At 39.7% G+C, this 65,874-nt stretch overlaps 1 protein-coding gene across 1 annotated transcript; it reads left to right on the top strand.

Annotated features, from left to right (window-relative positions):
* Nucleotides 1–13,125: 13,125 nt before the first annotated feature.
* CUNH8orf89 (chromosome unknown C8orf89 homolog) lies at nucleotides 13,126–31,702 on the top strand. Its single transcript, XM_032271027.1, has 4 exons — nucleotides 13,126–13,283; nucleotides 15,863–16,016; nucleotides 20,164–20,219; nucleotides 31,572–31,702. Exons 1-4 carry the CDS (start codon nucleotides 13,157–13,159, stop codon nucleotides 31,700–31,702), a joined length of 468 nt encoding a protein of 155 aa, XP_032126918.1. The 5' UTR covers nucleotides 13,126–13,156.
* The last annotated feature ends 34,172 nt before the right edge of the window (nucleotides 31,703–65,874 follow it).

The following is a 65,874-nucleotide window of genomic DNA, read 5'->3' as shown; positions in this document are numbered from 1 at the left end:
CTTCATTTCATTGTTTATCCAGTCAACATTCAAGAGCAAGTTGTTCAGTTTCCATGAAGCTGTGCGGTTCTGGGTTAGTTTTTGAATTCTGAGTTCTAACTTGATTGCACTGTGGTCTGAGAGACTGTTTGTTACGATTTCCGTTCTTTTGCATTTGCTGAGGAGTGATTTACTCCCAATTATGTGGTCAATTTTAGAGTAGGTGTGATGTGGTGCTGAGAAGAATGTATATTCTGTGGATTTGGGGTGGAGAGTTCTGTAAATGTCTATTAGGTTTGCTTGGTCCAGGTCTGAGTTCAAGTCCTGGATATCCTTGTTAATTTTCTGTCTGGTTGATCTGTCTAATGTTGACAGTGGGGTGTTAAAGTCTCCCACTATTATTGTGTGGGAGTCTAAGTCTCTTTGTAAGTCATTAAGAACTTGCCTTATGTATCTGTGTGCTCCTGTATTGGGTGCGTATATGTTTAGGTTCATTAGCTCTTCTTGTTGCACTGATCCTTTTACCATTATGTAATGTCCTTCTTTGTCTCTTTTGATCTTTGTTGCTTTAAAGTCTAATTTATCAGAGATGAGAATTGCAACTCCTGCTTTTTTTTGCTCTCCATTTGCTTGGTAAATCTTCCTCCATCCCTTTATTTTGAGCCTTTGTGTATCCTTGCATGTGAGATGGGTTTCCTGGATACAGCACACCTATGGGTTTTGTCTTTTTATCCAATTTGCCAGTCTGTGTCTTTTGATTGGGGCATTTAGTCCATTTACATTTAGGGTTAATATTGTTATGTGTGAATTTGATACTGCCATTTTGGTGCTAGCTGGGTGTTTTGCCCATTAGTTGAGCTGGTACTTGTTGTTCCTTTATATGTGTAGAGCCTCTTTCAGGAGCTCTTGTAGAGCTGGCCTGGTGGTGACGAAATCTCTGAGTACTTGCATGTTCCCAAAGGATTTTATTTTTCCTTCGCTTATGAAGCTTAGTTTGGCTGGATAGGAGATTCTAGGTTGAAAGTTCTTTTCTTTAAGGATGTTGAATATTGGCCCCCACTCTCTTCTGGCTTGTAGGGTTTCTGCTGAGAGATCTGCTGTGAGTCTGATGGGCTTCCCTTTATGGGTAACCCGACCTTTCTCTCTGGCTGCCCTTAGTATTTTCTCCTTCATTTCGACCCTGGTGAATCTGACGATTATGTGCCTTGGGGTTGCTCTTCTTGATGAATATCTTTGTGGTGTTCTCTGTATTTCCTGGACTTGAATGTTTGCCTGCCTTGCTAGGTTGGGGAAGTTTTCCTGGATAATATCCTGAAGAGTATTTTCCAGCTTGGATTCATTCTCCTCGTCACATTCAGGTACGCCTATCAAACGTAGATTAGGTCTTTTCACATAGTCCCACATTTCTTGGAGACTTTGTTCATTCCTTTTTACCCTTTTTTCTCCAGTCTTGCCTTCCCATTTTATTTCATTGAGTTGATCTTCGATCTCTGATATCCTTTCTTCTGCTTGGTCAATTCGGCTGTTGATACTTGTGCATGCTTCACGAAGTTCTCGTGTTGCATTTTTCAGCTCCATCAATTCACTTATATTCCTTTCTATTTTGTCCATTCTCATTAGCATTTCATCAAATCTTTTTTCAAGGTTCTTAGTTTCTTTGCATTTGGTTAGAACATGTTCTTTAAGTTCACAGAAGTTTCTTACTACCCACCTTCTAAAGTCTGATTCTGTCATTTCATCACACTCGTTCTCCCTCCAGCCTTGTTCCCTTGCTGGTAAGGAGTTGTGATCCCTTGTAGGAGAAGAGGTGTTCTGGTTTCGGGTGTTTTCATCCTTTTTGTGCTGGTTTCTTCCCATCTTTAAGGATTTATCCACCTGTCAACTTTGTAGTTGCTGGCTTTCAGATTGGGTCTTAAATCTTTCAGATTGACGTTCTGTTTGTTGATGATAAGGCTATTTCTGTTTCTTGGTTTTCCTTCTGACAGCGTGGCCTCTCTGGTGTAGGTCTGCTGAGGTTCACTCCAGGCCCTGCTTGCCTGGGGTTCACCTGCAGCAGCTGCTGAACAGCAAGGGTTGTTACCAGTTTTCTTCTTCTGCTATCTTTGTCCTAGAAGGATACCCGCCTAGTGTCAATCTGATCTCTCTTTTATGAGGTGTCTCTTTGGATATATAGGGGTCAGGGAGCTGCTTGAGGAGCTCTTCTTTATAGGAGCTCAAATGGGGAGCTGTGAGCTCTGTTGTTCATTCACAGCTGCTAGGCAGGTACGTTTAGGTCTGCTGCAGCAGAACTCATAAACTGCTTTTTGTTTCAGGCGTTCTGTCCCAGGGATTTAGCGCTTTAGGAGTTTCCGTTATGCTGCTGCCTTCTTTTTTTTTTTCCTTCAGACCTGCCCAGCCCAGCAAGGAGGCAGCCTAGTCACTGTCGGCCTATAGCAGCTTTGCCGAGTGAACTTCCCTGCAGTCCTGTTTATATGGGTGTAGTTAGAACTGCTTTGGCGATGGTGGCCCGCCTCTGTTGAGGCGGAGTCTCTCTGCTGTGGCGGGTTGCCTTGGCAACGGCGGGCTGCCTCAGCAATGGCGGGTTGCCTTGGCAACGGCGGACTGCCTCGGTAATGGTGGACGCCCCTCCTCCACAGAGCTGGACCGTCCTGGGTTCAGCTGCGCTTGCTGTGAAACTCTCAATCCAGAGTCTCTGATTGCTATTCTTTTGTGGGGGTGAGACCAGCCGAGCCTGATCGCCTGGCTCCCTGCCTCAGAGCCTTTTTTAAGTTGGTGTTCCAGTCGCCTGTTGAAGAGGCGCCGGGGTCTGTTTGTTTTCCCCTGCGGCCTCTCACTGTGCTGGCTTAAACAGCGGCACTGAGGTTTGTGGTGCTTTTTTTTTTTTTTTTTTTGCCCTGGAATCTACTGTCCTGGTTCCCTGCTCAGTCCCCTTTTTAATCAGACAAATTGGTGACTTCCCTTGGCTCCAATCGCCAGCCAAAAGGGCGCCCGGGCTGGTGTATTTTGTACGGAGAACCGCTGCTCCGGGGCGCCGACACAGCAGCCACGCGGGGCAAAGAAGCCGCACTGGCCGGCACAGCCGCGCTGGTGACCGTGGAGCTCCTCCGCCCAGGAATTTCCTAGTCTATGGGCAATAAAAATGCAGCGTCCACTCACCCTCTGCGCTTTCACTGGGAGCTGCAATCCTGAGCTGTTCCTAAATGGCCATCTTGGATCTCAGTCGAATGTTCAAATTTTTATATTGCATTAGATTTGGAAAAAATTTCTGTATTCGAGCAAAGACTATTGTTTCAATGTGATTTATGATACTGGTGGTTAACTGAGAGTTTCTCATGTCTGCATTTTAGGAGAGAAAAACCTTATTGTCAGTTTTTTAGGAAGATTGTGGTGTAACAACAAAATATCTGTCACACGTAATCACTTTCCCTCAAATTCTACAAGACTGTTATTAAGTATTCTCTGTATTATATTATGAGACATAAAGGGAGGGAATGACATATGTTGACTAATTTTTAAATAGAAATTTTGCCCTAGCCAGTGTAGCAGGGATTGCTAAAGTTTTCTCACAGTACCTGTTCCTTCCCGTTTTTTAGTAAAAAAGATTCCTGAGTTTTTTGCTGGGTGCTTGATCCCCACAGTAAAGTCTACATTTTCCACCTTGTTTTGCAGCTAGCTGTGACCACATGGCTAAGTTCTAACCAATAGGATGTAATCAGAACTCTGTATAACTTCTGGGATGTGACCTTAAAGGGAAGGAAAATGTCTCTTTCCTTACTTCTTCCTGTAAAAACAGCTCAAACTGTTTTGTTTTGTTTTTCAGTTGTTGAATATGCTCAGAACATCCCAAAGTAGAAACAGTTATATAAGAAGGCCTAATGTACCAGTCACTCAGTTGCAACAATTAGCATCTCATGGCTGATCTGGTTTTACCCATACTCCCACCACTACCCTTTCCCTCCCATGCCCATTATGTAGAAGCAAATCACAAACATTATATCATTTTATCCATAAATATTTCCATATTTATCTCAAATGATGAGCGTTCTTTTGAAGACACAAGCCATTATGACATCTTAAAAACATTAATCATAATTCTTTAATGTTATCAAATATCATCAGTGCTCAGATTACCCTGTCTCATAGAATATCTTTATAAAAGCAATTCATACAAAGCTCATACATTGCAATTGTTTGCTGTATTTCTTAAATCTCTTTTAATCTATAGATTATCCCTTCCCCCCTGCCGATTGATTGACTGGTTAATTGCAATTTATTTGTGGGAAGAAACAGTTTATTTGTCTCGCATCAAGATTGCAGTCTGATTTTGCTGATCGCATCCCCATGATGCCGTTTAATATGTTGTTTTGTCTCTGTATTCCTCTAAATCAAGAGTTAGACCTAAAGACTTCATCAGAGTGGGGTTTGATTTTTCCTCTGGCAAGAATAGTACATAGATGGTGGTGTTCTGCCAGGAGACACATCTCCAGCAGGAGTTAGTACTGCAGAATTGAAGTAGAATTTCCTTCCTCCAGGAAACATCAGCTTTTCTCTAGGGAGTTTCAACTAATTAGATAAAGCCCACTCAGGTTATTGAGGAAAACCTCCTTTACATAAAGTCATCTGACTGTGGATGGTAACCACATCTGCAAAATATTGACCCAGCAACACCTAGATTAGTGTTTAATTAGATAACTGGGTACTATATAGCCTAACCAAGCTGAAACAAAAAGTTAACCTGCATAATTGCCAAGCTCCATTTATTTTTCTTTTCTTTTCTTTTTTTTTTTTTTTTGAGACAGGATCTCACTCTGTCACCAGGCGCCAGGCTGGAGTGCAGTGGCATGACCTTGGCTCACTGCAACCTCCGCCTCCCGGGTTCAAGTAATTCTCCTGCCTCAGCCTCCTGAGTAGCTGGGACTACAGTTGCATGCCACCACGCCCAGCTAATTTTTTTTTTTTTTTGTATTTTTAGTAGACACAGGGTTTCACCATGTTGGCCAGGACGGTCTCGATCTCTTGACCTCGGGATCTGCCCGCCTCCGCCTCCCAAAGTGCTGGGATTACAGGCGTGAGCCACCGTGCCCGGCTCAAGCTCCATTTATCAAGTAAGGTTTGCAAAATGGTGATATTTTATAATACTCTAATTCCTTCATTTATTAGTGAGAAACTTCCCTATCATCATTTATTCGAATAAATGCTTGATTATTTCCTGATATGTGTTGGGTTTCAAATTAAGTTGATTCTTTAGCATCCTCCAAAGACGAGTGCAGTTTTGTTTTGGATCTGTTGTTGTTGTTTTGTTTTTAAGTGCTCTACAGCAGTTCCCCCTCATTCTCTGTTTCACTTTCTGTGCTTTCAGGTGCCCATTGTCAACTGAGGTCAGAAAATGTGACATACAATAAGATATTTTGAGAGAAAGAGAGAGCACATTCATATAACTTTATTATAGTATATTGTTATAATTGTTCTATTTTGTTATTACTTATTGTAGTTAATCTCTTACTGTGCCTAATTTATAAATGAATTGTTATCATAGGTGGTATATATAGGAAAAAACATAGTATATATAGGGTTCAGTACTATCCACAGTTTCAGGCATACACGGGAGGTCTTGGGCTGTATTCCCCAGGGGTAAGGGGGAACATTTATGTATTCCACATGCTTAACATATTTTTAAGCCATTAAAGTTAATATTCTTAATAATATTTATAGTCCTATCTTTGGGCAGTTGGCACCTCATTAAATTGGTGACTGCCACGATTCCAGTTGTCTTTGATAGATTCCTAGACTTCTGGAAAGACAAGATATTACAGGCTCATTTTGTATATTTCCTACTACAGACCTGGAATCAGCTACTTCTTCCAGGGGCCCTAGTTTTTTTTTTTTTTCAGGAATGAGATCACAGCCTGGTTATTAGGGGTTTTTAATGCTCCTGGTTTGGTGATTGTTCCTGGGCCCCTGCTATTGAGTGGACAATATTAGGATACATTTTTTTCATGGTTACTTTAAATAAAAGCCAGTAAAATGATACTTCCAATTCATGTTTAAGACTTTGGGAGTTTTTCGCCTAATCTTATTGATCTTAAATCTTTATCTTTTTCTCCAACACTGAAAATCTTGGTTCTCATCAGCATCATATAAACATTCATTTACCAAAACGTCACCTGGAACTGTGAGGTAGATCCTGCATGTTCAGGGAGGTTGAGCAGTAAGATAGAAATAGGCTGGCTCCCTGACACTCTGGCACCGGCCCTGTGGGGTCTGGTGAGGTTTTTATATGGGGAAAGTATTCTTGTGTAAGCCATTCATATTCCAGCCATCATTTCCTATGTCATGATGACACCTCAAATGAGTGGATAGAAACTTTGAACAATCTACCCCAAGACAGAAGGGCTTCATAGATTGCTCCATCTCAGAATCCTGTGAGGGACCATAAGCAGGTCCATTCACTCACTGAAAGGTCCAGAAGGCTGCCCCTGCCAGCTCCACATCCTAGAAGAGCCAGAGGTGGCCGAAGGTTTTCACTCTTCTGTCTCCCTCTTTATCAATTTCTGCTCTGTTCTCCAGATGAATGGAGATACAGGAAAACGTAAAAATCATTTTTTTAAAGGTTAAGATACCTTCATTAGGATTTTGAAATTCAAATTTTAGACTGTGGGAATGTGATTGGCTGTGGGGAGAAAAGTTAAACCCTAATGCAATAACCCAGGCATGAAATGACAGTAGCTTGGAGTAGGGTGGAGATAGAGAGAAACAGACAGATTAAGAGATACGTAAGAGATAAAACAAACAGCTCTTACTGAATGACTAGATGTAGGAGGAAAGAGATGTGTCCGAGTTGGCATCCAGGTTTCTGCTTTGTGTAACTGGAGCATGATGATGTCAGGTACTGTTAGGGAATATGGAAGGAAACATGCTTCAGTTGGAAAACGTGGCTAGTTTGGGGCATTTGGAATTTGAGATGCCCTTGAGATATCCAGGTAAATTTCTCTAATAAGCAGTTCTTTTTATATGCTGATTGCTCAGAAGAGACGCCTGAAATACAGAATTAGGATTCTTTGAAGGATGGCATGGAAGAAATTACCACGCTAGCCATATTTAACTGCATTCCTTGAACAGAGGCAGTTCTTTTGATACCTCTACTCTGTAAAGAGGTCTGACTCACTCCCTCAACGTGGACTTACCTTAGGGGGTCATCTCCTGAAAGCCTTTCCTGAGAATTAACAACTCCCTTCTTTGTGTCCCACAGTGTCCTTTATGTGCCTTTAAACCTGAGATTTGCTTTTAACCCAACTCTAAGATGTTTCTTCCTATTCAAAGCCTTCTGATGGATTTTTGATGCATTTAGAATAAAATCCAAACTCTGTTATGACTTATAAAGCCCTAAAATACCTGATAGCTGCAATCTTTCCAACCTTGTCTTATTCTCCTCTCCCCTTTGCTAGCTTCACCTATAATTTAAAAATTTCTGAAAGCCACATTAAAAAGGTAAAGAGAGACAGGTGAAATGAATGTAAATAACCTTATTTAATCCAACATATCCAAACTGGTATCATTTCAACATAAAATCAATGCAGCATATAAATTATTATTATTATTATTATTTTTGAGATGGCATTTCCCTCTGTCACCCAGGTTGGAGTACAGTGGTGCTATCTTGGCTCACCGCAACCTCTGCCTCCTGGGTTCAAGTTATTCTCCTGTCTCAGCTTCCCGAGTACCTGGGACTACAGGCGTGTGCCACCATGCCTGGCTAATTTTTTGTATTTTTAGTAGAGATGGAGTTTCACAGTGTTAGCTAGGATGATCTCAATCTCCTGACCTCGTGATCTGCCCACCTCAACCTCCCAAAGTGCTGAGACTACAGGCGTGAGCTACCAAGCCTGGCCAGTGTGTTAAATTATTAATGAGATACTTTCGATCCTTTTTTTTTTCCCCACAAGGAGTGTTTGAAATCTGATATGTATTTTACACTTACAGCACATCACAATTCTGACTAGCACATTTTAAGTGCTCAGTAGCCAGCTATGACTAGAAGCTACCATATTGGACACCACAGCTGTGATACACAGAGCTTGTCTGCCTGTAGAACATGCAAACCTCATTCTGGTTTCGTAGCCTTGCACTCACTGTTCTCTTTGTGAAGAGTGCTCTTCACTTTTATATACCCCCAGATATCTGTGGCTACTCTGGTCCATTGAGCTCTCAGCTCAAGACTACCTCATTGCCACATGCAGTGGCTCACGCCTGTAATTCTAGCACTTTGGGAGGCTGAGGCAGATGGATCGCTTGAGGTCAGGAGTTTGAGACCAGCCTGGCCAACAAGGCAAAGCACTGTCTTTACTAAAAATACAAAAATTAGCCGGGTGTGGTGGTGGGCGCCTATAATCCCAGCTACTCAGGAGACTGAGGCAGGAGAGTCACATGAACTGGTAGATGGAGGTTGTAGTGAGCCGAGATCACAACACTGTACTCCAGCCTGGGATGCAAGAGTGAGACTTCATCTCAAAAAAAAAGAAAAGATCACCTTGTCGATGAGGCCTTCCTTTGTCACCCAGTCTGAAGCACTTCCTGGCCCTCAGCACATTGCCAAGTAAACCCTCATTATTCACAGGTTCTGCCGTTACAGATTCATCTGCATTCATTCGGGGTTACAAAGTCAAAGACAATAAAGTCTGTCTTTAAACAGAAACACACATAGAACAAAGTGATGTGTGGATTGGTTGATGAAAATGTTGGGACCAGAGGCTCATAGGAACCTAGCCTTGTAATTCCTCTATGAACAATGGCTCAGCGTCTGCTAATTCAGTGTTCACAGTGACTTTATTGAACGTAACTATTACCAATATAGAACTCTACTTTTATTGTACTTTATCTGAAATAAATATGGTTCATTCATTTACTTACCTATTGTCTGACTCCCCACAACAAAGCTTCAGGAGAGCAGAGACCTTATCTCCGTAGGTTCGGTATTACTACATCTTCCATGCCTGTCATGACAGATGTTCAGTACATTTTGCTAAGTGAATGAACAAATGGGTATATGAATAATAAATATGTGAACCAATATTTAACATTTCCTTTGAGTTCTAAGCTAGCTGATAAAAGAAAATCTTTAAAAATATTTGAAATATTTAATTAATTTATTTATTTTTGAGATGGAGACTCTCTCTGTCACCCAAGTTGGAGTGCAGTTGCGTGATCTCGGCTCACTGCAACCTCTACCTCCCAGGTTCAAGGATTCTCATACCTCAGCCTCTGAGTAGCTGGGATTACAGGTGTGTGCTACCACATATGGCTGATTGTTCTGTATTTTTAGCACAGATGAGGTTTCGCCATGTTGACCAGCCTGGTCTTGAACTCCTGGCCTCAGCTGATCCACCCACCTTGGCCTCCCAAAGTGTTGAGATTATAGGTGTGAGCCACCATGCCCGGCTGAAATATTTTTAAAATGTTTAAATACACCCATATTTGGGGGTGCCTTAACAAATAGTAATTTTCTCACAGCTGTTAGTTTTAAACAATTAGTTTATCTCAACACTAATTCTCTTTGCTGCTAATTCTAGAAAGCATTTTTTCAGTGAGTTTTTAATAGCTTCCCCTAGAACATAAGTACTTTGTTTTTTATTATCTCTTCCTACGTGCGTGTGTGTTGTGCATGTGTGTTTTAAATAGTGCTTTTATTAGTTCTGTAAAGTATCCTTAATTTTTCTCTTCCCACTAGAATTAGGTAGAGCCCATGTTTACAGGAAACATCAGATCAAAGACATTTGGTTTTTGATGATTTCAGCACATTCCTTAAATTATATATTCTTGCAGATGTGGCTCTTTTATTTTGATTTTTTTTTTTTTTTTTTTAGGATCTTACTCTATTGTCCAAGCTAGAATGCAGTGGCATGATCATGGCTCACTGCAGCCTAGAACTCCTGGGTTCAATCAGTCCCCCCACCTCATCCTCCTCAGTAGCTGGGACTATAGACGTGTGCCCCTATGCTCGATTGTTTTACAGTTTTTTGGTAGATTAGGGGGTCTCACTATGTTGCCCAGGTTGGTCTTAGCCTCCCGGCCTCAAGTGATCCTCCTGCTGCAGCCTCTCAAAGTACTGGGATTACATGTGTGAGCCATTATGCCCAGCCAGATGTGGCTTAAAAAAAACCTTTTATTTTGGAAAATTTCAGATGTACACAAAAGCATGGAGATAATGATAGTATAATGAATCATCATGTATTTATCATGTGAACGTTTACTAAAAAGCCAGTTTTAAGAAAGCTTTCTCTTGCCTAATAGAATAAAATGTCCCTAGAAGGGCTGTTCTTTGGTGCAGCCTTGGCCTGGAATGTTTGGAAATGCAAATGTCCACTGGAGGGTGTGAGGTATTTATTGTAAATCCCTGATGGCCTCTTCTGTCTGAGAAGGGGGGCTTCTAAGAGGGGGAGGAGGCTGACTGAAAACTGAAAGGAAGTTGTCTGGTCATCTTCAACTTTACAAATAAAACAAGAAGGAAACTCTTAGAATAGCATCTGGATCGTGATTCTGAGTTCTTTAAGGCTGGAAATTATAATTTACTCCATATTTTAGTTGAGTTTTTTTGTCATTTTCATTGTGGTTGTTGCCTTTATGATTGTCTTGTTTTCTCAAGTCTTTAGCAACAAATCCTGTGAAACCAAAAGAACTTGTCTTCAAGAACATCAAAGAAAGAAGGAGCCACTCTTCTTTCTTTGTTGCTTGGAAGGAGGATCAACCCCAAGAATAGAGAGGGCGGTGGCAGCGTTAGAGAGCAAGCCTTGCTGCAGGGAAGGAAGCATGGGCTGGGCCCAGAGGACCTGGCAGGTCAGGTTGGAGCTGCCCAACGGGCCTTTGGAACCAGTGCCAAGCTGGATTCTTCCCTTCCCTTTGCTGTCCCTGACTACATTTCCTAATACTCTTTACCCGTGCTCTGCAGCTCATCACTGTCTGGTCTCCATCCTCACTTTTAACTCCCAACACTGCCATTTCAAGCAGTGTAAAAGCACGTCCAAGGGCCAGGCGCTATAGTTCACGCCTGTAATCCCAGCACTCTGGGAGGCCGAGGCGGGCGGATCACCAGAGGTCGGGAGTTCGAGACCAGTCTTAGCAACATGGAGAAATCCCGTCTCTACTAAAAATTCAAAAATTAGCAGGGCGTGGTGGCCCATGCTTGTAATCCCAGCTACCCTGGAGGCTGAGGCAGGAGAATCCCTTGAACCCAGGAGGCGGAGGTTGCCGTGAGCTAAGATCGCGCCACTGTACTCCAGCCTGGGCAACAACAGTGAAACTCCATCTCATAAAAAGAAAAAGAAGAAGAAAAAAAAAGCTTGTCAAGATCTCATCACAAAATCTAAAGACTTTCTCTCCTTTATTTTTAGCTAATTTCTCATGTTGTAATAAATAACTTTCCAGGATCCGATGCAGCAACCCCTCAGGAGTAGCTTCCCGGAGAGGGCTCAGCTCCCCCTACTCCCCCATTGCTGAGACTATTCCGTGCCTCCCCCTCCTCTCTTCCCTCTCCCCTCCCTCTTCCTCTTTTTCCCTCTTTCTCTTCTCCCCTTTACCCTCACCTTTTGCCCTGTCTCTCCACATTCTTGGCCACATTCTTGCTTTTCCCCTTCCCTCCCTGCTGGTGTGCAGCACACACGCTGCAGCTGTGCTAAACTACATTCCTGTTGTCCCTCACCTGAGAAAGCCATGCTTTTAAAGTGCTCGTGTTAGTCAGGGTTTTCTAGAGGGACAGAACTAATCAGGTAGATGTATGCAACGAAGAGGAGTTTATTAAGGAGTATCGACTCACAATCGCAAGGCGAAGTCTCACAAGAGGCTGTCTGCCAGCTGAGGAGCAAGGAAGCCAGTCCAAGTCCCAAAACCTCAAAAGTAGGGAAACTGACTCTTGAAGAATTTGAGAGTCCAAAATCTGAAGAATTTGGAGTCTGCTGTTGGAGGGCAGGAAGCATCCAGCATGGGAGAAAGACGAAAGCCAGAAAACTCAAGTTCTTCCATGTCCTGCCTACTTTATTCTAGCCACGCTGGCAGCTTGTTGGATGGCACTCACCCAGATGAAGGATGGGTCTGCCTCTCCCAATCCACTGACTTAAATGTTTATCTCCTTTGGCAACACCCTCAAACACACACCCAGGAAAAATACTTTGCAACCTTTAATTCAATCAATTTGACGATGTTAAGCATCACAATGCTCTTCCTCTGCTAGGAGCCATCTCTTCCTCCTTCGGCTCTCCCACATCCTTGCTTTGTCAGCTTCTTCCAGAAACGGTTCCCTAATGCCCAAGACTGGGGTGGAATTCCCTCCTGTGTGCTCCCACGGCACCCTTGTTTTTTGTCCCCCAATCATAGCACTTACTAAAACTGTATTATCCATTTTCTGATCTGCGTTTCTTTTACTAGGTTGTAAGCTCCTCAAAGGCAGGAACCATTTTGCTTAGCATGTTTCTCAAAGGCTTTGTGTAGTTCTTGGAATAAAATCAGCACTTAGTAAATAATTTATTTTGTATGAATGAATGAGCATAGCGGAATCTGGCGATCTATAATTCTTTGTTGTGATCGCTGGAAAAAATGGATGCAAAATGCCCAGCAAGGATCCTGGAAAAATTGCATTTCATAGATGGTAACTGTCATAGTGATGTCACTCCTCACCATACCCATGGGATTCCTGAGAGTTGCTCATGGTTGTACACTTTGGATGTGGTCATGCCTTGCATGTAATAGATACTTAATGTTTATGACTGAATCGAATATATGTTTAATATATTAAGTAAGCAGGGTACATGATTGATTTTCCTTCTGTGTCCATGTGTAGAATAAATGTGATGATTACTTAGAGAACATGTTTATTTTTCATGAAGCATAGAATTTGTCTTTTTTTTTTTAGGCACAAATGTATTTTATAATAATAATGCTTTTGAGAGAACCCAAGTATTTTGTTGTCTTGTAGGTGATAACTTGCTACTGGACTTTACTTTTTAAAAGTATTACCCAATATTTGTAACCTGGAATTTGAAAGAATTCATTAAGATATTCAAAGTTTGAAAGAGAAATATTCTGACACATCTGTTTGCCTTGCCTTGGACATGCCTTGTTTTCTTTGTATTTTGTGTCCTGTCTCTGCAGCAACCTCTCCCTCTCATCAGCACTGTTGAAAGAAGACAAAATGTCAGTGCTATCTCCTGAAATCAAATGTGAGACTTCGAAAGTCACCAGAAGTTCCTTTGGCAGTTGTTTTATTTTTGACAGTAGTTGGAGGCAAGCCGTTTTAGAAACACAAAAGATTAGGAAAGGTAACTTTATTGTTATTATTTTCCTTAAGAAAACATAGAAATAGTGCCTTGAATTTACAGGTGTTTTTTTAATCAGGGAAGAGACATTTTCTGTGACATTTATATAAGAATTACATCTTAAGTTGATGAAAAAGAAAAATGGAAGCAAACTAAAATTAATTTAATTAATGTAATTCTGTGACTCATGATGGAAACAAATTTTAAAGAACATTTCTTTTCTTAAAAACTCAAATTTGTCTTAAATAACTGCATTTCTCAATATCCAGTGCAGTACTATATCTGTTGAATCACAATCCATTTTATAAATGGTGTTTTCTTTTAAATAACTCAAGGTGATTTTTATATTTTAAGACATCCAAATCTTTAACAGTGCTTTTATGTATTAATAATTCTTTTTTTTTTTTTTTTTTGAGATGGAGTTTCACTCTTGTTGCCCAGGCTGGAATGCAATGGTGCAGTCTCAGTTCACTGCAACTTCCATCTCCTGGGTTAAAGTGATTCTCCTGCCTCAGCCTCCCAAGTAGCTGGGATTACAGGTATCCACTTCCACGCCCAATTAATTTTTTATTTTTAGTAGAGATGGAGTTTCACCATGTTGGGCAGACTGGTCTCGAACTCCTGACCTCAGGTAATCCACTCACCTCGGCCTCCCAAAGTGCTGGGATTACAGGCATTGAGCCACCATACCTTGCCCTGTATTAATAATTCTAAGCAAGGCCAGCTGCAGTAGCTCAGCCTGCAATTTCAGCACTTTGGGAGGTCAGGGCAGGTGGGTCTCTTAAGCCCAGGAGTTAGTGATCAGCCTGGGCAACATAGTGATACCCTATCTCTACAAAAACCACAAAACTTAGCTGAGCGTGGTGATGTGTGCTTGTGATCTCAGCTACCTGGGAGGCTGAGGGTAGGAGGATCACCTGAGCCTAGGGAGGTTGAGGCTGCAGTGAGCCATGACCATGCCACTGTACTCAAAAAAAAAAAAATTTAACCAAAACTTTATTTTTGAGTGATTTATGTGGAACGTGTCTTAAATCCCATAGTTGCTCAATGAAGACTAGTTTGAGAACTTTTGACATATAGATGAGTATATTAATAGCTATGCCCCTTACTTTCAAGTTAATTATATTTGTTTATTCTGAATTCTGCTTCCAACTTTATTAATGGACAAATAATTCTTGAAAATAGTAAAATTCAAACTACTCAATGATTTATCCCTCTGGTTTTGAATGTGTTGCTATATATTTTCTTCAACTTTCTCACAGGGTTCCCATTAAAGGTACTCAAACAACAGTTTATCCACCTTCCTATCCCCAAATCAAATTGTTGAAAAGAGAGTCTATATGTTTTTTGACCAAGAGAAGCTATTTTTTCCGAAAAAGGAAAAATCAAAAGTTACAAAATAACATTTTGAACATTCAGTATAATGATTTTAGTCCCATTAAATACCATTTTTATTGCTGTGCTACACTTGCTTTGTAGATAATTTTTGTGTGTGTGTGTGCATGCATGAGATGGAGTCTCACTCTGTTGCCCAGGCTGGAGTGCAATGCTGTGATCTCAGCTCATTGCAACCTCTGCCTCCCGGGTTCAAGCAGTTCTCCTGCCTCAGCCTCCTGAGTAGTTAAGATTTCAGGCATGCACCACCACGCCCAGCTAATTTTTATATTTTTAGTAGAGACCGGGGTTCACCGTGTTGGTCAGGATGGTCTCAAACTCCTGACCTCATGATCTGCCCACCTTGGCCTCCCAAAGTAATGGGATTACAGGTGTGAGCCACTGCACCTGGCAGAGAATCCTTAAAAAAAAAAAAAAAAAAAATCTCTGTCTCTGTTTAGTTCAAAGAACACCCACACCTTTAACCTCTTAATCTCATTTTTCTTTTCCATTTAATGCTTTTAATTTTAAAAAAATAATTTGACCATGTCTCTGTGCAATGGATATGTGAGGTTAGTACAAGAACCAGTCTTGATGCTTCAGTGTTACGGTTCACAGATTTGGTATGGAATTTTGCATACAGAAAATTAAAATCAGTGCCTCAAGTGGAATTCTTTGACGTCCTGTTGCTGGCTCAGATGATCATGTGTTTACACCTCTTATGTACATAAAAGCGGGAAAGTGGAAAGACACAGAGTGCTAGATAATACAAGACTCTTGAAAGTGCCTTTTATTTCAGTGTGAAGGTATCTAATATGGTGGGAATTTTAAGTAAAATAATGAAGGCAGAGGATAGTGATGACTGTGGACGATCTGTGAAGCTGTTCTTTTTCCTTATTCCACTCTTGTTTCTTTTTTTTTCTTGTTTTTGTTTTGTTCTGTTATTTTGTTGTTTGTTTTTTTGTCTGAAGATTGGGTTCTATCTTATTCCACTCTTAATCGGCCCCTTAATCTACTCCTTCCTGCAATCCCCATAGTCGAGATGTAGAATGAAAGCCATTCTCCTGGGAAAGATGCTAGATAAATTACAGTTACTTAATTTTCTTTACTTATGGTTATTATTTTGTGTATTTCATTATGTATTTTAGTACGTAGTAAAACAAGTAGTATACATTTAATCAAGATGATTATTATATATTTTTAACCAGAATATGCCACAGCATTTGGTCGAGGAGACCTCAAAGAATGTATCAAAATGCCATATTTACCAGGACTGCAAAGCTGCCAAAAAAGTGTAAGTTCAACTTCACTAGAGGTCCCGAAAGGACTGCCGCGTGCTGATGCCAAGGTGTCTGCAGTCAGGTAGATAACTGCTGTTTAAGTCTCATTTTGTATTTTTAGTAATACTGCTGAATGTGAGGTTTTCCTGGCCAGTGAAACTGAATTCATTTTTGCCTGTTGTTTATTTGTTTATCATAAATAATTTAATTTTTAAAATCTAAACCATTTTATTCAGTTTGACAAGTCGGCACTTTTGTCTGTTTTCAGGTGACGTTACCAGAAAAGATTCAAGGACATTTTTTTTTTCTAATGCTAAAAATTAACACTCTGCAAATTAAAAAGTTTCAGTTCATTTCTAGTCTGACTGAAGTAGTGTGAAGGAAGATTCTGAATGAGATGTTGGCATATTTGACATCCTGCATTGACTATCAGAAACAAATTTTTCTGCCAGAAGAGTCTCCTTGACTTTGAATACTGACATTTGAAAACATTATTAAAATACTTTTCCTGCTAAAAATCAGACTGACTGACATGCTATTAAGTGAAAACTCAGCCAGGGACGGTGGCTTATGCCTGTAATCCCAGGACTTTGGGAGGCCGAGGAGGGTGGATCATGAGGTCAGGAGATTGAGACCATCCTGGCTAACACAGTGAAACCCCGTCTCTATTTTTTTTAAGAAGGGGTTTCACCATGTTGGTCAGGCTGGTCTTGAACTCCCGACCTCAGGTGATCTGCCCGTCTTGGCCTCCAAAGTGCTTGGATTACAGGCGTGAGCCACTATGCCTGGCCCAAACCCCGTCTCTATTAAAAAAAAAAAAAAAAAAAAAAGAAAGAAAACTCTCCAAAGGGATCTCTAAGTCAATAAGATAGTCTCACATTCTATACAGCTTTTGCTTTGATTTATTTGTTTGTTCTTCAGGTACTTGTTGAGTGTCTAGAAATGTCTAGTAGTTATACATTCTGGTAGCATTTAAAAAAAGTGAAGCACTTGGCTGGGCATGGTGGCTCACGCCTGTGATCCCAGTACTTTGGGAGGTCGAGGCAGGCAGATCACCTGAGGTCGGGAGTTCGAGACTAGTCTGACCAACATGGAGAAATCCTGTCTTCATTAAAAAAAAAAAAAAAAAAAAAAAGTGAAGCACTTATAGTATTCAGACTTGCAACTCTTTTTAGGGGAGGATTTACATTTTTTTATTATCTTCCTATTATAATGAACTTTAAAGTCATCCAGTCATACCTAGAACACAAGATTAAAGTTTCGAAAGATGTTTCTTGAGTTTTCCAGCTAATATTATTGTTCTTTTTAAGTACTCTTGAAATAAATTAGGGTAATATTAAAATGAAAAGTTGATAACTTTAATTTAAATTATGAAAATAAGAATAAGAACTTTGCAGAAAAAAGGAAAATAATTATTTGATAATCTACCCATCCTAACATATCCATTTTTATTGTTGAATATTCCCTTCTGTCAAAAGAAAGAAAAAAATTCTTTTTCATGGATTTCATTGTTGTGATTTTAGTGTACTTAAAATTTTTATCCTGCCTTTTAAAAAGCTTAATATACGCATTTTGTCATGCCACTATATCTTCTTTAAACAGTCTTACCAACCACATTATATTTCACTAAGGATCCACAGTTTACTTAATCACAGTTTACTTAAATGCTTTGATTTTTTTTTTTTTTGGTTTTGTAAATAACACCACAATAAACAATATCGTACATATAGGTTTTTTCATCATTTTTAATATTATCTGAAGACAGATTTTCAAGCTATAGAAATATAAAATGCAGAATTGTTCTGTCTAAAGTAAGGTTAGAAGAAAATAAGGCAGAGTCAGAAATGGAAGAGAGAGAGCTGCTACCAATGGTAACTTACATCAATGGCGGGGATGCAGAAAGAAGAGGGGACTGTTTGAAACATGGCTATAAAGCTGCTAAGGACAGTCAGTTACATTGGAACCAAGACACTTGTGCCCCTAACTCTCAACTTAAGTCATTTTCTCTCTTTCTTTTCTTTCTCTTTCTTTCTTCCTTCCTTCCTTTCTTTCTTTCTTTCTTTTTTTTTTTTTTTTCTTTCTTTCTTTTCTGCTCTGTTGCCAGGCTGGAGTGCAGCAGTGTGATCTCAGCTCACTGGAATCTCCACCTCTCGAGTTTAAACAATTCTCCTGCCTCGGCCTCCTGAGTAGCTGGGACTACAGGCGCGTGCCACCACGCCCAGCTAATTTTTGTATTTTTAGTAGAGATGGGTTTTCACCATGTTGGCCAGGATGGTCTTTATCTCTTGACCTCGTGATCCACCCACGTGGGCATCCTAAGGTGCTGGGATAACAGGCATGAGACACTGTGCCCAGTCTCTTTTTTTGAGACAACATCTTGCTCTGTTGCCAGGCTGGCGTGCAGTGGCATGATCTCAGCTCACTGGAACCTCTGCTTCCTGGGTTCAAGAGATTCTCCTGCCTTAGGCTCCTGAGTAGCTGGGATTACAGGGTCCTGCCACCACGCCTGGCTAATTTTTTGTGTTTTTGTAGAGACAGAGTTTCATCATGTTGGCCAGGATGGTCTGGATCTCCTGCCCTCATGATCCACCTGCCTCGGCCTCCCAAAGTGCTGGGATTACAGGTGTGAGCCACCACTCCCGGTCTCTGTCATTTTCATCAAGGGTAACAGTGCCCTTTGGGGAGGGGGTAGGAGTGTGTAGGGCTACCTGTGCCAATGGACTTTGTATCAGTATGGACCAGTCTTGTTACCCTTCCTTCCATACACACGATCATCTTAAAGGTACTGGAAGCCTGGAAAACGCCGTGAATTTGTCCTTTCTGGATCTTAATTTGGGGTCTTTTATTTTGCTTCTTATTGTTTCCACATATTTCAGGTTTTTGTTTGTTTGTTTCTGTTTTTCCTTTGTGATTTGACTGTGAAATTATTTCTAAACATTGTACATTGATTTGAATGTGAATTTACTTAAGTCAATGAAGGATAATTGAATATATTTTATTCATGTTATGACAAGTGTTCTTCATATATAAAGTGGAATAGTAATGGCCAAGTGACATAATGTATATAAAGTGCTTGGCAAATATAAATGTTAGTTCTTTTCCCTGCCTTTAACTCAAGTGTCTTCATTTTAGCCGTTGTAGTGAGAACATGTCAGATCGTCTGCAAGTATGCTGTTCTGTGCACATCGCACAGCACCCTGTGAAGGAGCAGTTCTGGCAAAGCAGGGAAGTACTCATTTTTGTTTGTTTTATGTACAACTCCTTACCCTCATTTTTCCCTCCTTGTGTGAATATTTGATTAAAAGTGTATTTTTTTTCAAATTTTCTTATGGGTAAGCAAAATTTTTTAGTGAATCTCAGAGCACACTCTAGTAATATAAATAATAGTAGTATTCTAGATGTGGAGCACTGCAAAGTTGCTGCTGACTTTTAAAGTATAAAATAGTTTCAAGAGGCTGGACGTGGTGGCTCACGCTTGGAAACCCAGCACTTTGGGAGGCTGAGGCAGAAGGATCACTTGAGGCCAGCAGTTTGAGACTAGCCTGGGCATAGTGAGACCCCATCTCTTCAAACATTTTTTTTTTTTTAATTCGCCTTGTGTGGTGGCATGCACCTATCATCCCAGCTACTCGAGAAGCTGAGGCAGGAAAATTGCTTGAGCCTAGGAGTTCAAAGTTACAGTGAGCTATATGATTGCATCATGCTGGCCTGGGAGACAGTGAGACCTTGTCTCAAAAAAAATATTGTTACAAGAAATTTGGGATTTTTATAATGGGTTATCTCACCCACAGCAGATTCAATCATGATGTATTTTCCCAATAATCTACTTATTAGCTAGATGAATTCAGTGGGAACAAAAGTTATGACAACATTTAGATTGAGGTGATTGACAGGTAAAAAGTGCACAAATAAGTGATAGTTGGTATTCAACTTATCCAAATGGTCTATTTATCTCGATTCCCTCTCTCTTAGCATTGCTTGAGTCAGGACTGTAGTGAGAGGTGTGATAAAGATCCTTGGGAGAAGTTAGACATACCACTCAGCCACTGGTAAAAAAGTAAGGTGTTAGGTTGGCTCCTATCTGCTTCTGATGGAATTAGTTATAATGGAAAGATTTTCCTTTTTTTTTTAACATTTATTTAATTGCCATGTGATGGCATTCAACAAGTGAGTTTCACTGTACCCTGAATTTATATATAAGTGATTTTATGATAACATGTAATGTTTAGGATAAAGAAGACCAAAGAGACAGGCAGTGTGGCACCACTTCAGGAGAAATCAAAAGGTAAGCTGACTCGTCTTTTTTCCCACCACCTGTCTTGGGTGTCATGTACCTTATCTTAAAAAAAAAAAAAAAATCATTTTTTAAATTGGTTTAATTCTTTTTGTTTTGTTACTACTTCTTTCAAGCTTTGTTTATTTTATAAACTAAGTGGATTCTGGGTTCATTATAAACATGTTTTTATAACTTCAGGGCCCTAGGGTAGGCCCTCATATCTCACTTGGACCATTTAGTAGCCTGCAAACTGGTCTTCTTGCTTTGAATGTCTGATCTTTGAAATCCTTCAATGCCTTGACTTCTAATCACATTATGCTCTTCTTCAAAAACAATGACTCCCTCATTACCCACAGACTAAGTATGAACTCTTTAGCTTGGCATTGAACCACTTACCATCTTCCCTCAGCTTTCCTTTCTAGCTTTATCTTCTAATTGTTATTTTCATGAATCCCATGTGCTTATGACCTTCAATACAGAAACTTATCTCTGTACCAACAGTTTTGTTCCCAAAAAACTACTCTTCAGTCAAGTTACTCCTAAGTTCATGGTGACTAAAAGGGTTTATGGCATTAAGATATATTTTATTTGCCATTTGTCCTTCAGTCTGTCAAATGATTCATCTTTTCCTTATGCTCAACAACTATTTCCTTAAATGTTTAAGATTTCTATTGAATCAGTAACAAATAGCCTAACATTCAAAAAAATCCCAGGACCAGACAGATTCACAGCTGAATTCTACCAGATGTACAAAGAAGAGCTGATACCATTCCTACTGAAACTATCTAAAAATTTGAAGAGGAGGATTCCTCCATAACTCATTCTATGAGACCACCATCATCCTGATACCAAAACATGCAGAAACACAACAAAAAAAGAAAACTTCAGGCCATTATCCCTCGTGAACATTTATGTAGAAATCCTCAACAAAATACTGACAAACCGAATCCAGCAGCACATCAAAAAGCTAATCCACCACGATCAAGTAGGTTTTATCCCTGCAATGCAGGGTTGGTTCAACATACCTGAGTCAATAAGGTGACTCATCACATAAACAGAACTAAAGACAAAAACCACATGATTATCTCAACAGATGCAGAAGCGGCTTTTGATAAGCTTCAACACCCCTTCATGTTAAAAAACTCTCAATAAACTATATATTGAAGGAACACACCTCAAAATAATAAAAGCTATCTATGACAAATCCACAGCCAACATTATACTGAACAACCAAGAATTGGAAACATTTCCCTTGAAAACCAGGACAAGACACTCACCACTCTTATTCAACATAGTACTGGAAGTTCTGACCAGAGCAATCAGGCAAGAGAAAGAAATAAGGTGCATTCAAATAGGAAGAGAGGAAGTCAAACTATCCCTGCTTGTAGATGACAGGAACTTATATCCAGAAAACCCCATAGTCTTGGCCCAAAAGCTTCTTAAGCTGATTAATAACTTCAGAAAAATTTCAGGATACAAAATTAATGTGCAAAAATTGATAACATTCCTACACACCAACAACAGTGAAACCAAGAACCAAATCAGGAACACAGTCCCATTCACAGTTGGCATAAAAAGAATAATATACCTAGGAATACAGCTAACCAGATCTCTACAAGGAGAATTACAAAGATCTCTATAAGAAGAACTACAAAACACTGCTCAAAAAAAATTGGAGATGACACAAACGAGTGGAAAAACATTCCATGTTCATGGAGAGGAAGACTCAATATAGTTAAAATAACTATTCTACTCAAAGCAATGTAATTCCTATTAAACTACCAATGATGTTCTTCATAGAACTAGAAAAAACATTTTAATATTCATATGGAATCACAAAAGAGCCAAAATAGCCAAGGCAATCCTAACTAAAAAGAACAAAGCTGGAGGTATCACACTACCTGACTTCAAACCATGTTACAGGGCTATGGTAACCAAAACAGCATGGTACTGGTACAAAAACAGACACATAGACCAATGGAACACAATAAAGAGATCAGAAATAAGGCCACACATCTACAACCATCTGAGTTTTAGCAAAGCTGGCAAAAACAAGCAATGGGGAAAGGTCTCCCTATTCAATAAATGATGCTGGGCTAATTGGCTAGCCACGTGCAGAAGATCAAAACTGGACCTCTTCCTTACATCATATACAAAAATCAACTCAAGTTATATTAAAATGTAAAACCCCAAACCATAAAAACCTTGGAAGACAATGTAAGCAATACCATTCTAGACATAGAAACAAGCAAATATTTCATGACAAAGATGCCAAAAGCAATTGCAACAAAAGCAAAAATTGACAAATGAGATCTAATTAAACTAAAGAGCTTCTGCATGGTAAAAGAAACTATCAACAGAGTAAACAGACAACCTACAGAATGGAAGAAAAATTTTGCAAACTATGCATCTGACAAAGGTCTAATATCCAGTATCTATAAGGAAGTTAAATAATTTACAAGAAAAAGACAACCTTATTAAAACATGGGGAAGAAATGTGAACAAACACTTTTCCAGAAGACATGCATGCAGCCAACAAGCATATGAAAAAAAGCTCAACATCATTGATCATTAGAGAAATGCAAATCAAAACCTCAATGAGATACCATCTTGCTGAGTCAGAATGGCTAAAACGTCAAAATATAACAGATGCTGGAAAGGTTATGGAGAAAAAGGAATACTTATACACTATTGATGAAAATGTAAATTAGTTTAACCATTGTAGAAAATGGAGTGGTGATTCCTCAAAGACCTAAAAACAGAAATACCATTTGACCCAGCAATGCCATTACTGGGTCCATACCCAAAGGAATATAAATCCTTCTGTCATAAAGACACATGCATACTTTTGTTCACTGCAGCACTATTCACAATAGCAAAGACATAGAATCAACCTAAATGCCCATGAGTGGTAGACTGGACAAGGAAAATGTGGTACATATACACTGTGGAATACTATGCAGCCATGAAAAAGAACAAGATTATATCCTTTGCAGGAACATGGATGGAGCCAGAGGCCATTATGCTTAGCAAACTAATGCAGGAATAGAAAACCAACTATCACATGTTCTCACTTATAAGTGGTAGCTAAGTGATGAGAACACACGGACACACAGAAACAACAGACACTGGGGCCTACCTGAACGTGGAAAGTGGGAGGTGGGAGAGGATCAGGGAAAATAACTAATGGGTACTAGGTTCAGTACTTGGGTGATGAAATAATCTGTATAACAAATCCCCATGACACAAGTTTACCTATATGACAAACCTACATATGTATTCCTGAATTTGAAATAAAAGTGAAAAATAAAGTTAAATATTTTTAAAACCTTATTTTAAATTTTTATCATAATCATACTTATCTTCCTCTAACACACTCACACTTTCATGACTTTGGCTTATGGAATAATGGAGTTAACTTAACACCTCCAAACAAACAACAAAAACCAAAATTACTAAGTAACACTTCTATTGACATTATTGGTAGCTGTCAGAATTGACTTGTTAGTAGCTCTGCAAGCTCAGTCTATAGGAGTTTATAAGGTTAAATGTTCACGAACTTTTCCTTGGATATTTTCTTTATCTGAATTTCCATATACTAAAAAAGCTTCTGTAATCAACAGACAGTGTAAAATAAAAATATAAATGTTAATTAGAACAGAAGACATTTCTGGCCAAGCGTGATGGCTTACGCCTGTAATCCTAGCACTTTGGGAGGCCGAGGTGGGTAGATCATGAGGTCAGGAGTTCAAGACCAGCCTGGCCGATAAGGTGAAATCACATCTCTAATAAAAATACAAAAAATTAGCTGGGCGTGGGGGCATGTGCCTGTAATCTCAGCTACTCAGTAGGCTGAGGCAGGAGAACTGTTTGAACCCAGGAGGTGGAGGTTGCAGTGAGCCGAGATTGCACCACTGCACTCCAGCCTGGATGAGTGAGACCCCATCTCAAAAAAAAGAACAAAAGACATTCCTTTGAATCTTGGCCAAAATGAACATTTGCCAGCCTCTTTTCCAACAGGCCATCATGATGGCTTCTGTATCTTATTCACCTTCATATCCCTACAGTGCCTACACTAGTTTCTGCAACAGATTGAATTTTCAGTAAATATTCATTAAAAATTCCTTCAGAGTCATACAATAAGGGAGTTCATGGGCCAGACATGGTGGCTCATGCCTGTAATTCCAGTGCCTTGAGAGGTCAAAGGGGGCAGATTACTTGAGCCCAGGAGTTCAAGACCAGCCTGGGCAACAGGGCAAAATCCCATCTCTAAGAAATACAAAAATTATCCTGTGGTGGCTCACACTTGTACTCCTGGCTACTTGAGAGGCTGAGGTGGGAGAACTGCTTGAGCCTGGGAGGCAGAGGTTGCAATGAGCTTAGGTTGTGCCACTGCACTCCAGCCTGGATGACAGAGGGAGAGACCCTGTCTCAAAAAAAAAAAAAATAAAAAGAAGGCAGTTCATGCATCATGTATTCATTTTCATTCAACAAATATGAATTGATTATCTATTTTGTGCCAGACATTACTCTAGGTGCCTGGGCTCAAGGAATATCTCTGAATGAAACAAAGATCTCTGCCCTGGTAGAGTTTACATTCTAATGGAAGAATATAACCAATAGACATTAAATATAACAAATGAGTCTATTGTATAGTATGTCAGGAGGTAAGTGCAGTAGAAACAACAACAAAATAGAGCAGGGTAAGGGATATCAGAAAAGAATGATTTACATTTTAAATAGAGAGGTTAGGGAAGGTTTAACAGAGAGTAATCTTTGAACAAAGACTTGAAAGAAGTGAAGGAGTTAAGTTATTCTCTTGGAACCAGCAAAGGCTCCCAGGGCAGGATGGTGCCTGCCCTGTTGCAAGGATATCAAGACTGCAGTGTGTCTAAGCAATGGAAGATGAGGTAAGAAAAACAATGGAGTATCTGATCGTATAGGGCCATAGAGAGGACTTTTTTGTTTTGTTTTGTTTTGAGATGGAGTCTCATTCTGTCACCCTGGCTGGAAGTGCGGTGGTGCGATCTTGGCTCACTGCAACCTCCACCTCTTGGGTTCAAACGATTCTTCTGCCTCAGCCTCTCAAGTAGCTAGGATTACAGGTGTGTGCCACCACACTGGGCTAATTTTTGTATTTTTGGTAGAGACAGGGTTTCACCATGTTGGTCAGGCTGGTCTCAAACTCCTGATTTCATAATCCTCTCGCCTTGGCCTCCCAAAATGCTCGGATTACAGGTGTGAGCCACCGTGTCTGGCCTGAGAGGACTTTTAATTTACCTCTGATTGTAATGAAGAGCCATTGACTGATTTTAAAAAAGAATGATTTTAATGTGATCGGAGTTTTTAAAGGATTACGGTGGCAACTGTCATCTATTTCAATAGTTGTACCTTAAAAAAAAAAATGACCTGAGAATTTCCTCTGGCTATGATGAAATAGCTTTTAAAAGACTATCTTTACCAGTAGATAGAACTTGAGAAGCCAACATATGGAGGAATAACCAAAGAGAAGTGAACCCCAAATTCTGTGAGCAATTTCCTCTCCAAGTATTTGTCTATTCCCAAGAAGTTGTGTACTGGGCCAATATTTTTTAAAAATCAAGCAGAAAACAGCTTCTAGGATGCTTAAGAACTGAGCATAGAGATTTCAGTAACAGCATTTGCTGTGGAGACAGAGGTGGGAGTTTAAGGCCTGCCAAGATGGAGAGCTGTTAGTACACATTCTAGGCTTTCAGCTGAAACTCCCATAGTGCTGTACACCATAAATAGAGGCATACCAACAAGGACAGATTGGATTTCTTTCTTTCTTTCTTTTTTTTTTTTTTTGAGGCGCAGTCCCACTCTGTTGCCCAGGCTGGAGTGCAGATCTTGGCTTACTGCATCCTCTGCCTCCCAGGTTCAAGCAATTCTCCTGCCTTAGCCTCCTGGGTAGCTGGCTAATTTTTATATTTTTAGTAGACATGGGGTTTCACCATGTTGGCCAGGGTAGACGGGGTTTTGCCACATTGGCCAGGCTGGTCTCAAACTCCTGACCTCAAGTCATCTGCCCACATTGACTTCCCACAGTGCTGGAGTTACAGGCATAAGCCACCATGACTGGCTTAATAGACTAGCTTTAAAAAAACCTAAAACCCAGTCAGGACTGGACTAAATTGATCTTCCTGACAGAAGAAAATGAAATTCTCTCTGGAAAACTATAAGATGAACCAGAGCCTTATAGGTTTTCATATACAGTGTCGAATACATCTAGTGTATTTGACATATACAGTGTCATATACATCCAGTCAAAACTTACTAGGCATAGAAGAATAACAAAAAACAAGAGGAGAAACAGACAACAGAAGCAGACCTATAAATAATACAAGTGTTTTAGTCTGTTTGTGCTGCTATAACAAAATTCTGTAAACTGGGTTGCTTATAAATAATAGAAATTTATTTCTGTTAGTATCTTTAGTAACAATGCTATAATTATCTCTAAGGCAAGCTGAGAAATGTAATCTATACCTTGGTGGCCATGTGCCCAGTTAAAATTCTGTTATGGAAGAAGAGGAAAAAAGTTTTAAGAGATTGATTAACAGTTTGCCACAATTCTTTTTAAATTAAAATTTCTAACTTTCTATTATGGGTATTTTGAAATGTTGTTTTGTCATTTGGCCTTATAGCCATCTACCTTGCCAAAGACACATTATTTCTTATAATTAATAGATTATTGTAGATTGTCTATGTAGATTATCATAATCATCTATAAATAATGTCAGTTTTGTTTTCTCCTTTCCAAATTCTATGCCTTTCTTTTTCTTGTTTTACTAAGCTGGCTAGAACCACAAATACAATACTGAGTAGAAGTGAATAGTAGGCATCTTTGGCTTGTTTCTAATTTTAAAGTAAATCCCTTTAATGTTTGCTCACTAAGAATCATGCTTGCTTTAGATTTTGAATAAATATGCTTAATGAAGTTAAAGAAGTTCCCTTTAATTTGCTAGAGGTTTTTTTTTAAGCGATAGTTGAATTTTACTAAATTATTTTCCTGAACTGATTGAGGTGATCATATTTTTTTTTTATTTGACATTTTAATGTGAAGAATAACATTGACAGATTTTGTAGCATTAAGTCAACCTTTTATTCCTGAGATCACCCAGTTGAGAAATGATTTATTATTTATTTATGTTCTGACATATTTAATTTGATAATATTTCATTTGGGATTTTTTACCTATGTTGGTAAGTAGAGTGAGATTGCTATGAATTTTCTTTTTGTTCTGTCCTTGTCTGGATTCAGTGTCAAAATTATAATGGCCTTGTGGAATGAACTGGGGACTATTTCTCTTTCTATTCTCTGAAGAATATGACCTAAAATTGGAATGATCTTTCTCTTGAAAGTTTGAGGGAATTCATTTGTAAAATTCATTTGGGTTACTTGTCTTCTTTGGGATAATCTTTTAATATTGATTCAATCATTTTAAATTTAGGACTCTTAAGGCATTCAAATTTTTCAGTTTTGGTAAGTTATATTTTCTAGAAACTTTTGCATTTTGTCTAAGTTTTAAAAACTTATTAGCAAAAAGTTTAGTCTTTGCTTTATCTGTAATTCTGTTCCTCTTTTTCTCAATATTATATGTTTGTGCCTTCTTTTATTTTCTAGAGTAATGTCACCAGAGGTTTTCTTTTTTTATTAGTTTTTTTCCGTGGAGAACTTTTGTCTTTTTATAAAATCTCTTTTATTGTGACTTTGTTTTCTACCTCATTGATTTCTCCTCTTTTCTATATTATCTTTTTTCCTCCATGTTCTTTGAGTTTACTTTTTTTCTAATGTGTATCTAATACCTGTCTTTTAAATTCTCAATTTCTTTTCTAACATAGACATTTTAGGATGTAAACCTCTCTCTATACAACTTTTGCTCCATTACACAACTTTTGTGATATTTATCATTCAGCAACAAATATTTTTTATGTTGTTATGATTTCTTTTTTGACTGATAATTTAGAAAATGTGTTGATATGATTTGGCTGTATCCCCACTCAAATCCTCATCTTGAATTATAGTTCCCATAACTCCCATGTGTTGTGGGATGGACTCAGTGGGAGATAATTGCATCATGGGGGCATTTCCCCCATACTGTTCTCACAGTAGTGAATAAGCCTCATGAGATTTGATGGTTTTACAAGGGGAGACCCCCTTTGCTTAGTCCTCATTCTCTCTTTTCTGCCACCATGTAAGACGTGACTTTTGCCTTCTGCCATGACTGTGAGGCCTCCTCAGCCATGTGGAACTGTGACTACATTAAACCTTTTTTTCTTTATAAGTTACCGAGTCTCAGGTATGTCCTTATCAGCAGCATAAAAATGGACTAACACATGTGTATAAATTTCTAAATATTTCAGAATTTTAAATTTATCTTATTAACAACTTCCAACTTAATTGCATTTGTCCATATGATACTGATTCTTTGAAGTTTTTTCAGGTTTGCTTAATGCCTGGAATCTAGTTATTTTGCTGCCAGAGGGTCTTTTAAGGTGTCAAGTTCATTGTACCGCTGAGAACAGAAGTCCATAAATGTGTAACTTGAGATAGTACAGATTATTACTTCATAGTGTTGTTGTATGGGTAAAATAGATGTAAAGTACTTGACAAGATCATTCAACAAATGCTATCTGTTGTTATTAATACCACCCTATGATAGAAGCTTGATTAATGCGATTTCAGCTAAGTGAACATTTTATTTTACTTTACAATTTTACTTCTCAGCATTTAAGAGAAATGTTTTTATTTGAAGAAAATAACTTGATAGGCATGTAAAATATGAAATGAGTTAATTATTTATGGAGAGTGTGCCTTTTACTTTGAAATAAATCTCAGTCATCACATGTTTTAAAAAGTATTGTACAGAATCAGATTAGGTTGGTGTAAAAGTAATTGTGATTTTTAGAACTGCAATTACTTTTGCACCAACATAATTTTATATAATTAAATACAAGCATTAAAAGTTTTTTAGGTAAATATTTTTTGAGGCACATAGTCATTTTAGAAAGTACACATTGAAGCCAAGTATGGTGACTCATGCCTGTAATCCCAGTACTTTTGGAGGCTGAGGTGGGCAGATCACTTGAGGCCAGGAGTTTGAGATCTGCCTGGCCAACATGGTGAAACCCTGTCTCTACTAAAAACACAAAAACTAGCTGGGCATGATGGCACATGCCTGTAGTCCCAGCTACTCAGGAGACTAAGGCATGAGAATCACCTGAGCTTGGGAAGTGGAAGTTGCAGTGAGCTGAGATCCCACCACTGCACTCCAGCCTAGGCGATAGAACAAGATTCCATCCTCCATCTCAAAAAAAAAGTAGACATGGCATTTTTAATTCAAAACATATGTTATATCAAAAATTAGTAGTTAAAAAAATTTTTCTGGGTAGGTGTATATATTTATGGGGTATATGAGATATTTTGATACAAGCATACAACGTGTAATAATGTAATGTGTAATAATCACATCTGGGTAAATGGAGTATCCATCCCCTCAGGCATTTATCCTTTGTGTTATAAACAATCCAATTATACTCTTTAAGTTATTTTAAATGTACAAGTAAAATTATTATTGACTATCATTGCCCTGTTGTGCTATCAAATACTAGTTCTTATTCATTCTTTGTATTTTTTGTACCTATTAACCATCCCCACTCTTCCCCTCCAACTATCCCTCCCAGCCTCTGGTAACAATCCTTCTATTCTCTACCTCCCTGAGTTCAATTGTTCTAATTTTTAGCACCCACAAATAAGTGAGAATATGTGAAATTTGTCTTTCTGTGCCTCACTAATTTAACCTAACATAATGATCTCCAGTTCCATCCATAATGTTGCAAATGACAGGATCTCTTTCTTTTTTATGACTGAATAGTACTCCACTGTGTATATGTAACCCATTTTCTTCATCCATTTGTCTGTTGATAGACACTTCAGTTGCTTCCAAATTTTGGCTCTTATGAACAGTACTGCAGTAAACATGGGAATGCAGATACCTCTTTGATATACTGAGTTCCTTTCTTTTGGGCATATACCTAGCAATGGGATTGCTGGACCATGTGGTAGCTCCATTTTTGGTTCTGAGAAACCTCCAAACTGTTCTTCACAGTGGTTGTACTAATTTACATTCAATTAATTAATTAATTAATTTTTATTAACATAGAAGTTTAAATGAGAGAGGGTCTTGCTGTGTTGCCCTGGCTTGTCTCAAACTCCTGAGTTCAAGGGATCTGTACACCTCAGCCTCCCAAAGTGCTCGCATTATAGGTGTAAGCCACTGTGCCTGGCCCTTTTGCCCATTTTAAAATGGAATTATTAGATTTTTCCCATAGATTTGTTTAAGCTCCTTATATATTCTGGTTGTTAATCCCTTCTCAGATGGGTAGTTTGCAAATATTTTCTCCCATTTTGTAGGTTGTCTCTTCATTTTGTTGATTATTTCCTTTGCTGTGCAGAAGCTTTTTTATTTTGTTTTATTTTAAATTGCTTTTTTTTTTTTTGAGATGGAGTCTCATTCTATTGCCAGGGTAGAGTGCAGTAGTGCAATCCCCGCTGATTGAAACTTCCGTTTTCTGGTATCAAGCAATTCTCCTGCCTCAGCCTCCTGAGTAGCTGGGACCACAGGCACGCACCGGCATGTCTGACTAATTTTTTGTATTTTTAGTAGAGATGGGGTTTCACCATGTTGGCCAGGATGGTCTCGATCTCTTGACCTCGTGATCCACCAGCCTCGGCCTCCCAAAGTGCTGGGATTACAGGTGTGAGCCACCGTGCCCCACCAGAAGCTTTTCGTTAATAACTTGATGTGATCCCATTTGTCCATTTTCCCTTTGATTGCCTGTGCTTCTGGGGTATTACTCAGGAAATCTTTGACCACTCCAATGTCTTGGAGAGTTTCCCCAATGTTTTCTTTTAGTATTCATAGTTTGAGGTCTTAGATTTAAGTCTTTAATCCATTTTGATTTGACTTTTTTTATATGGTGAGAGATGGGGTCTGGTTTCATTTTTATGCATAATATCCAGTTTTATAATATCCATAATATCCAGTTTCCCCAGCACCATTTATTTGTAGACTGTCTTTTTCCCAATGTATATTCCTGGCACCTTTGTTGAAAATGAATTCACTATAGTTGTATAGATTTGTTTCTGGGTTGTTTATTCTGTTCCACTGGTCTATGTGTCTGTTTTCATGCCAGTGCCATGCTTTTTTGAGGTTAGTATAAGAACTAGTAGTATGTAATAGTCATTTGTGGAAGAAATACTTAAGTCACATTATATTTAATAGAATATGATTCATGTGTGCTTAATTCATTTTAATAGCTGACTCCCCATCTCCTCCTTCAGGTTCTGGCTTCAGTGATCCTCTCACTGGAGCATCAGCTCAATACTTAGAGAGACTTTCCAAAATGGCCATATTGGAATATGATACCATTTGTCAGGAAACAACCAGAAAATCAAAAAAAGGCAGGAAATGAGAGCTCCAAGACTGCTGACAAATGTCATACAGTGTGATGCTTTCTTCAGTGACTCTTAAGCTTTATATTTTCTTTTTTTGGGGGGACAAATTTTGACAACATATATTTTTTTATGTGATATGATGCATAATGATTTACATAAAAATGAAAATGTAAATAGGAAATAAATATTTTATGTTATAAATGAGTCACTTGTATTTTGTTAATATTACAGAGAAATTATATTTTTTTCTTATTTATGTTGAAGGACTATAAGTTATGGTTTATGGGAAAATAAGCATAAGAGAAATTTTATTCCCTGAATTTTACATATATTGATTGTGTGTTTTGCTTCAATTGGATATTCTTGAGTGTCTATTTTGTGCAATGACCTTGGCTAGCGTCTGAGAAAGATTTAAGAAAAAGTGAGGTCTTACTGTCGAGGTCAGAAAGGGGTCAATAAAATGTCTTATTTTTCCCTGCTTGAGTTTGGAAACAGTGGCTAGGTAAGTATTCAAGCAGAGGACGATGAAAATTTAGCTTGGTTTGCTGATAAACCCAGGATGGGAAGCCCTGTCTTCAATGTGTTGCAGTAAGGGGCTTCCCGTTACTGGCCTTCAGAATCGGACAGATGGACACACACAGGTAGTGCGGACACCTCAGTCTCACCTGCACATCAGTGCCTTTACTGCCAAGCAGGACAGGGCCTCTTTGCTGTGTAGACAGTCAAGTCCCTGACGGGAAAGGGAGGTGGGGACAGACACTCTTTGTCTCTGTGGTGAGGAGGAGGAAAGTCTATCAAGAGGAAAACCTTCTCAAAAAAGCCTGAGCAGTGGGGAAAGGTGTACATCTCTATCCCTTCCTGAGGAATAGGGAGAAAGCAAGGGTATGATTATGATGCCAAGGAGGGTGGGCTCTGGTCCATAAGAGAGCCACAGAGTGTTACAGAGGTTTGCAAACAGGCAGTCCCATCCAGCAGGATGCTCACAGACAGCTTCAAGAAAGATAGATAGCGTGTTGGAAATGGACTGTAAAGACAGGAAAGAAGGAAAGAGGGCATTTTTAGAAAGAGAGGGAAACAGAAGTAAAGACGCTATGCATTCGGGAATGTTGCACTTGGCTGGAGCCCTAGATTGTATAAAGCAAGTGTCATAAATCCACATGCCTGCAGATACCAAACCAGCACCAAACTGAGTGACACCAATCAGGTGAAGGCTGTAGTGAACTGGGGCCTGTTTCTCCCTTTCAAAAAGTCTGGCTGTCTGGCTTCAGCCTTTTGTGCCATGCAGGTCCAAAGTTGCCAGACATCCCAACTTTTCATGAGAAACCAGAATCTAGATTTCTATGTGGAAACCTTCCAATGTATAAATGTTAGCAACTAATTTGAAATAAGCAACTAATTCAAAATGTATAAAGCCATTGTGTTTGCCAAAGAAAATTACATGTGCAAGCTACATCTGGCTTTGTGTGGCCATTCAACACGACCTCAGGAAGAAAGGAATAGAAGGCAATAGGTCCCAAAAGATAACTTGTTAATCTGTGGTAGAGAGCCTCAGATGCCAAGCATGAGTTTATATTTAATGTATTCCAGTAGGAGATTTTGAGAATGCAAGTAAATTACTGCTTTTGTGATTAAGGATGAAGGTTCATCTAAGTATAATTTGTAGGCTACATGACAGGGGGACACTGAAGGTTGAGAAATCATTGGGAAGCAGGAATGGAAAGGAGGGACTGGATAATTAGGATATCAAGGCAGAAGACTTAAGATCAATTGTTTAGCTATGGAATATAAAGAAAGGAAGAATCAAACCTAGCTCAGGTTTCCAATCTTAGAGATAAGAATCTCAGCAGGAGACGCTAATTTGTGGGGAATAAGAGCATAAATGCAACTTTAGACATAGTCGGTTTAAGGTGCCATCAGTGTGTCCCCATAGAGATCCCAAGCAGGTATTTGAAAAGCAGCTCTGTAGTTATGGAAAAAGACACTGACTAGAGTTAGAGCTCTCTGAGAAACATTTGCACAGCAAAGACTGAGTTTTCCCTGGTAAAAATGTAGAGACAGAAGGAGTCCAAATGCATAGGGGATGAGAGGAAATAGGAAGAAGACAGAAGACACAGAAGACAGAAGAGGAAGAAAGGAGGAGGAGAGGGAGGGGGAGGGGGAAGAAGGAGGAAGGAGAAGGAGAAGCAGCAGCAGCCAGCACAGATATAGAATAGCATATTCTATATCCTTGTATGCTTTATATTTACACAAAATACTATTAATATATATGTGTCTGTATACATTATGATACATTAGCTACTAAGGGAATAATTGAATACACTTAAGTGGCTGTGTTTTTGCTTACATCTGAATTTTGGTTAAGAATGATTTAGATTTACCTTTCTATCTTCTGATTACCTCTTCCAAGTGTGGTCAGTGATTTAAGAAATGGAAAGCAGGAGAAAATTTTCAAACACAATTTGGTGAACTATTTTTTGGATGAGTGCTCCTAAACACTTTTGATTATCAGATGGATTTCGTTTATTGAACTCCTGCTATCTATTATTATGAAAACCCCAACAAATAAGTAGGTGATATTATTTCTGCTTCATAAATGAGGTAAATTTGGAGTCTCTGTTTTATACTTGGTCTCTAGCCAGAAAGCAGGAGAACTAAGATTTTAACTTACTAGGATTCAAAGCTCATATAATAAACTCCATGCAATAATAATTTTTAAGACCTTAAACTTAGCCGGTACATGTAATAACAGTTTAATTACTTACAATTTAGGGCAAGATAGTACTTTTATTACTGAAACACCAGGGGTTTGGTCTAGATCCTGCTATTCGCCACACACAAAGCCGATCACTGAGACAGGAATTATCATGAAGGAAGAAGTCTTTAACAGGGTGCTACAGCCAAGGAGTTCAGTCTCAAATTCATTTCCCCGACCTACTAAAACTAGAGGTGTATATAGCGGGGAAGAAATGTAATAATGTGTAAGAAAACAGAAACTAGGAACTAGCAAGGAGCAAGGAAGCAATTATGATGAACGAGGGGTCCAGATTCACTGTCTGGATGTGGTGATCTGATGAGTTTCAGTTCTTTGATACTTCGTGTTTTGAGATGCCTGAAGGTCCTTTCCTGAGGAAGGAATTCAGATAAAACAAATGTAAGTTTCAAGTTTTAAAACTAGAAGGAATTATTTCTGTTTATTCAGAAAAAGAAAACCCAAAAATCAAAAAACAAAAAACTATCTATGGGACCACTGGGTTGGCTTCACTTCCACAGACAAAAATATCCCTCGTGGGGACTGGTGGTGGTGGTGGTGGCTCAAGCCTGTAATCCCAGCATTTTGAGGCCAGGGGTTTGACACCAGCCTGGACAGCATGGAAAACCCTGTCCCTACTAAAAATGCATAAAAATTAGCCAGGTGTCGTGGCATGTACCTGTAATCACAGCTACTCAGGAGGCTGAGGCATGAGAATCACTTAAGCCTGGGAGGTGGAGGTTGCAGTGAGCTGGGATTGTGCCGCTGCAATCCATCCTGAGCTACAGAGAGAGACTGTCTAAAAAAAAGTCTTAAAAGTGAGTTGAGTTTTGACACGAACATATCAAGGAGTATTTACACTGGTAAAATGGAAAGCAGGAATCATGTGCATGAATAATTATGTCTGCTCCCTGCTCCAATCTTCCCTAGGAAAGAGTTAACTTAAGCCAGTTCAAAGGAGCAGAATGTTTATGGAATGTTTATTTCTTTTTAATAAACAGGATGTGCTGACAATAATTAATCAACATTTTAGCCTTGAGATTGAATTTATGTTTTTCATTATATCTTTGTTTGCTTTTTTAGCCATAGGCTCTACTTCCTTACTTCACATTTACTCTTTTCATTCCTCATGAAGTTTTAAAGAGAAACCAGTGTACATTTTATTCACAGAAAGCTCAAACCACCCCCAAGTAAGATAAACCCAAGATTTAGAGATAAGGATGAGATGCCAGATTCTGATATTTCAGCTGCCATAGATGTTAAACTCATCCTTGGGATGGTACACAATCTTGTCAGAAATGACTCTTCTGCATTTGTGGTTTAGAAATTCCTCCAGTGTAAGCAATATCAATCATAACCTTGGGAAACCGTGCCTTATGATAAATATTTAGGATGGGAAGATGGACTCCTGATCTTAGACCAAGAAAACAGTTCTTTACAAAGAATAGTTACTTTGGTGAAGGACAAATCATTAGCAGTGATAGTTTCAAAGACATTTCCTAAGACAACTCACTGCCTTTTCTGTAATTCTCTGCTTACCAAGCAGCCTTCTAGTGTGTAATTTAGACTCTTGAGTACATATGTCCACTGAAAATCAGATGCCTTCTCTGCATGACATGTTTTAGATCAGGGATTGAATATGTTAATTAATGAGTTGATATTCTGATTCACAGCCTCTGTTTATTTGGTTGGTGTAAATTGATACACAGATCCTGATCATCCTTGTCAAATAAACATATAGAGGAGTTTTTTAAATGAGAAAAATCACTTCAGAAATTTTGAAAAATAATATGTATTTTAGAAATTTCAGCAATGTGGAATAGTACAAAAAAGAAGTCTAAAAATCACCTCAACTCTCACCACTCGTAAATAACATCAGGTGTCATTTAAAATGAGATGATTCTATGCATGCTATACTTAAAGTTATTCAACTTAATTTTTACTCTGCTATAAGAAAAACTTCAGTGAAAATGTGACACTGCTTAAATTCAAATATTATTGCTTTTAAAATTATATATTATAAATTCATATTTAGATCAATTTTTAGATTTATATCTAAACTTAGATCTAAATCTTCTTTCCTTAAAGATTCCTCTGCGAGGCTTTTCCTACTGAAGCATGCATCCAGATCTCCTGGAGAGCTTGTTAAAATCCAGACTCTTGTAGGTCTGGAGGGGATCTGAGAACTTGCATTTCTCTCAAGCTCCCAGATGATGCTGACACCGCCTGTCCACAAACTACACTTTCCGTAGACCTGCTTGAGAATCATCTGTACTCAGAATCACCTGGTGAATTACCATTGTCCAGGTTCTACCTCCAGAGATTCTGATCTAATTGGTTTGGGGTGTCTCTTGAACTGGGGTAATTTTTAAAAGCTCTTCAGGGATCCTAATATGCAGCTAGATCTGAGAACTACTGTTCTAAGATTGAGAGGTTATGAAAAAATATTCAAAGATCGAAATAACCATTTTTCTTCCCTTCAGAGCTTTATGGATGCTTTCTGTTGTCTTCTGGTATTAACTGCTGCCATGGAGAAATCTGATTCCTCACCATGTTTTATCCCTTGTAGATTATTTGCTGTTTCTGCCTGGATGCCTGAAGATTTTCTTGATTCTTGAAACTGAATTAGAATATGATTCATTGTATGTTGTACCAGTTCCAAATGTCCTGGAATGTGGTGTGTTCTTTCAAGGATGTAGGGTCAATTCTTTCTGCATTTTTGGAAATTTTTCTTTTATTAAATCTTTGAATACTTACTCTTTCTGTTCCACATTTTTGAATTCTCTACTTTGGGGACACCTAATATCCTTATTTGGGATCATCTCCTTCTGTTTTAAATATCTAGAGAATTGGAGAATAAGAATCAGTATTTTCTATTTTCCTTCTGATTCCTTGAATCTGTGGACTTTTTTTTCTGCCACAGTTGCATTCACTGTTGATTATCTTAGCATTTCTTCTAAGTCAGCAGTTCAGTCTCTAGCTGTGGCTCTTCTTCCTTGCTGTTTCTAATTTATTAATTCTGTAATGATATTGTGAGTCCAATTTATTTTCTTAGGTCTACAATCACTCTTTAATTCTTTGTCCAGGGATTGGCAAACTTGTTTTTGGTAAAAAGCTAAAGGGTAAATATTTTAGGCTTTGCCGACCATACAGTCTCTATTGCAGCTACTTAACTCTGACATTGTAGCATGAAAACAGTCATAGACAATCTATAAATTAATGGGCATGACTGTGTTCCAATAACACATTATTTACAAAAACAGGCCGCTGGCTAGCTCATTTTCAGTAGCATTAGTATGTTTAGCACATAGTGTTCTTTACGTAATTGTTGTAATCTTCTTCCTCCCCCTCTTCAAGACCAGCTCTTAGTTCACTGCCTCTAGGGATAGTTTCCTAATTCTTCCTGGAGTGGATGCTTCTTCTCTGTTCTCAGAATACTTTGTTTATAGACGGCATGATCATCACCAGGTTGATTTAATCATAAGTAATGCTTTTTGCATGCAAATTGTGTACAGGGCATTGCACTAAATGCTTTTCATCTAATATTATTTTGTTGAAACTTCCCAGCAACCCAACTTTACAATTCCTTGTCAACTCATCCTTCCTCCTTCCCCCTGGGTGACTATTATGCACTTCTTTTGCCTTCAAATCACCAGTGCCTTCCCTTAGCCTCTTATTCTAAGCTTATGACCCATCTCTTTATTTCACAAAGAAAATATTAAATAGAAGCAGTCAGAAGATAGCTTCCAGCACCCTGAATGCTAATCTATCAACCTACCTGCTTCTGTTCTCGGACACGCACTACCCACGTTCCAAAGAGCAACCTCTTCACTTGTGCAGCAAATACATCTCGATCTCCTCTCGCTGCAGCAACTATATCCCCAAACCATCACAGTTTTTCCTCTTAATTTGGTCATTTGCACCAGCATAAAAACTTACCACAAAAATCTGTCTTAAATGAACGAGCATGCCTCTTGTCACCTGCTATTTCATCTCTGTTTCCCTGTTTTCTGGAGCCAAACTCCAGAGCGCCCTATTCTCAGTCTTCCTTCCTCAACCTCCTGCTCTCTTGAACCCACTGCTATTAGGCAGTTAGCATCAGTTCCGCACTGAAATAGCTCTTGTCAAGGTTTCTGGTAACCTCCATGAGACCAAAGCCAGTGACAATTCTCAGTCCTTATTTGGCCTGTCAAGTACCTTTTGACACACTGGATCTCTCTTCTTTGAGGAGGCTTCCAGAGGATGATTCTCTTTCTCCTTTTACTTTTCAAGCCACTTCTTCTCATTCTCCTTAACAAAGTCTACAGTTGGTAAAGTGGCACATGTGGGATTCGAGCTCCTCCAAGGCAGGAACTACTTATTCATTTCTATGTCCCTAGTACATAGCAGTGTCCCCAGCATCTTTTGTGAACAGAGAAGAATCTTTATTATTTTGCAAGAAAGGATGTCAGTTGGTGATGAGATGGTTCAGATCAGAGATGCTGAACTCTTTGAGCATGGTGAGGAAGACAGGATGGAATTTCCAAAGGGTAGGGAACAGGCAGGAGACCTGGACAGCTAAGTGGCAAACTTAGGATAGGAAGAGATAAAAGAAGGAAATTGAGTCTAGTCTGACAGGCCCTGTCTTCAAAGACTAGCAGCATGTAGTTGAGAGACCACTTCCTGGTCTTTAGTCAGGAACCCATAGTCTAAGAACATGTTCCCAGTGGTGGAGACTCCAAGTTGGAGATACACGTGCAGGAATTTTACTGGGCATGCCTTCAGTAACAGTTCCTAGGAGGGAGGGCAGACCCAATCCATGTGGGATTGGAAGGCTTCCACCAATCCCACGTGGATCTGTGGAACTGGAAAAGACGTTCAGGGTTTTCCTGCTCTGAGACAAGGAGATTTCACCTTTATAAACTCCACCCCTCCCTGCACTGATCAGCCGCAAGATCATGGGATCATGGATCATGGGATGCAAACGTGGGCAATGTGGATCTCTTCTGATGAGGGAAATTTCCCAGGAGGGCCTCTCCTGTGAACTTTCTCAGCAACTAAGGAACAAGCACTGTGGCTCTCAGGGGGCGATCTGAGTGGCACAGTACAGTATCCACTACACCTCTTCCCAGAGAAACCAAAGTACAGTATTAGGTAGGAATGAAGATAAGCACCCAGGAGTAGAGGCCGAAGATGGCTTGACCTGTATTGGTAGGGCTCCTGTTTGGAAATGGCTCAAATGAAGAAACTTTCTATGGACAAGGCTAAGGAAACAGACAAGATTGTGATGAACCCAGAGACTAACACAGTGAAAAGCTGTTGCTACTCTTAGGGCTAAAGGGCCACAGGGAGAGCCAGTGGAAATAGGCGCTGTGGAGGAAACTCTGCCTGGTGGGAGCTGTAGTTATGAGGGATGCCAGAGATGGTGTCGCATGGGGAGCCGGGAAGTTCCTGACTCTTTCCACCCACTCTTTCCGCCTCCTGCCTGTGGCTTCCATGGCCAACCCCAGTTCACAGTCCATTGATAATGGAGCATGGGTGCTGCATTCCACAGGAGTAAGCCTCTTGGGGTGCAGAGCAGGGTGAACAGAGAGTGGATCTGGGTAAGGAGATGGAGAATAACAGCAGAGATCAAAAGGTAAAAGCAATACAGGGATTGCGGCTGTGATGCTGCTCTGCCCTGCCTTCCAGGCTTTTCTATGGACTGAGACTGAGGCTGAAGCAGAGTCTGGGCGCGGCTGAGTCTGGGGTGGGTCCCTGATGTGAGGACTGAACACAAAACTGAGGGCAATTTTGAGCAGTAGGCGTGGCTAAATGTGAGAAGGTGGGAGGGACTGAGGGGAAAAGAGGCATGGAGGAGAATATGACATCCAAGAAAGCAAAAACTCAATGAAACCCACACAGAACCCTGAGGCCATTTGATGTTGCCTCCAGTCCAACCAAGTCTGTGGTTTTTGTTTGGTTCTAGCTGAGGTCTCTAACACAGAGATGAGATGGAGGAGCAGTTCTTCCTTCCAGGGGCACTTGAACTAGTGAACTTGGATGTGCCCTTCAGCCTGAACAACCCGTGAAATGCAGGGAGAGGGGGTGGGGAGAGCAGGAAACCTTTCCAGTAAGGAGTTGGGCCGAATGGGGAGCAACATCTTTCTATGGAAAGGACGTGTGTCACTGCCCATTACCATAAAAAAGTCTCATGGGCATCCAGTAATCAACACTCATGGAGCCCAAATGGTAGTATAAAATGCTTTTGACTTTTCTCATACAGTGGGAGTGAATTGGGCATCCAGGAATCCTGTCTTCCTGGTGTCCTCCGTCTTTGTTTTTAACCTCTGTAGCCTCCTTGCTCCCCTGCCTTGGCAGAGGGAGATCAAGGTTCTAGAGATTATTTTTCCTGAGGAGATGGGAAGGTAGCAGCTTGTAAATAGTCCTCCTCCATAGGGGTAATCCTGGTCTTTTAGACTTTTCATGGTGGAACACCTATAAGACAAACACATTTCTCTCCTGGCAAATGAGGCCACTCCTACGCACTGCTTTGATGTGTTAATCAAGTGAAGCTCCCTTCCAAGCAAGGGCGAAGGCAGGAGCCAAAAAAGGGGTGGGGGATGGGTGTGAGAGAAAAGCCTTGTCTTTCCACACAAAAAATAGTCGTGATAATAATTATTACTCTCGTGGGCTATTATTGAGCAGTGGTTCCTCTATTGTGTGGCTACTCTATGCCAGGTATATCTTAGGTGCGTGTTGAATAACCCTAATCAGAAAATTTAAAATGCTGCAAAATCCAAAACTTTTTGAGCGCTGACGTGATGCCACAAGTGGAAAATCCCAGACCTGACCTCATGTGATGGATCACAGTCAACACACAGGTGTGTGACACAGTGTATTAGGTGTCCCCAAGGAAAAAAGACCCAGTCCGCTTTAGCTGCAATATATCTGTGCAGACTCAAATTCCCCCATGCAAGCACAGCCACAAAAAGTAGTAAAATGGCACATGTGCATGCTGGACACACCACCAGCAGGTTCCCCACAATGCCCCATGTGGGGCTAAGGCTTATGTGTATTGTTCACTGTTTTTTTTTGGTATAGATGTTGTTGAAAATGTCAAGAAAATGCTGCACGATATCCATAGGGTAATGCAAGTATTTCAAAATCTGAAAAAATTCAGAATTCAAGACACTTCTGGTCCCAACTGACTTCCACAGGTTGAATATGAGGGATACTCAACCTGTACTATTGTGACTTTGAATGGTGGCCCTCCCAAAAGATATGTTGAACAATGAGAACACATGGACACAGGGAGGGGAGCATCACACACTGGGGTCTGTTGGGGGGAAATAGAGGAGGGACAGTGGGGGGTGGGGAGTTGGGGACAGATAGCATGGGGAGAAATGCCAGATATAGGTGAAGGGGAGGAAGGCGCTGCCATGTGTGTACCTATGCAACAATCTTGCATGTTCTTCACATGTACCCCAAAACCTAAAATGCAATTAAAAAAAAAAGATATGTTTATATCCTAATCCTTGGAACCCATGAATATGACCTTATTTAGAAAAAGGGTCTTTGCAAATGTCATTAAATTAAGGATCTCAAAATGAGATCATCCTGGATTATCTGGGTGGACCCTAAATCCAAAGACAAGTATAGTACCCTTATAAGAGACAGATAAAGGGACCCAGGAGAAGAGGAGAAGACCAGGTGGAGATAGGAGCAGAGAAGGAAGTGATACAACTACAAGTCAGGGATCTCCTGAGCCACCAGAAGCTGATAGAGGGAAGCGATTCTCTCCTGTGGCCTTCGGAGGGAGCGTGTCCCCTTGCTCTCACATTTCTGGCCTCTGGAGCTGCCAGAGATCCCTGTTGTTTTAAGCCACCCAGTTTGCGTTTATCGGTTTTGGTGGCTCTAGGAATCTAAAACTAATGTTTACATGCATTATTTCTAATTCTCACAAGTGACTGGTAAGGTGAAGGAATTTTTCCCCCATTTTATAGGCAAAGAAATGGCAAGTCAGTGACTTACCCAAGTTTCCACAGCTGGTAAATTGCAGAGCCAGGATTTGAGCCTGGACTCGCCTGACTCCCAAATCCAAGTTCCTCCTTTATGATGCAGTTCTCTTTGAATATTTCCTTTTTGATGTCCTTTCCGTGCAAAAAGTGCTCTTCTGCAGTCCTGGCTCCTGGGCGGGCCTCTGCTTGCCCCAGTCAGCAATATTTACAGGCACACCTCACTTTATGGAACTCTGCTTTTTTGCACTTCACAGATATTGCACTTTTTACAAATTGAAGGTTTGTGGTAACCCTGCATTGGGCAAGTCTATTTGCACCATTTTTCCAATAGCATGTGCTCACTTCATGTCTCTGTGTCACATTTTGGTGATTCTTGCAATATTTCTGTTATGGTGATCTGTGATCTGTGATGTTACTATTGTAATTGTTTTGGGCATCACGAACTGCACCCGCATAAGAGGATGAACTTAATTGATAGTTGTGTGTGTTCTGACTGCTTCATTAATGAGTCATTTCACATCTCTCTCCCTCTCCTCAAACTTCCTATTCCCTGAGACACAGCAGTATTGAAATTAGGCCAATTAATAACCCTACAAAAGCTTCTAAGTGTTCAACTGAAAGGATGAATCACATCTATCACTTTACATCAAAAGCTAGAAATGATTAAGCTTAGTGAGGAAGGCATGTCGGAACTCGAGGTAAGTAGAAAGCTAGGTGTCTTGCACCAAATAGCCAAGGTGTGAATGCAAAGGAAAAGTTCTTGAAGGAAATTAAAAGTGCTATTCCAGTGAATACACAAACAGTAAGAAAGTGAAACTATCTTATTGCTAATATAGAAACAGTTTTAGCAGTCTGGATAGAAGGTCAAACCAGCTGCAACATTCTCTTAAGCCAAAGCCTAACCCAGAGCAAGGCCCAACTCTCTTCAATTCTATGAGGGCTAAGAGAGGTAAGAAAACTGCAGAAGAAAAGTGTGAAGCTTGCAGAGGTCGTTGGTTCATGAAAATTTAAGGATAGAAACAATCTCTGTAACATAAAAGTGCAAGGTGAAGCAGCAAGTGATGATGAAGTGTCAGCAGGTTATCCAGAAGATCTAGCTATGATCATTGATGAAGGTGGCTATACTAAACAATAAATTTTCAGTGTAGATGAAACAGCCACATGTTGTGAGAAGATACCATCTAGGACTTTCATAGCCAGAAAAGAAAAGTTGATGCCTGGTGAAATAGTTTGGTTATTTGCCCCCATCCAAATCTCATGTTGAAATGTAATCCCCAATGTTGGAGGTGGGGCCTGGTGGAAGGTGATTGGATCATAGGGGTGTATTTCTCATGAATGGCTTAGCGCCATACCCTTGGTACTGTCACTGTGATAGTGAGGGAGTTCTCATGAGATCTGTTTGTTTAGAAGTGTGTGGCACCTCCCTTGCCTTCTCTTGTTCCTGCTTTGCTGTCTAACAAAATTGTAAGTTTCCTCCTCAGAAGCCAAGCAGATGCCAGCACCATGCTTCCTATAAAGCCTGCAGAACTGTGAGCCAATTAGGCCTCCTTTCTTTATAAATTACCCAGCCTCGGGTTTTGTTTTTGTTTTTGTTTTTGTTTTTGTTTTGAGACAGAGTCTTGCTCTGTCAACCAGGCTGGAGTGCAGTGGCACCATCTTGGCTCACTGCAACCTCCACCTCCCAGGTTTAAGCGATTCTCCTGCCTCAGGCTCCCAAGTAGCTGGAATTACAGATGTGTGCCACCATACCTGGCTAATTTATATTTTTAGTAGGGATTGGGTTTCACCATGTTGGCCAAGCTGGTCTCGAACTCCTGACCTCAAGTGATCTGCCCGTTTGGCCTCCAAAGTGCTAGGATTACAGGTGTGAGTCACTGTGCCTGACCACCTCAGGTATTTTTTCTTAATATAGCAGCACAAGAACAGCCTAATATGCCTGGCTTTAAAGCTTTAACACACAGATTGATTCTCTTTTTAGGCACTAATATAGTGGTGACTTTAACTTGAAGCCATTGTTCATTTCCCATTGTGAAAATCCTACAGTCCTTAAGAATTATACTAAATTTGCTCTGCCTGTGTTCTAGAAATGGAACATCAAATTCTGGATGACAGCACGTGTTTCACAGCATAGTTTAGTGAATATTTTAAGCCCATTATTGAGACCTACTCCTCAGGAAAAAAAAAAAGATTTCTTTCAAAATATTACTGCTCATTGACCATGCACCTAGTTACCCACGAGTTCTGATAGAGATGTATGGGGAAATGAGCATTGTTTTCATGCCTGCTAACACAACATCCATTCTGCAGCTTATGGATTAAGTAGTAATTTTGATTTGTAAGTCTTATTGTTTAAAAAATACATTTAGAGGCTGAGGTGGGTGGATCACCTGAGGTCAGGAGTTCAAGACCAGCCACCTGGCCATCATGGTGAAACCCCATATTTAAAACATAAAAATAAAAAATTTATTTAGTAAGGCTTTGGTTGCCACAGATTGTGATTCCTCTGTTGGATCTGGGCAAAGTACATTGGAAAGCTCCTAGAAAGTCACCATTCTAGATACTGTTAAGAACATTCATGATTCACGAGAGTAGGTCATACTATCAACATTAACAGAAATTTGGAAGAAGTTGATTTTCACCCTCAAGGGTAACTTTGAGGAGTTCAAGACTTCAGTGGTGGAAGTAACTGTAGATGTGGTGAAAATAGCAAGAGAACGCGAGTAATGAAATCTGAAGATGGGAGCAAATTGCAGCAATTTCATGAAAAAACTTGAATGGATGAGGAGTTGATTTTTATAGATAAACAAAGTGGTTTCTTGAGATAGAATCTATACCTGTCAAAGATTCTGTGAACATTGTTGAAATCACAATTAAAATTTTAGAATGTTATATAAACTTAGTTGATAAAGCAGCAGCAGCATTTGAGAAAATTGAGTCAAATTTTAAAAAGACTTTTCCTAACAAAGAGACAACATACCAAAATCTCTGGGACACAGCTACAGCAGTGCTAAAATGGAATTTGTAGCACTAAATGCCCGGATCAAAAAGCTAAAAAGATCTCAAATTGACACCTTAACATCATAACAAAAAGAACTAAAGAGCTAAAGAACCAAGAGCAAACAAACCCCAGAGCTAGCAGAAGGCAAGAAATAACAAAGCTCAGAGAGGACCTGAAGGAGACAGAGACATGAAAAACTCTTCAAAAAATCAATGAATCCAGGAGCTTTTTTTTTAAAAAAAAAAACAAACAAACAAACAAATGGCTGGGCGCGGTGGCTCACACTTGTAATCCCAGCACTTTGGGAGGCCGAGGCGGGTGGATCATGAGGTCAAGAGATCGAGACCATCCTGGTCAACATGGCGAAACCCCGTCTCTACTAAAAATACAAAAATTAGCTGGGCATGGTGGCGCACGCCTGTAGTCCCAGATACTCGGGAGGCTGGGGCAGGAGAATTGCTTGAACCCAGGAGGCGGAGGTTGCGGTGAGCCGAGATCGCGCCATTGCACTCCAGCCTGGGTAACAAGAGCGAAACGCCGTCTCAAAACAAACAAACAAACAAAAAAATCAGTAAGATAGACTGCTAATGAGACTAATAAAGAAGAAAAACAGAAAAGATTCAAATACACACAATCAGAAATTATAAGAGGGATATCATCACTGACCCCAGAGAAATACAACCATCAAAATATACTATAAACACCTCTGTGCAACCAAACTGGAAAATCTAGAAGAAAAGGATAAATTCCTGGACACATACACCCTCCTAAGACTGAACCAGGAAGAAGTTGAATCCCTGAATAGATCAATAACGAGTTCTGAAATTGAGACAGTAATAAATAGCCTACCAATTGAAGAAAAGCTTAGGTCCAGATGGTTTACAGCTGAATTCTACCAGAAGTACAAAGAGGGGCTGATGCCATTTCTCCTGAAAATATTCCAAATATTTGAAAAGGATGGATGCCTCCATAACTCATGTTATGAAGCCAGCATCATCCTGATACCAAAATCTGGCAGAGATGCAACAAGAAAAGGAAACTTCAGGCCAATATCCCTGATAAACATTGATGCAAAAATCCTCAATAAAATACTGGCAAACTGAATCCAGCAGCATATCAAAAAGCTCATCCAGCATGATCAAGCTGACTTTATCCCCAGCATGCAAGCCTTGTTCAACATACCCAAATCAACAAACATAATTCATCACATAAATAGATACAAAGACAAAAACCCCATGATGATCTCAGTAGATGCAGAAAAGAACTTTGATAAAATTCAACATCCTTTATATTAAAAACTCTCAATAAGCTAAGTATTGAAGGAACATACCTCAAAATAGCAAGAGACATTTATGACAAACCCTCCTCCAATATCATATTGAATGAGCAAAAGCTGGAAGAATTCCCCTTGAAAACTGGCACAAGACAAGGATGCCCTCTCTCACCACTCTTATTCATAATATTGGAAGTTCTGGCCAGGGCATTCAGGCAAGAGAAAGAAATAAAGGGTATTCAAACAGGAAGAGAGGAAGTCTAATTGCCTTTGTTTGGAAAAGACATGATCCTTTGTCTAGAAAACCCCATCGACTCAGCCCAAAAGCTTCTTAAGCTGGTAAGCAATTTCAGCAAAGTCTCAGGATACAAAATTACTGTGCAGAAATCACAAGCATTCCTATATACCAACAACAGACAAGCAGAGAGCCAAATCATGAATGAACTCCCATTCACAATTCCCACAAAGAGAATAAAATACCTAGGAATACAGCTAACAAGGGAAGTTAAGGACCTCTTCAAGGAGAACTACAAACCACTGCTCAATAAAATCAGAGAGGACACAGCAGATGGAAAAACGTTCCATGCTTATGGATAGGAAGAATCAATATCATGAAAATGGCCATACTGCCCAAGGCAATTTATAGATTCAATGCTATTCCCATTAAACTATCATTGACATTCTTCAGAGTATAGTATAGAAATAACTATAGTGACATTCTTCATAGTATAGTATAGAAATAGCATAGAAAAAACTATTTTAAAATTCATATGGAACCAAAAAAGAGCTCGTATAGCCAGGACAATCCTAAGCAAAAAGAACAAAGATGGAGGCATCACGCTATCCAACTTCAAACTGTAATACAAGGCTACAGCAACCAAAGTAACATGGCACTGGTACAAAAACAGACACGTAGACCAATTGAACACCAGAGAGAACCCAGAAATAAGGCCACACAGCTACATGTATCTCATCTTTAACAAACTTGACAAAAACAAACAATGGGGAAAGAATTCCCTATTTAATAAATGGTGCTGGGAGAACTGGCTAGCCATATACAGAAAATCGAAACTGGATCCCTTCCTTTCACTGGATTCTTCTCTTGGAAGACAGCAAGGCAAAGTTTGAGAACTTCTGTAAGCTCATAACAAAATCCCTGAAAAAATTCTTAGATAAAAAGGTTGAGAAGGTGACAATCTTCAATAGGCTTGTGTGTTCACCCTGTTGCATTGTGACCAGCACCTATGACTGGACAGCCAATGTGGAAGAGATTGTGAAAGCCCAGGCACTTCAGGACAATTCTACAGTGGGCTACATGATGGCCAAAAGGCACCTGGAGATAAACCCCAACCACCCCATTGTAGAGATGCTGCAGCAGAAGCTTGAGGCTAATAGGAACAGCAAGGCAGTCAAGGACCTGATGGTGCTGCTGTTGGAAACTGATGCTCTTTTCTGGCTTCTTCCTTGAGGATCCTTAAGCTCACTCCAACTGCATCTACTGCAGGATCAAGCTAGGTCTATCAAGGATGAAGTGACAGCAGAGGAACCCAGGGCTGTGGTTCTTGGTGAGACTCCCCAGCTTTGAGGGCAATGAGGATGTGTCCCACATAGAAGAAGATTAGGAGTTTCTACCCTGGGCCCTCGCATAGCGTCCCCATGGTTCTCACCGCAGCCTCGAGTGCCTTGTCCTACCTGGCTCCCTCTGCTGATGTCCACTGTTTTTTCCTCTCCCGTCCTTGTGTCTAAGGCAAGAAACAACGGCCTTAAGCCCCATTCCCTCCCTTCTCTGACAGCAGGATCGGATGTTATGTATTGTGGGTTTTTTGTCTGTTCATTTTGTCCTGAAATTAAAGTATGCAAAATAAAGAATGTGCTGTTTTTATTTAAAAAAAAAAAACCCAAAACATATGGGTGATTTTGTGAATGAAGACGGAAGTGTGTTGCTAAGTCCAGGGGCTCCCTTGGTGTCACACAGCTTCTAGGTGGAAGCTTTCCACAGCATGTTGTTATCAGGAACACTTTCCAAACCTCCATTAGGTCCATCGTACACTCATATAATCAGCCATAGAATTTCAAGTGCTTAACAGTTCTCTGGTTTTTCTGTGTGAATTTTTCTGGATTTGAAAACTAGGGGGACTGCTACCTGGAATTATGAAGAGCTGGCTTCTAATTGAATGGGCTTAGAATGTTGAGTGCAGGGCAGATTTTAGCAGACAGCCCAAGTTAGAAGAAAGCTGAATTTAAGACTTGCTTTAGAATAAATATTTGTGATTCCTCAAGCAGTTCTTGTCTCCTAATGTATGGTATTTTCAAAATGCTTACAGTGTGTACGCTGATTGATGCTTATGTTTAAAGAAGCATAGAAATTGCCAACAGTACCACAGTACCTGCTGATCCCACCAGAATATTAAGCTAAACAGAGAAAATGTGTTTGTTCTCAGTTACAGGCACAATTTATAGTTCTTGGAATATAAGTTGATACCTACACAAAATAGATGTGTAAGGAGAGGAATGCTTTTTGATTATTGAGAGTGTTTTGCTTGTGCCATATTTTTATCTGAAACTAAAGAGACATTGGTCTGTAATTTTCCTACAACTCTGCAAACCTAAGTATAATCTCAGATAATGTGTGCATGAAGAGACCCAAAACCTATCTTTTAAAAACTGGGTCTGGTGAAATAATACCATCAGGGGCCTTATCATAGAATTTATTATTTTTGTGGTAGCTGACAGACTTGGAGTCTAGATTTACAGGGTGTTGTTTTGGTGACAACAAAAATGATGAAAGAAAAGATGCCTTTGGCTCGTAACAAGCCAATTTCATTTAATATAAAAGTATTTTAGCAGATTAAATATATTCACAAGTTGATTTATACTTTAGAAAATCTGGCACATGTACTTGAAACAATTTCTGACAATTAACCCCTCTCAACTACAGCTGGTGTTTCTACAATCTTTTTTTTTTTTTTTTTAAGTTGTGATAAAATATACAAAACATAAAATTGACAGGCACTTTGGCTCACACCTGTAATCCCAGCACTTTGGGAGGCTGAGGGGGGAGGATTGCTTGAGGTCAGGAGTTTGAGACCAGCCTGGGCAACATAGCAAGACCCAGTCTCTTCAAAAAATAAAAAATGTTAGCCCGGTGTGGTGGCACATGCCTGTAACCCAGCTACTCAGGAGGCTGAGGCAGGAGGCTCTCTTGATTTCAGGAGTTCAAGTCTGCAGTGAGCTATGTGCCGCTGCACTTTAGCCTGGGCAACCAAATGAGACCATGTCTCAAAAAACAAAAGCCCCCAAATTACCATTCTAACCATTTTTAAGTGCACAATTCAGTGGTATTAAATACGTTCATATCTACAATCTTGAGTTCTCTTGGTGTTTCATTTAGAACTGACTTCCTTTCTTCTCTCTTAGTTTATTTTGTTCGCCTTGACTTCACTCCTGCCATTCCAACAAATAGGCGAAAAATTTTGAAGAAGTACAAAAGGGGAGAAAGAGCAATAGGACTCGTGGAAGGCAATCTCCTCAGAAGCTGGAGGAGTGAGCTGCTGAGACCTTTACTTGTGCCCTGCCTTCTGCTGTGGTAGCAGGAGGACCCTCTCCAGGGCTGCAGTGGGGCTGGAGAGCTGGGCAGTAGTGGGAAGAGGAAAGGTATCAACTTCCCAGAAAGAGGTAGAAGTCTTTTCTGTTTCTATGGCAGGGTCTTTCTCAACCCTGTGGAAGCTAAATCGAACTTTTTATGGCTTGGAACTCTTCCACTGTCAAACTCTAACTGATAGGCCCTCAGTTTCTACGGAGGAGGAGGAGGAGGAGGAGGAGAGGAATGAGATGTTTAGTGTTGGAGGGCTCTGATCCAAAAAGGATTGGAAGAGAAGGAGAGTTTCTATATCCTGAGGCGCAGGTACTCAAGCCCCACACGACACAGGGCTGATAGTTGGCGTAGGGCCTAAGACGCTTGGACTCAGTGAAATGCCTGTGCTGGTGCCTAGGAGGAGTGGCTAGATCAGAGAGGATCCATCCATCTCAACCCCACAGCTCTAGGAAAGAGTAGAGTTCTCACAACTTCAACGGAGATGGAAATTGATCTTAAAGAGAGATTTGCCAGCTGCCAGAGTAGGGACGCTCTCTGGTATTGCTTACATAGACAGGTTGGGACTGAAGGCAGAAAGTCCTAGTCATATACTGTGATGAAAACTCAATGCACAGTGGCAAGATTGGCAAGCCTCTGCCTTATGGAGAGCCCCTAAGCAGGAGCACAAAAGGGAGTAGACAGCCTTGTGACGCTGAAGTGTGACCTGTGGATTGCTGTGAAAGTCTCAGTAGCTCAAGAAATTTTTCCTATAATTTGGCAAGATTAGAGAGAAATCCACTCCTGAATTCTTTAGCAGAAGTTGTAGATGGCCTTGGGTGAAGATTTCTGTCTAAGCATACAGTTTCTGCTTGCAGAGAGATTATTCAATCAGCCGAACAACCATTGAGCCTACTATGTGAAGACAACTGCAGTGGACATTCAAGGGTGAGTAAGACATGGCCTTTGCCTTCAGAGATTTTACAGATAGTGTGGATAGGTGAGCATGGATAGCTGTGTGATGGGATGGCCTACATGTTGTGAACTAACATAAATGCACAGCACTGATTTGGAGATGACTTTCTTACTGTGTCTTCACATGACCGAGAGAAAGAGAATCTCATATCTCCCCCTCTTTAAAAGGGCACTGATCCCATTAATGAGGGTACCACCCTCATGACCTAGCCCACCTCCTGAAACCATCGTATCGAAGAGAAGGCTTCAACTTAGGAATTTTGGAGGTTCACAGACGTTCAGTCCCTAGCACAGCAGGCTGGAGCTTTGAAATTCATGCTAGAATAGAAGTTAACCATGTGGGCTGTGATGTCATGCTGCCCGGAGACAGATTCCCACTCTGGAAGTTGCTAGCTTTTGTTTAACTATTGTCAGGTTTCTTTGCCTTGCCAAATGTCAAAATGTAAAAAATGTACAAAAAACCCAAATAATATAATGCCTGGGGGTGTTGGGAGATGTAAGTAAAAGAATGTATGTAAAGCCATTAGCACAGTGTCTGTCACGTGGTGCTTAATTATGTTAGGGTTATAAACCCTTAAGAGGGGTTCCCACCACCCAGGGATTGAGCACAACCCTTGGAATGCCCGGGCTGGTGGGAAATAGAAATACCACATGAATCGTATTGTAACTTGAGATGGTCTGACGGGCCACTTTCCCCTCTTTCAGATGAGGTTGAGTGGGATACAATTACAATTTCTTGCTTTTTTTAAAAAACCTTAGCAGAAAGGGTATAATTTTAATAAGATGAAAGGAAGCTTGCAGGCTCCTGATAACAAAGAATATCACAGGCCACCCTTGTGTGTCTGCAGCTTCTCAGATCGTCCTGAGGAATCTAGATTAAAGAAAGTGCAGTAAAGGGATGACATTGGTGCACGCCAAGGAGGCCTCACTTGCCCCCTGTGGGGATGAAGGAGGGGAAAAGGGACCCAGCTTGAGTCCTCTTTCAATAATTGCTGCTGTTTAAATGGGGGTGGTGGTGCATGTGTGTTTTAGAAAGACTCCTGTGGACATTCCTGAGCTCTATTCCACCAGGGTGGCAGCTCTGGTTTCTTAAATTGCCTGATAACAGTTTCCAGTTTTGACTTACGGAAAGACCATATATTCCTAGCTCTGTTTTTGAAAGAGATAGAGTAAATGTTCATGTTAGAGTTTAATTAAATATGCTTACATTCCTTTTCCTTTATGTCCCAAGTAAACACCGCCAATATCTAACTTCTGTAGTATTTTGGTTCAAGAAAACAACACAGAATCTAAAATGACCTCCCATACCCCCTTTCTGCCAGCTCCAGAATGGCTTTTTCCTTCCTTCCAATATTTTTTTCCTTCATTCATAGGCTTCTTGCCCAGTAGTTAACACTGATGCAAGAAAGACACATATAAATGTAATGCACTGGAAACTGTCAAGCCATGAGTAACTGACTATATTTTGCCTCCATCTTGAAAATGGCAACTTTCACTGTCATCCCCCTTGGCCCTCCCAGTTGTCAAGGCAGTAGGGCTAAGAGTCAGAACAGTAGACCATAGAGTTGCTAGGTAGCTAAGAAGGGGTGCAACATCTCCATTGAGGCCTGTGAGAGAAGCATAGGTCCAATGCAGTTAAAACCTAGAGGATGTACGAATTGGTAACTGCTATTGTCACTTGTCTGATCTATGTCAGGTACTGTACTAAGTATTTAACAAATATTTATTTTTATTTCTTTTTAAATTTTACTTTAAGTTCTGGGATACATGTGCAGAATATGCAGGTTTGTTATGTAGGTATACATGTCATGGTGATTGGCTGCACCTATCAACCTGTCCTCTAGGTTTTAAGCCCAGCATGCATCAAGTATTTCTCCTAATGCTCTCCCTCCCTTTGCCCTTGCACTCCCCGACAGACCCCAGTGGGTGATGTTCCCCTCCCTGTGTCCATGTGTTCTTATTATTCAACTCCCACTTATGAGTGAGAACATGCGTGTTCAGTTTTCTGTTCCTGTGCTAGTTTGCTGAGAATGATGGTTTCCAGCTTCATCCATGTCCCTGCAAAGGACATGAACTCATCCTTTTTTATGGCTGCATAGTATTCCATGGTATATATGTGCCACATTTTCTTTATCCAGTCTGTCATTGATGGGCAATGCAGTTGGTTCCAAGTCTTTGCTATTGTAAATAGTGCTGCAATAAACATACATGTGCATGTGTCTTTATAGTAGAATAATTTATAATCCTTTGGGTATATACCCAGTAGTGCGATTGCTGGGTCAAATGTTATTTCTGGTTCTAGAACCTTGAGGAACCACTGTCTTCCACAATGGTTGAACTAATTTACACTCCCATCAACAGTGTAAAAATGTTCCCATTTCTCCACATTTAACAAATATTTCATTTATTCCTTGCAACAAGCCCACGTACTTTTATCACTATTCACCCCATTTTTTTTTTATGAGGCCTAGAGCTGTTACGTAACTTTCTTCAGGTATGACAGCTAGTTGATGGCAGCACTGAGATTTGAACCATGTCTGTCTTTCACTAAAGCCTGTGTTCTTAACTACTCTGCAGCACTTCAGGACATGTGACCTTCTGTGATTATATAAAATACAGGCTTTTTTTTTTTTTCTCTCAAGCTGTTTATAGTCTGGAATGAACTAGAATGTATGCAATAGTATCCTGCTTCTGTACCTTAAATTATTTTCACTCTCTGTTCACCAATAATCTGTTCCAAAAAAAATGCATGGAGTATGATTTTTGTCACGTGGGGGAAGACCCACATGGATAGAATCACTTCACAACGTGTGTTTTAGATTCACTTCTCCCAAAGGCAATGGTGTGGAAGCTTGAATGTTTATTCTGTAAGCACAAGTGACATACTTAGTGCGGAACCTCTAAGTGAGGTGGCCTAGGGACAGGGGTAGGCTGGGCATGAGGGAATGATTTGGCTTGTGAGATGCATGACAGACTGCAATACCGTCATGCATCGCTTAAGGTTGGGCATACATTCTGAGAAATGTGTCGTTAGGCAATTTCATCATCGTGCAAACATTATAGGGTGCATTTATAGAAACCTAGATGGCAGAGCCTACTATACACCAAGACTAGATGGGGTGGCCTGTTGCTTCTAGGCCACAAACCTGTACAACAGCATGTTACTGTTCCGAATACTGTAGGCAACTGTGACACAGCAGTCAGTATTTATGTATCTAAACATAGAAAATGTATAGTAAAAATACAGTGTAAAAGGCTTAAGAAAATGGTACACCTGTAAGGCACTTACCACAAATGGAGCTGTCATTTCCTACGGTCACAGTGCCTTCTTCTGGGTACCTCCTGAAGACCTGCCTGAGGCTTACAGTTTATTTTTTTTGTTTTTAATAAGTAGAAGGAGTGTAGTCATAATGATAAAAAAAAAAAAAAGAATAGTATAGTAAATGCTAGGTGATAAAATTTTTTTAGCTCCATTATAGTTTTGTGGGACCACCCTCTTAAATGTGGTCCACTGTTGACTGAAATGTTGTTATGTGGTGCATGTGTTTTTATAGAATGAAGAGTACAGTTTCCCTCAGGAGCCGCAAAGCTGCAGACCCCATAGTGTGATAGAGTGGTGGGTTCCCCTAATTGTTGCTGATTTACTTCCATTAGAGAATGATTCACCACTAGCTGTGTTATGGAAGGTAACATAGGATAGGCACTAGGATAGTAATTAAGAATGCTGATGATCTCATTTGTATATGAAATCTAGATGTAGAAGCTATAGAATGAGTGTGGAGTGATGGTTACCTGAGAGAGGGAATGGGGAGTTACTGGTCCAGGTACAAAGTTTCAGTTAGAATGAGTAAGTTTTGAGGTCTGTGGCACAGCGGGCGACTATTGTCAGTAATTACATATATTTCAAAATAACTAAGAAAGTAAAGCTTAAATGTATAACCATAAAAAAAGTCAAGTGAGATCATAGATATAATAATTAGCTTTATTTAATCACGCCACATTGTATATGTATATCACAACATCACATGGCACTTGTGAAAGTTGTCAGAATCAAAGTGGAGTCAACTGTGTTAAAATCTCTGACAAATAGAGCTGGAGAAGGCCATGAAGGAAGGGACCTCATGCATGAATGCCTGATAACAAGAAGTATTGAGGCCAGGCGTGGTGGCTCATGCCTGCAATCCCAATACGAAGAGGGAGGATCACTTGAACCCAGGAGTTTGAGACCAGTCTGGGCAACATAGTGAAACCTTGTCTCTAAAAAAAAATTTAGAAATTAGGCAGGTGTGATGTCTCACACCTGTAGTCCCAGCTCCTTGGGAGGCCGAGGTGGGAGGATTGTTTGATTGCTTGAACCTGGGAGATTGAGGCTGCAATGAGCTGTGATCACACCACTGCACTCCAGCCTGGATGACAGAGTGAGACCTTTTCTCAAAACGAAAAAGGAAGCAAAAACAAAAATGGCAAAAAACTAATGCAAGACTCTACCAAAACCACAATTTTTCATTGCACAAAGGCCATTGCAACTTCACATTAAAGAAAAAAAAAACAGTCTGCCATGGACACTTGCTCCAAAACTGCCTATCCAGCCTCGGACTAGTACCATCTTGTTATTGATCTGTGTGGCCAAGGATAATTATCTCAAAACAATTATATAATCCTCATTTTTTCTTTAAAAATCTTCCTTTATCTCCCTGAATACACACAGTTTACTATGGCACAGGTATTTCCATTGCAATGCCCGTTCCTAAATAAAAGTCATTTTCCTTTAGTGAGTTTCCGTCTGTTTCTTATTTAGGTTGACATACGCTATAAAAATGACACAAATTTAAAAAATAGGAATGCTGAGATGAATAGGTTTTTTAGCTCTTCATTGAGGGAAAGAAAGACTTGTAAGCGGCCAGGCCAAACTGAAAGGTTAAGTGCAGACATGAAAGTGAGTGTAAACTTCTGTGTGAGCAGACAGGTCAGAGCACCTAATTCTGTTTGTGAGTTACAGGAGAGTCTGAACATTTGGAGGAGGATTTTCTCTAGGTTAAGAAGGTCATTTCAAATCAAGGAAACAAGGCCCACTCGTTGGCTTGAAGGTATGACTATGTGTGTCATTATTGCAGGGTTGTGAGAAATTAGTAACTGGGACATCAGCTCTGTTTGGGGAGTGAAGACAGATGGGGAAGAGAGGAAAAAATGTAGCAATTATTTTAACAATAAATATGAGAAAGAAAATAATGCAGCATAGTTTTCATGACCACCCTTTTTAGATAAAATTCTCCTTTCCAAATATTCCAAGGCATAAAAATTCCACTGGATCATGGTCAATTCTTGGCCACTGTGCTCCTCATGAAAGCAGAAGTCTTGAAAGTGGAGACACTTCTTTTATAATTACAAATGGCAAGACTGATGGTCACTTATTGTGGCTTAAGAAATGTCTCTGACAGGTTGGGCTGAGACCTTAGACTTCTTTTTTTTTTTAATGTGTACAAATTAATGGGGTACATGTGAAATTGTGTTACCTGTATATACTGTGTAGTGTTCAAGTCAGAGTATTTAGGGTGTCCATCATCCAAGTATAAAACATTTTTCTTAACTGTGGTCACCCTACTCTGCTCTCTGACGTTAAATGTATTCCTTCTATGTAACTGTATGTTTGTACCCTCAACCCACTTGTTTCCAGCCTCTCCCCTCCCCTCCAGACTTGAAGAGTTTCTTGATCTTGCAGGGGAGGAGACTAAAAAACACTTCAAGAGAAAATAGAGAAGACAGAGGGTAAATCTGTAGAAGTCTTTGCTTTTTACTCTTATCAACCAAATGATTTCTAGGAATAAGTATGTGCTTATGCTCACACACGGTGAATTATTTGTAGTTATTTACAAGATCGCTGTGTTTCATAATTGTAAGCTTTCAAATGGACATTAATGAACTTCAAATGCCAAAGGAACAATGCGTGTCATACTTCACAGGGCTTCCAGGCCAATCCAGCCTTTATAACTGCTGCCCAATTAATGGTGACACTTAAACACACTAGAAACAACAGCAGAAAAGAGATTTACTTTTTTTTTTGGTGGGGTGGTTAGAGTTTGGGTCTCACTCTGTCACCCAGGCTGGAATGTAGTGGTGCAATCATAGCTCACTGCAGCCTTGAACTCCTGGGCTCAAGCAATCCAGGCTGGGACTACAGGCGTGTGCCCCTGCATCCAGCTCCAGCAGATTTACTTTGAAAATGCTTTTTGAAATAATGCTAAGCCAGCCAAAATCTCCCTGGGTGGGAAAAACAGAGCAGATCCTGGAACTACCAGGACACTTCCTCAGAGAGTTTGAGAGATTGGGTGCTTTGATCTCACGTTTGGCTCTCTGAGCCTCTCCCAGTGGGTGTGTTCTGTCCTGCCCTGATCCAGGCCCTGATCCATTCAGAAAGGTCCCCAAAGAAAGCAGTTTCAGAAATACAGAGAGAGACGGTAACAATTCAACCTTTCTTCTTTGGTTGTCACAAAGAGAAGTAGAACACAATTATCATCACAGGATGGCTTAATTTTAAACGATAAAAAGGAGAGAGTGAAAAGCAAACATAAAAACCTATTTCAAATTCGGTGGAGAGAAAAGAACAGCAGCAACTCCCCACTTGGACCCCTGTGTGTGTCCATGGTGTTCACCCTGCCCAAGGAATCACAGGGCTGTTCGTTATTTTGGAAAAAGGAATTTGTTATCGGCATATCGATGTGTGCCCTTAACCATTTGGTGGGTTTTATTTTTCAATGCTCCTCTTTCATGTTCCAGAGTTTTTCTGGGACAAGGTCTCTCCATCATGCAGAATTACACATGGTCAAATTCATTTTACACTGGATGACAAATTGCATCTGAATTCATCGGGTTGAAAGGTCAGGGCTGTTCTCTGTTAGCCAGTCAGGCTCCCTCACAGTGTCTCAGTCAAGAGAATATGCTGGAATCCCTGGGCACTCCATGCCACTGCCTGCCCAAACCCTCATGAATACTGAACTCTGCGATGAATACTGAACTTGGCGCTGACTTGGATTCCTAATTACTGACTCCATCAAAAGGAGGAGCCATAGCCAAGGTCGAAGGAAGTAAACTGCGTGGGGTCATGTCATTCCTCTCCTGCAGTCTGTACTCAGTGATAACCCAGAATTTGGAAAAAAGATCTATTTCCTGAACCCTAAATAGGAGATATTTTCTCTAGGGTACTACTTCATGAGAATAAGCACCTTACCCAAAGATAATGCGCAGAATTAATTGGAGGGGGATAAAAACGTAGTTCTATACTACGGTTGCAAAAAGTTGAAAAATGTTTCTAAACCAAGTAGCCCACAGGCCCAACAGCTTTTACCCAGTACAGAAGGTTTTGTTCTGCTAAGTTGACATTAATTTGATTAAAAGTGGCTGGCCCCAAGATGCTCGGTTCTCCTATGAGCACTTTGTTTTTGCCCCTGGGTGGGCTGGGTATAAATGTCATGCCACACACACACACGAATGCACATGAGGAGAAAAGCTACATTAACTTGGATTCTGCTTGTTTTAAATCTTGTGCCATTCACACTGGTACTGGTTAGAATTTAATTTTGTATTATCTCTAATAAAATGAGTGTTCATAAAATTTTTATAGTGAAAAGGAAACACTCAGGAAAATATTTGTTTTCCAGTACTTTAAAGCTCTACCTAACATAGAAACAAGATGCAAATTTAAGTCATTTTTTACCTAAATTATTTAAGATGATTCTTTCAAGCCCTTTACTAGGCTATATTAATATCAGTTTATTCAGCTAAATAATTACTTCTTCCTTTCTTCAGGTTTCCAGAAACATCTATTGATAATTATGTTAAAAATTATGATATTGATCATCATGTATATTGTTATTAAATGTATGTAAAAGTAACAAATCTTTAATAAAAATTTCACAATTCAGACTTTTCCCTTAATTATTTAATAACAGTTATCTTTTATTAAACCCTTTTTTAGTAGTAGGATGCTAAATGCTTTATATCCATCTTATTTAATCTTTCACCAGGCCTGGGAGGTAAATATAAATATGCTATTGATATGGCAGATGGGATTCAGACAGTAACTCACCCAGCTCACATCGCGTGAGTGGCAGAGCCGGGATTCAAACTCAAATCTTCCTGATTCCAAAGCCAGGGCTTTTAACCACTATGATGTACTGCTTTCACAGTGTGGTAAACTGGCCCTGCATGTGTCTGAACAAGTGGGATTTTTCCTGTCCATTTCTCTGCCCCCCAGCACCTCGCCGCCTGCAAACACCTGTCCTGCCCTTGTAGACACCTTCAGATGAATGAAGAAGATGTTTAAAGACCAAACAAAAGGTGATATCCACAACAGGAAAGACTCGCTAACAAATTCATGGGTAGATTTGAGTTTAGCTGATGTAGTGAAAGGCATTTTTGTGTGAAACAAACCCCCAGATCCTGCTTGCTTTTGCTGCAATGTGAAAATATTGGTGGAAAGATTTAGCAGCTGTTATTCATACTTCTGAAGAAGGCAAAAGACTTTCATTATAATGATGATTCATGTTAAAAACAGAAGTGCAGGCCAGGCCGGTGGCTCACGCCTGTAATCCCAGCACTTTGGGAGGCTGAGGTGGGCGGATCATGAGGTCAGGAGTTCGAGACTAGCCTGACCAACAAGGTGAAAGCCCGTCTCTACTAAAAATACAAAAATCAGCCAGGCATGGTGGCATGTACATGTAATCCTAGCTACTCAGGAGGCTGAGGCAGGAGAATCACTTAAACTCGGGAGGTGGAGGTTGCAGTGAGCTGAGATCGTGTTAGCCTGGGCAACAGAGTAACACTGTGTCTCAAAAAAAAAAAGAAGTGCAAACAACATTTTTTAAAATGTACACTTTAGTTCTTTCTACAATGCTTTCAGATGACAGATCTAACAAATGATTTTTAATTGGTTTTAGTTTGTTCTTTAGTCTTTAGATACATTCCATCCGTATGCAATGATATAGAAATTCAGTTCAATTCTGCACATAGGCACGAATAGCTTTTATATGCCATTCTCTGAGCTGGCTTTTCCAGACACTTTTCTTCAGGGACTCACAGGATAGCGAGGCAGGCAAGCCGAGATGCGCTGAGTCTGGAATTGAAGTTTTGGCCAGGCACAGTGGTTCATGCTTGTAATTCCAGCAGTTTGAGAGGCCAAAGCCAGTGGATCCCTTGGGCCCAGGAGTTTTAGACCAGCCTGGGCAACATTGCAAAACCTCGTCTCTCAAAAAAAACAAAAGGAAAAAAGAAAAAAAAATTAGCTAGGTGTGGTGGTACATGCCTGTAATCCCTGCAGAAGCTGAGGCAGGAGGATTACTTGAGCCCAGGAGGTCAAGGCTGCAAGGAGCCGTGATTGCGCCACTGCACTCTAGCCTGGGTGACAGAGAGAAACCCTGTCTCAAAAAAATAAAAACAAAAAAATAAGACGTTTTAAAATGATGGTTATGACCCATATAAGAACTATCACACCAGTATTTGGCACAAGCAATAAGAGTAACAATAAAATTCTGAAGCACTTCCACAGAGAGGCAGCGCACAGCTCAAACACCAAGAACAGACTTGAAGTTTAATCAGGGTATCTTCAGCTCATGCCTTTGGATTTGACTAAATGGGAAATTACATTTTCTCCACATCTTAATTGACTGATTTTATCTTTCTTGCAAAGGGGAAGGTTAATTTTATCTGGTTAAAAATTTGCCAAATAAACCAGCATTTTTTCGAAGCTCTGTAGTCCACAATATTTGGTTCCAGCAGCCAAACGTGCTAAGACACCAGCTCCACAATTGCGTCTCACTTCCTTGGTTCCGCTTCTTTGAGCAACTCTGACTGATACAGCCCATTTTTATTCTGTTCATAAGCTTACCTATTACAAAGATTCTAATTAATGAATGGCTTTGTATTACTTCTTTCAAGTACAGGGAGGATTAACTCTATTCTCTGGGATTCAGGGATTTTGAGGGCAAAGTCTTTAGTCAACGAAGCTTCTAGGAAAATTGTTCTATTCTTGAGTCTCAAATTCTTCTTTTTACCATGAGCATGCATCAGGTTACAACTGAGGGAAATAAAACAAATTTTTAAAAATTTTAAGTGATATTTTATAAATGAATATTTACATTTATTTATTTATAAAAATAATATATTTTATATATAAACACATATTTTTTATTCTATTATATTTTTTATTTTATTTATTTATATTTTGAGACACAGTTTCGCTCTTGTTGCCCAGGCTGGAGTGCAATGGCATGACCTTGGCTCACAGCAACCTCTGCCTCCTGGGCTCAAGCAATTCTCCTGCCTCAGCCTCCCAGGTAGCTGGGATTACAGGCATGTGCCACCACACCTGGCTAATTTTTGTATTTTTAGTAGACACGGGGTTTCACCACATTGGCCAGGCTGGCCTGGAACTCCTGACCTTGTGATCCACCCGCATCAGCCTCCCAACGTGCTGGGATTACAGGTGTGAGCCACCACACCTGGCATATTATTTATTCTTATATAAAACATATATTACTTTAATAAATGTATATTAAATAACATATTTTATATATGAGATATAAAATACATAGTTTTTATATGTAAAAAGAATATTTAAAATTATATAGAGATTATATATATTATATAGAGATTATATACATTATGTATATCATAGAGAGAGAGAGAGGCTGGTGATTAAGACTGTTTACAACATTACATGTGCGCACAGGCTTGGTCATGACTTTATCAGAGGAAAACTGTGTTTTCTATTTGATTTCCTCATGTTCACCTCAGTTTGTTTGGTTCAATGCCACTGTGAAGTACCTGTTATAAGTCATGTACTGACAGGGGCCCGATATTTCATACAGATCCCGCAAATGTAAATCTGTAAAACTGGAAGGAATTTCATCCAACCTCTTGCTTGATCCTTTCATTTTGTACATCAGGAAACTAGTTCAGTGGGTGATTTTCTCAAGGTCATGCAGCCTGTTAATTACAGAACTGAATCTAAAATTGTTGTTGATTACTAATACTGTTTTCTTTTTTATTTTATTTAAAAAAATTTTTTTATTTACAGCTTCCTCATGTTGAATGCATTTCACTGTGCCAAACTATCTCTGCATTGCTATTAATTGTAAAAAGTAGTCTCTTAGATGTTACCAACTTCACCAGATATGATAAGGCCTTCTTTGTTGGACCATCTCACCTTATATACTAATTAAGAGTTCACAAATGCTTATTAGAAAGGAATTCGACTTGCTGTTTTTCCCATTATTTCAAGTGGACACCTGGGATTACAGGTGTCCACCACCATGCTTGGCTAACTGTATTTTTAGTAGAGATGGGGTTTCACCATGTTGGCAGGCTGATCTTGAACTCCCAACCTCAGTGATCCACCCTCCTTGGCCTCCCAAAGTGCTGGGATTACAGGCATGAGCCACCACACCCAGCCCCATTCAGTTTTTATGCTGCTCTTTGTTAAGCTGTCTCCTTGGTCTTATCAATTCTTTGTTCCTTACTCACTCAGTCCTCTTGGCAGATGCCCTCACCTCCTACTTCACCTAAACAATTTGTCAAATCCCTTCTCCCGTTCTTACTGGCTCCTGTGAGTCTGCACTGACCTCTAGTCTGAAGAGGCTGGGGAGCCTCTTCTGCTATCAACACTCCTACCAAGCTTTCCACCTAATTTCCCGCCATCCCCTGGGACCCTGCTTCATCAGTAATGGCCTCTCTCATAATCTCTGATCCTTCTCTGATGGCTCATTCTCCTCAGATTATGAACATGATGAAGTCCTGCCTATCCTAAACAAATCAACCAAAAACAAGAGAAAACTTCTCTTGGTTCTCTGTCCTTCTTTAGCTATTAGCCAGTCTCTCTTCTCCTTTGGAAAGCTTTCTGAACAATGAGCCTCTTTCCTCTGTCAACTTCCTCAACTCCTGTTCACGCCTCAACCTCCCTGAGTCTAATTTCTGTTCACTGCCTCTACTCCCATTCATTTGTGTGTTCATTTGTTCATCCATCCATTGCATTCAACAAGTATTTATTGAACAGTTGCTAGGTTATTGCTGCTAGGTTAATGCCTCCATTGTTCTAGGTGTTGGAAAACAGCAATAAACTCCATTCCAACTTTTCTTGCAAAGTCACATATTCCAACAAATATTATTCTTTTAAGACATTGATTAAAAAACAGATGTAAGATACACAAAGTAACTTCATGGTATTGGTCAAGGCTTCACTTATTCCCCAATCTGTTACCTACAAAGATCCCCAGTGTGGCAGGTTGCAACTGCTTCTGCCAGGCCAGAACCCCATATCCACCCATCCACTCGCTGCTTGCCCTCTGGATTTCCTAGAAATGTCAACCTTAAAAAGCACATCAATTCAAACACAAATATATCTTTAGGGTTTGCCCTGGAGCTCCAGAAGCTTTTGGTGAAGGGAGGTGAGGGCTGTGGGCTAGTGGGAAAGAACCAGGGGAAAGGAGAGGGAAGAGGAGCCCCAGGAGAGAAAGAGCTAAAGATTATGGACAGTTTCACTGAAAGATTATGGACCGTTCTGCTAAAAGATTATGCACTGTTCCACTAAAAGAATTTGGACCTTTCCACTAAAAGATTATGGACCTTTCCACTAAAAGAGTTTGGACTGCTCCACTAAAAGAAGATTATGGACCTTTCCACTAAAAGAGTTTGGACTGCTCCACTAAAAGATTATGGATCATTCCACTAAAAGCCAAAGCCATGATCAAAAGATTATAATAACAGCAGGAGTAGTAATAATAAGTCAGTAAAATCAATATTTTAATATTAAATTCATTGCAACATTTGGAAAGTGCGCAAAAGCAAAAGCACAGAGGATAATAAAAATCATGAAGTGTACTTCACAAAGGAAGCTGTTATTTTGGTATGTTTCCTGCCAGTAGGTATTTCTCTGTAATGTTTGTGCACATCCCATACAAAGTTGATATCTCACTGTAATAGCTGATTTGAATATATCATTTTTCACTTAATAGTCTGAGTTTTTTTCCTAATCTCATTAAATGTTCTTCAAAAGAATGAAGTTGTAGAAACATGCAAAGAATAGATCCTAATAGACTGCAGCAAGGAGTTTAGATTTCTCCTGAAAGCAGTGGGAATTCCCTGGAGAGATTTTCTTCACCCCCGATTTTTTTTTGTTTGTTTTTAATTAACTAATTTTTTTGGAGAGGTTTTCTAAGTCAGGCTAATTGAGGAAAATGGAATAATTCACATGCAGTACAGTAAAAGTCACCCTTTTGAGGTGTATAGTCTGATGAGTTTGCCAAATGCACACACATAATGTCACCACAACCAAGACATATAATATTTCAATTACCACATAAAGTCCTTTTGTGACCTTTATGTAGTCAATCCCCTTTTCTCAATTCAATCCCAGTCACCATTGTAGTCTGACGTATTTGTTTTGCCTTTTCCAAAATATCATATAAATTAAGTTAGAATGTTATCTTTTATGTCTGACTTCTTGCACTTAGCGTAATGCTTTTCTTCCACATTGTTGCATGTTTGTTCTTTTGATTGCTGAGTAGTTAAATTCCATTTAATTGTTATGGCACAATTTGTTTATTCATTCACCAGTTGATGACATTTTAATTGGTTTGGGCTGTTGATTTGTAGTTTTCTTTTCTTTAATGGCTTTGTCTAGATTGGTATTAGGGTAATGCTGACTTCATCAAACAGTTTGGAAAATATTCCTTCCATTTCCATTTTCTGCAAGAGTGTGTGCACAGTTGCAATGATTTCTTTCTTCAGTATTTGGCAGAATTTACCAGTGGAGTATGTAGATCTAGAGTTTCCTTTGTAAGCAGGTTTTTAATGGCAAATTCCAATTCTTTTACACATATAGGACTATTCCAGTCATCTTCTCTTCTTGAGTGAGTTTTGTAGACTGTGTCTTTCAAGAACTGCATCTATTTTATTTTTTATCAGACTTTTTGTTAATAATTTTATAATCTTTCAATGTCTGTAAGATCTACAACGATCCCCCTCCTTTCATTCCTGATGTTAGTAGTTTGTGACTTCTCTCTTTTTTTTTCTTGATTACTTTGGCTCAAGGTTTATACATTTTGGCCATCATCTCAAAAAGCCAGTTGCTGGTTTCATTGATTATCTCTATTTGTTTTCAGCTTACCAGATTTATGCTTTTATTCCTATTACTTTCTTCCCGTTGCTTGCTTGGGTTTGATTTGCTTTTCTTTCTCTCATTTCCTAAGGTCAAAGCTTAGATTGTTTATTTGAGACCATTTTCATTTTTTGACATAACAGTTAATGTTATATATTTTCCTCTAGGAACTACTGTAGCTATATCCCTCCAATTTTGATAGGTTATTTCTTTTCATCTACTTAAAAATATTTCTAATATCTCTTGTGATTTCCTTTTTCAGCCAAGAGTTATTTAGAAGGGTGTTGTTTAATATAAAATATTTAGATACTTTTCTAGATACTCTCCTATTATTGATTTCTAATTTTAATCGGCTGTGGTCAGAGAACAGAGTTTTACATGATATTAATTTTTAACTTTTTCTTTTATGTTGAGATGGAGTCTCACTCTGCCTCCCAGTCTGGAGTGCTGTGGCACAATCTCAGCTCACTGCAACTTCCACCTCCCGGGTTTAAG

Source organism: Sapajus apella, unplaced genomic scaffold (assembly GCF_009761245.1).
Source record: "Sapajus apella isolate SASKATOON/1434 unplaced genomic scaffold, GSC_monkey_1.0 scaffold222, whole genome shotgun sequence".
Taxonomy (NCBI): domain Eukaryota; kingdom Metazoa; phylum Chordata; class Mammalia; order Primates; family Cebidae; genus Sapajus; species Sapajus apella.
The sequence above is the reverse complement of the archived record's forward strand: the minus strand, read 5'-3'. Positions and strand labels throughout refer to the sequence as shown.

Excerpts from the sequence above, each read along its gene's own strand:
- CUNH8orf89 (XM_032271027.1), top strand. The coding sequence starts at position 13,157 with ATGTCAGTGCTATCTCCTGAAATCAAATGTGAGACTTCGAAAGTCACC. Across the intron at positions 13,284-15,862 it reads AACACAAAAGATTAGGAAAG|AATATGCCACAGCATTTGGT; the intron begins GTAACTTTATTG and ends ATTTTTAACCAG. Across the intron at positions 20,220-31,571 it reads ACTTCAGGAGAAATCAAAAG|GTTCTGGCTTCAGTGATCCT; the intron begins GTAAGCTGACTC and ends CTCCTCCTTCAG.